General features: G+C 42.0%; 1 protein-coding gene across 1 annotated transcript; it reads right to left on the reverse strand.

Annotated features, from left to right (window-relative positions):
- Positions 1 to 18781: 18781 nt before the first annotated feature.
- ccdc22 (coiled-coil domain containing 22) lies at positions 18782 to 42513 on the reverse strand. Its single transcript, XM_053424495.1, has 16 exons — positions 42127 to 42513; positions 40185 to 40362; positions 38184 to 38316; positions 37062 to 37168; positions 29251 to 29335; positions 28731 to 28900; positions 28339 to 28554; positions 28079 to 28249; positions 26992 to 27111; positions 26779 to 26895; positions 26592 to 26693; positions 26297 to 26404; positions 25832 to 25927; positions 25007 to 25066; positions 24838 to 24912; positions 18782 to 19408 (listed from the first exon to the last, which is right to left on the reverse strand). Exons 1-16 carry the CDS (start codon positions 42174 to 42176, stop codon positions 19295 to 19297), a joined length of 1902 nt encoding a protein of 633 aa, XP_053280470.1. The 5' UTR covers positions 42177 to 42513; the 3' UTR covers positions 18782 to 19294.
- Positions 42514 to 72089: the final 29576 nt, after the last annotated feature.

Here is a 72089-nt window from a genome sequence, read left to right on the forward strand (position 1 = left end):
AGTTATCTCGCCGCTGCCGGGACTCCAAATCTTCGGTCTTATCTGTCAGCCGGGTGACTTGTGTAGACAGCCTATTAACTTTAGCTTCAAGTGCTACAACCCGGCTAGCCTGACCATTAGCTTCCTCCTCGAGATCATCAATGCGGGTTGAGAATGTGGCGTTTTCTTTCCACATTTCTTCCGTTACCCTCGTAAACTCTGCGTGCACATTCAGGATTTCGGTCTTTAAGTCACTCGCCAAGCTGTCTATTTCCTTGCAGGAAATCTGCAGCCACCATCACAGACGAGTCGATCTTGGCTAGCACACTTGCTTAATGGCAGCCATGATTGCCTCAAGATCCGACCCTGAACTCACTTCCGCGGTCGGATCAACATCAGGCGAGTCTGAGGCGTCCGGCCCCGGCTTCGGCTTTTGATATTTAGGCATTCTGAGCAGCTTAGAAATAAAAAAAACGACTAATTCGAGGGACTTGGCACTTTAGAGACACGTTCGCACTGGAAAGGATGAGAAGGAGAGGAGGAATATTAAATACAGGGATTAAAGCAAAAAAAAATCATCTGACTGAAAAAAAAATTCGGCACTCACTTTGGGTCGTGGCTGCTTACCGCCTCGATATTTGAACTTCACGTGGTCCATTAACACTTACTAGTTTAAAGCTAGGGCATAAAACCAATATTTTTTTGCAAGACTTCACCATTCGTGTTAATGGGCTATAAATGACAAAACGTCTGCACAAGTTGTCAGAGCAAGCATTTATTTCCACAATGCTTTCAAGAACAATTATATTAAAGAGAACAATGTTTGAACAAAACGGTGTAACACAAAAAGATAACTTAAAACTTAAAAGATAACAGTACTAAATAAGTTAAAACACTGAGACCCAAGAAGAGAAAATGAAAAGGTCTACTTCTTTGGCCTTTTAGTGGTGAATCCAAAGTCATCTAACTTCAGGACACCTGATGCCCGTTTCTGGGGAGTTTTTTTTGTTTTTGTTTGGTAAAATTAAAACTCCAGGACAACAGAAGGGGAATACAAACTATGGGATGCATACTTTATCATTTATATCATATAAAATATGTCATCAATATCGTTTAAAATCATTTTTCAGTGTGTTTACTGGCGCGATACGCTGGCGTCAAGCGCAAACAAAAATAGACTCGACGCCGTAACAATCGCTGCACGGCGCGAGGCAGCCTTGGCGCAGCGCGACCCCTCAGCCTCCGGTGGGACCCGCACAGAGCTGGGAGTGGATGGGAGCCGGACATCCAGCTGGCCCGCCGCATCGGCGGAGAGAGAGTTTAAACTGCTGCTGCTCCACTGACAATAACAACGCCGCAATCCTACACTTAAAAAATGCAATACAAACCGGAAGTATTCCAAGTATTCAGAATACGTTACTCAGATTAGTTCATGTAATGGAATACGTTACAGATTACATTTTTAGGCATGTATTCTGTATTCTGTAACGAAATACGTTTTGAAAGTATCCTTCCCAACACTGAATATAGCCTATAGGCATATAAACGTCGGTTCGTCTTTCTTTATTTGATTCTTTAATTGTAAGCCTTTTCTCACGCTTCTGCTCCTTTTTCAATAATTCTCTACATCGTGTAGGTCCAGGCCAAACGAAAAGGAGAGCATTTTAAGACGTCTGTTGATTTTAGAACTTTTTATTTAATTATTTCTGTATCTGACGACGATGATTTATACACCGGTGGCCATGACTGATCAAAGCGAAACACAAGATGGTCTATCTGTTCAAACAGTCATTTTTTGCCACAACTCAACTTAATCCGAAACACTAGCTAAATTGCCAAACACAAGAAAACCAAGCACAACGCATGGGGATTTATTTCCAATGCTCTGCCAACGCATGGATTTTTTTTTAAATGCCGCGTCAACTTATCCATTCAAACATGAGAAAGACGCAAGGCATGGTTCACAAACAAAAGGTTAAAAAAATCACAGCTGATTGGTGAAGTTATGCAAATCATATCAGTGTTACACCCCCCCCCCCCCCCCTATTTTTTTTTCTCTTCGGATCTGCATCGATCTCATTTTTAGCCTTATGCGAGCGGAGTTGACGGAAATCCGTCATAGCGACGGAAAACTTTAATCCATGTAAATAAATGTTCAATCCAAGCAGAGCCCACCAAAACACGTCTTCACATGTCGCTGCTCAGCTGCGCCCCCCCCAAAAATAAAAATAAAGTTTAAACCCGTATTATCCGTAGATCAAATTCTTTAAAAACCCGAGATCCACTGAGAACGACCATCTCGTCGATAGCTCTGCAGACTCATTACGATTAACATTAGACTTAATAGCGCCTCTAAAAAAGAAAAATGTCAAACATAGTAAATTAACTCCGTGGTATAATTCCCAGAAATACGAGTTAAAACAATTATCAAAAAAGCTAGAAACTATACAAGATTCAAGATTCAAGATTTTTATTATCAAATGCACAAAAATAACATTAAGCAGTCGCTGGCAGTGAAATGCTTGAGTCACAGGCTCTCTTCTAGCAATGCTCAGGTAATTACAACCTATAAAATTGAAATAGTATACAATAGAATGAAATAGAATATCAAAATTTAAAATAGAAATAAAGTATATATATATCTAAATATATATATAAACAGCTGAAGAGAAAATAAAACAACAATAGTGCATTTATGTGCAATATGCAAATATGTCACGGTGCTGGTCTTGTGGAATTATTGCAGTTCAGAGGAGTTTAAAAGTCTTATGGCCTGGGGGATGAAACTGTCTCTGAGGCTGGTGGTGCGGGCCCGGATGCTGCGGTACCGTCGGCCAGACGGCAGCAGGCAAAAATGTTTATGGCTGGGGTGAAAGGGGTCTTTAATAATCTGGCTGCTCTTCTTCCTGCACCGCTGGGTGTAGAGGTCCTCTATGGATGGTAGCGCCATCCTGGTGATGTGCTGGGCGGACTTCACCACCCTCTGTAAAGCCTTACGGCTCAGGGCGGTGCAGCTGCCATACCAGGCAGTGATGCAGATAGTCAGGATGCGCTCTATGGTGCACCTGTAGAAGTTGCAGAGAATCCTGGAGTCCATGTGGAGCTTCCGCAGCCTGCGGAGGAAGAAGAGCTGCTGCCTGGCCGTCTTCCTGATGGAGTCTGTGTGATGGGTCCAGGTCAGGTCATCAGTGATGTGGACCCCGAGGAACTTGAAGCTGCTGACTCGCTCCTCCGTGGTCCCGTTGATGGAGAGGGGGGCGTGATCCACTCCTCGTCTCTTCCTGTAGTCCACCATCAGCTCCTTTGTTTTGCTGACGTTGAGATGGAGGTTGTTGTTCTGGCACCAAGATGTCAGGGCTCTGACCTCCTCTCTGTAGGCCTTCTCATCGTAAGTAATCCTGGGTACGACGTCATCGATGCATTTGCTGATGTAGCAGATGACCGCGTCCGTGTACGTGTTGATGTCATCATCCTGGAACACGCACCACTCTGTTGTGCTGAAACAGTCCTGAAGAGCCGAGTCTGACTGATCGGTCCACCGCTGAATGGTCCGAGTCACTGGTCTGTCACGCTTGAGTTTCTGCCTATAGGAAGGACTGAAACGTGATCTGATTTGCCGAATGGGGGGCCGGGGAGGGCCTTATACGCACCCCGGAAGGAAGTGTAAACATGGTCGAGCGTGTTCGCGCCGTGCGTCGGGCAGCTGATGTGCTTGAAGTATCTCGGCAGGACTTTCCTCATCTTGGCGTTAAAATCCCCGGCCACGATAAACGCAGCCTCGGGCCACGATAAACGCAGCCTCGGGCCGTGATGTCTCCGTCCTGTCGATCACCGCATGCAGCTCGTCCAGTGGCTGGCTGGTGTCGGCGTGTGGCGGAATGTACACCGCTGTTATAATGACCGATGTAAACTCCCTCGGGATGTAATAAGATCGGCATCTGATCATGAGGTGCTCCAGGTCCGGAGTACAGCCCGAAGAAATGATCCTCACATTCGAGCACCACAGATTGTTCACCATAAAGCAGACACCCCCTCCCTTGCTCTTACCTGAGTTTGTTGTCCGGTCCTGGCGGTGAATTGAGACCCCCACGGGAACAATGGCGGAGTCCGGTATCGATGGGTCGAGCCAAGTCTCCGTGAAAGCCAACACGTTAAAAAACTTGATGTCCCATTGAAAAGCCATCCGCTACGAAGTTCGTCCAGCTTGTTGTCCAGGGACTGGACATTAGCCAGAAGAATGCTTGGTAGAGGAGGCCGGTTTTCACGTTTTCTCAGCCGGACCAGGACGCCTGCCCGAGCCCCTCGTTTCCTTCGTCGTCTCCTCCGAGTTCCGGGTACGGCAGGTAAACAGCGCCATGGGTAGTCTTCTGTGTTTGTTGTCGGTGGTGGTCTAAAAGTGTTTTTTACTGTAAAACCGATGGACAGAAGTTGTTCTCTATCATATATGATGATAGGGCTCGCTTTACCGGAGTGCATGATACAAAATACAGTAGAATAAATAACGACAAGATAGAAAAAAAGAGAAGAAAGAGCAAAGCTGTGGGAGAGCGTGGGACACAGCAGCCTTGCTCGGCGCCATCCTACACATGAAGTGGCGCTCCAGCAACCATTTTGAAAACCTCATAGACTGGAAGAATAGTGTTAAAGAATATAAAAAGGCTCTCCACAAAGCAAGAGCTGCCTACTATTCAAAAAACAACCCCAGGTTTATCTTCAGCACTGTAGCCAGGCTGACAGAGAGTCACACCTCCACCGAACCCAATATTCCTCGATCCCTAAATATCAATATCTTTATGACCTTTTTAATGATAAAATTCTAACTATTAGAAATTAAATCAACCATCTCCTGCCCTCAATTGGCACTAATACCCTCCCAACAACAGAGATCTCAGAAACGGCTGAGAATCCTACCCATTACTTAGACAGCTTCTCTCTGATCACCCATGATCAGTTTACCAAAATAATCTCAGGTTTTAAACAAACAACCTGTATCTTAGATCCCATTCCTACAAAATTACTGAAAGAAATTCTGCCCCTAATTGATAGTTCGTTACTTAACAAAATCAATCTGTCATTATCATCAGGTTATGAACCACAGTCTTTATAAAATAGCTAGCCTGGATGCCAGACGAAATTAGCCCCGCCCACAACATTTTGGTCGGGCAGTTCGGTCTGGAGTCGCTCCATTGGGAAAAAATTATGGGGCGTGTTTCAACTGACCAGGAAGTAAAATTCCTCTTCGCTCAATTGGATAGACCTACAACCAATCAGAGCAACGTAGTATGTGACGTATGCTAAGCAACGCATTGTGAGTTATTTACTAAAGGCCAATGTATGCTTCTCCGTTTTGACGGACACGGACAGATAGGACCGCCCTCTCCAACGTGGAACGCCCTCTCCGTGCCTCTCCGAGGCTCCTCGGAGAGCTTTTCGTGCAGCTCTCATTTTTCTAACTACACGTCGAAATGACGGACAGCCCACGGATAGCACTTGGCTGTGATTGGTCCGCTAACGCCAGCATTTCGGAATGGAAACTTCCTGTTCCATTCCCTACATCACAATAAACCAAAATCACAACTACGACTCTATGATTAATGTGACAAGTGTGTTAAGCCAGCGGCGTTGTCCGGCTTACGGTGGCTGGTTAGAGCACTTACAGCATGTGTGTACGGTCACATACGGTTATAACGAACTTTGATAACGGGGCTAGCGGGCTAGCCACCATGCTAACTGCGGTGGGAACAGCTCAAAAACCCGCTGACTTTAATCCCACGGCTGTCATGACACTGTTTCTCAAACACCGTCAGGTTAGAAGCAAACACTTGGTAGTAGCTAGTATCGGGTGTCCCTGCTGACTGTGTGTGGAAGTTGGGGGGAAGCTAGCTGCCTCCGTGTAGCTTCAAGCTGTTGCATTTGTTGAATTAGCAACGCAGTTTGGAAACAAGACCGGGGAACCGCTGCGCTAAGACACGATAACAAAAGCATTTTCACTTTATTCAGCAAAAACTGTCGCGTCATCAACATCCTTTTTCTGTTAGTTGCCATCGTTCACTGTGTGTGAGGAGCCGGGAGGACGTAAATAAACCAGCGTGGACTTCTTCTATATACCTCATGAGGTAGGCTTGTCTTAGCTCGACTTCAGTTTCGCCATCTACTGTTCTGGCGGTGAATTGTTTTCACAACAAAAAGGCTCGTAGAACTATAAATCAAAAAGGGTCCGTCCGATCCGTCCGTCCGTCATTCCGAAACGGACTCGGAGAAGCATACTGAGGCCTTAACCCGGGTTCACACCGGACGCTTCAGCGCAGCGCCAAGCCTTAAATAACAGCTGGCTCCCATCCACTCCCATGTTAAAACTTTGTGCCGGTCACACCGGAGGCTGAAGCACCGCGAGGCAGCCTTGGCGCAGCGTGGTGCTTCAGCCTCCGGTGTGACTGGCACAAAGCCGTGCAGCGATCTACTGGATCAACGGGTGATATTATTAGCGCTGCCCGGCGGTTCAGCGTCGCTTCAGTGTCCGTTGTGAACAGCCAAGCGCCGGGGTGATAGGGATTAGCGCTGTGCTTTGGCGTCGCCTCCACGTTCTGTGTTCCTCTTTCAAAATGAATGCGCTGTCGATGTCTTCTAAAACAGACTCAATGGCAGCATCTACACATCTCAGCTCGCCAGCGGCAGGCATGTTTGTTGAAAACGAATTCAACCCGAGGACACTTTGGTGACGTGGTTGATTACGTCACCGTTGATCATCTGTCAATCATCGTATAAAGCCCGCCCTGACAATCTGATTGGCCCGGTCCGGCCATAATTTTTTCCCAATGGAGCGACCCCAGACCGAACTGCCCGACCAAATCTGTTGTGGGCGGGGCTAAATTCGTCTGGCATCCAGGCTATAAAATAGCAGTAATCAAACCCCTTCTCAAACAACCCAACCTAGACCCAGAGGTTTTAGCCAATTACAGGCCAATATCTAATCTCCCCTTCATGTCTAAAATCTTAGAAAAAGTAGTAGCCAATCAGCTGTGTGAGTTTCTCCAGGAAAATAATATTTATGAAGACTTTCAGTCGGGGTTTTAATAGCCTCAGATCAGGGACTTGTGTCTGTCCTCGTTCTGTTAGATCTCAATGCAGCATTCGACACAATTGACCATCAAATTTTATTATAAAGACTCAAACAGTTAATTAACATTAACCCTTAACTGGTTTAAATCGTATTTTTCTGATCGCTGCCATTTCGTGCAAATTAATGACGAGTCATCTGTGCATAATTTTATTCTCATTATATATGCTTCCACTAGGAAACATTATAAGGATACACTCGGTAAATTTCCACTGCTATGCGGATGACACCCAGTTATACTTGTCAATAAAACCTGAACAAAGTAATCAATTAACTAAACTTCGAGCATGTCTCAAGGACATAAAAACCTGGATGACCCGCAATTTTCTCTTATTAAACTCAGATAAAACAGAGGTTATAATACTTGGCCCCAAACACCTTAGAGATACATTATCTAATGATATTGCTGCGCTAGACGACATTGCCCTTGCTTCCAATGAAGCAACGGAGTGATCTTCGATCCTGATTTATCCTTTAATAGTCACTTAAACAAATTTCTAGGACCGCCTTTTTCCACTTGCGTAATATCTGAAAAATCAGACATGTCCTTTCGCAAAAAGATGCAGAATAACTAGTCCATGCCTTTGTTACATCGAGACTGGACTATTCATTATTATCAGGCTCCAGCAGTAAGTCGTTAAAGACTCTACAGCTTGTTCAAAATGCCGCAGCACGTGTCCTGACGATAACCAAGAAAAGGGAGCACATTTCTCCAGTATTAGCATCGCTACACTGGCTTCCTGTTAAATCTAGAATAGAATTTCAAATTCTCCTCCTCACCTTCAAGGCCCTTAATAATATAGCGCCTTTTTACCTTAAAGAGCTGTTAGTACCTTATCAACCCACTAGATCACTCCGCTCCCAGAATTCAGGCCTACTTGTCGTCCCTAAAGTCTCTAAAAGTAGACTAGGAGCCAGAGCTTTTAGCCATCAAGTCCCTCTGCTGTGGAATAATCTACCACTTTCAGTTCGGGAGGCAGACACCATCTGTTTGTTTAAGAGTAGGCTCAAAACCTTCCTTTTTGATAAAGCTTATAGTTAGAGATAATTAGTGCGGCAGAACATAACTTGTTCTATTTTCTAAAATAGGAAGCGTTTAGTCTAAAAAGGCATAGAGGTATTGATGGCTGATCTACTGAGTGGGCCACATGGTTTTCATCGTACTATCATACAAACCAGTAGCCAGTCAGATTTACCTTGAGCCTCAGTGTAGCCTCAAGTTCGGCCTGTATCATTGTATCATTGATTACAAGGCAAAAACCCCTGATGACGCTAAGACGCAAAGGGAATTTATGACACATGACACACGGAGCTTCTCCTTCCAGCTTCTCCTTCCTCTTCTCCATCCCTATCCCCCTTCCCCGGAATCCCTTTGCTTTATCACCCGCAGATCCAGGGCCTCTGTGGCTTGGATTGCGGTTTGTGGATCGCGCATCGGGGGTCGCGGTGTTGGATCCAGTGTGGCGGATTCTGTGTCGTGTGGGCTGATCGTAGTGGTGGTGGCGGACCCTGTGTCAGGTTGGCATTGGGTACGGGCGGTGGACCAGGACCGCGGCGGTGGCTCGTGGTGGGTCCTGGTGGGCGGTGACTGAGGATTGGAGTGGCGTCTGGTCTGGATGGTGGATCATGGTCCTGCTGGTTGCTGACCATGGACTGTGATTGCAGCGGGACTTCTTGGCATGTCATGTTGGGGTATTCCTTCGGGATGTTTACCCTCATCAAATGCTGCTAAAAACTTTAATCTTGATGATGTTTTCCTATACTTGACATCTATTGCACTTCTTTCCGTCCTGGGAGAGGGATCCCTCACATTTGGCTCTCTCTGAGGTTTCTACGTATTTTTACCATGTTTAATGGGTTTTAGAACCTTACTCTTGCTGAGGGTTAAGGACAGAGGATGTCGAACCCTCTTAAAGCCCTATGAGACGAATTGTAATTTGTGAATATGGGCTATACAAATTAAATTTGATTGATTGATTGATTGATAATGGCATAAGATTTCTGTGACTTTTTGTCAAACACCATATTAGTGGCGTGGCGTCAAAGTTCATCAATTTGCCGTTAAACACGAAATTGCCGTATCTTCAGTGTTCATGCTTCAGTCTCAAAGAAAATTTGTGTAACAACAGCACCCTCCTGAAGATATTTATATGGTATTAGGCATGGGCGTGACAAAATAATTGACTAACGCCCCCTAAAGTGAAGCCCCGGCACTAAGATTAGCCGACATGTACAAAAATCGAGAGGGACATTTTTTTTTTCATGACAAACAAAAAAGTCTGATGAACTTGTCCTTAGGCTTTCATTAGATCAACTTAAACTTCTGTGAATGTCATCTCAACAAGATGGAGATATAAACTACCTCGGTATATATGATTTCATCACACGGTGTGACCGTGGTGTGGCGTGACATTTTGATGATTCGCCAAAAAAGAGGGATTTATTATAACTCTTTTGTGCATTGTTCTTTCAGCCTCAAACCTCATTCACACATTCAAAGTCCAGCTCTGATCAGATCCATATCAATATTGACTAATCCGTACAGCGCCACCTGCTGGCTACAGGAAGTGTCATGTTTCAAACCTTGATGAACTGCTCTTGGCTGCTTTACAATATACAGCTCAAATGAGCTGTACATATAAAAGAACACTTCAAATGATTCATTAAACAAATAATTCTTTGTTGTCAGTTTGCTTTAATGTAACAGTGTCAGTGATGTCAGAATATTTTGATGTCTTTGATGCAAAGATGAAAGCTTTATACGATCTGAAGAGAGAAAATAGTTTTTTTGACCTTAACAGATCTATTAGTCTAGTATAGTGATAGCGATAGCACCACAGAATGGCAAAAGGAGGTAAGCCGCGTTTTAAAACTAAATTTGATTTAGAAGTTTCCACTATGGGGTCTAACTTGATGGGGTGGACCGTAATGCCTGATTAGTGAGCATGGACCAGCGGTGCATGACAGATGCAGGAAGTGAAGTGTTTATCCTTGCCGCAGTGCACAAAACGCATGCAATGCGGAGACGTGCACTTGCTCATTGATCGCTCTCTCCACTAACTGCAACAGGCTTAAAAATGCGTGTGTTCGGGCACGTCAGTGCTACAACGTAGCCCTAGTGTTGAGATATCTATGTTTCTCTGTATCTTGTGATTATATTTTACCTATATCCTGTGAACAAATATTAACTGTATAATCCATATAATCAATAATGCTACAACTGTTTCTTATATTTAGAATGATGTATAATCTTTTTGACTCAGACGCAGGGTCAGGCCCAGAGCACGACCACAGAAAGAGCAGGTGTCAATCTGAATGTCAATCTGACCCAAAATACAATTCAGAGAAAAGTGTGTGATGGAAATTCATCTTGAGATTTGAAGTAATGAAAGCACGGATGCTCAGAAAAGAGAGAGGACGTGCCAGAACTAATACAATGAGGTGCTTCATGAAACATGGTGAGAAAAAGGTATGAAATCCTCCTGAAATGTTTAATCTGCTGGGTCTCTCCACTGTAGCAAGCTCCCTGTTTGCCAAGGCCACAGTAGTGGGACACCTGGTCAGTTGAAAGTGATGTGCTTGCAAAAAACTGCACTTTGAGGAAACAGTGTACATCTGGCCAATGGCTGAATTCCCTCAGGGAAAAAGAACCGCCTCTGTGCCCACCCTGTGTCTGATTATATATACTGTGGACTTAGGATTGAACTGGGCTTCTTCTCGACATGATCCACTGAACCTGGTGACGTGTCCGGCAGAACCCCAGAGACTCTCTGTAAGTATTTCAGTGAATACAATAAATGTTCAATTTCCAGAACTTCATGTATAAGTGTCTAATTATTCCTTCTCAAATCCTGGATCAACAAACACGCTTGTCCAATCGCCGGAGGCGAGTTCAAGTTTAAAAGCCTGGCGACGACAAAATTGGTGACCCCGACGTGATCCAGTGAAGGAAAAAAGGACAGATCGTATTGACGATAAAATGACATCTCGAGGATCTCGTTGTTCACAGTGAAAAGACCGGTCAACCTAAAACAGGCGAGCAGCGACCTTTTTATAACTAAAACGGCTGTGATTGGAAAAATAACTAAATTAACTGTGAACAAAGAGAAATACGAGATGTAAGTACATAAGAGTGAAGTGAAGGAAATTGTAAGGGTCTGGGACCCTATGGTTTGGAACCATTTACATTTATTGAAAGGATTTGGGATCCTATGGCCAGGGGCCACACTGAGAAGTGTATGGAACACTGATAAAGTGGTGCATGGAGCACGCACTATAATTTAAAGGATTTGGGATCCTATGGCCAGGGGCCACACTGAGAAGTGTATGGAACACTGATAAAGTGGTGCATGGAGCACGCACTATAATTTAAAGGATTTGGGATCCTATGGCCAGGGGCCACACTCATATCTGTGTCCGGAGTCAGATATGAAGTGAAAAAGGGAATCAGGGATTTCCTAGTCTGGGACTAAAGGGGAAAAGTGTGGGGTGGTTTCCTGTGACATCAAGGTAATTACGAACACAAAGAGTGTTTTGAGTCACAGTTCTGAAAGGGTATTGAGGGTTGGAATAGATATTGGCAGAATATTAATAGATTGTGGAAAAGTGTGTATTTTGGTTGTGTTAAACACCCAGAGAACAGGCGCTACTGAAACTATTTCTGTAGTAGAAGCTTCCTGTTCTGACCAAGTGCATATGGCAATGCGTCCTCCACATCTAAGTTCTGCCAACAGTATTTGATAAAAATTGTGAAAAAAGTAGTTAAAGAAACAAACAAAATGACGACTACTAATGTAACATTCCAGGAGGTGATTCATTTGGCCCTTTTGAAAGAAAATAAAATGTCGACCTGCCGTAATAAAATAGAGGCGGTCATTTTAAAAGCCATAGAACACTCTGTGGATCGTGACAAAGCCAGAAAAGAGGAACAGAGAAAATTACACAGGGATGGATGATCCCAGTCATTTAAAAAAAAAAAAAAAAACACTTCCCCCAATAACACATAGGCTGTCGGTACTAAAAGGGAAAGAATTACTAATATAATAATTATAAATTAATATTGATTATATAATATAGGGAGTTCTTTCTGAAAGAACTAGTGTGAATGAAAAAGTGTGTCTGTGAAAACGAGAGAGGAGGAGAAGAAAAAGAGTCAAGGTCAGCTTGCTGACTGAGACAGAGAGGGAAACGACTGACTGAGACACAGAAAAAACTGACTGAGACTGAGAGAAAACCGACTGACTGACAGAGGAAAGACAGAAATAATACAAAAACTAGACTAGAGGCAATATACGCCTGCCATTTGATGTATGTTGTATGTATGGATGTGAGAGTAAACGTGTAAAGGATTTGCCAAAGAAAGTAAAAGAATGTTGACTGAAGGTTTGAGAGATGAACTAAGGACGAGAAAGATAAAGCTATGTTTAGGAATAAGAAAGATCTATAGGAGTGAGATGTTTCAATTCAGTAATATCTTGCTCTGAGATGGATAATAGAATGTAAAACTTGAGTGGCAAAGAAAATAGGGGAAGAGAAGTGGGAATAGAACGTTTTTGTAAGTGCACAGGATGAAAGGAGGGAGATAAGAGTGTTTGGGAGTCGGAAAGCCATCTGGGAAAGGCCAGAATCCTTACAGGTTGCAACTGGCATTGAGACCATAAGGAGGCTTGGATGTTTGTTTGTCTGTTTGTTTGTTTTTACTATTGCTTCATTCAGAAGTAAAGAACTCCAAAAGAAATTGTTAAATTTACACTTTTGGTACCAATTTGTTATTTTGGATTTTTCCAATATATCCAGTCCATTAGAGGAACGGAGAAAAGCTTTTTGCCTCCAAATTATTGCATAAAATCCAATCATTAAATAGCTTATTCTCATTTTTTAACTGACACAGCAGGGATAATAGGAGACACCAGTTTAATACTTCAGACAATTTATTATTTGATTCGTAATATAACTTCAAGGATGAGTGATTAACCAAATCACATTAATTTTTTTTTTTTTTTTTTTGGGGGGGGGGACTTTTCTTTCTCTGTTTTGTATTATTTTTGAGCCATTTTACATATTTACAAAAGTGTAACCCTCATCTGTGGTTTTGTGACAATGAAGATGATAATTGTTTTTGTTTTGTAGTATGGAGAACTTGATTCTCTGATGCAATGAGCTCCGTGAAGCTAGACAGAGCTGATCTTGCTTTGCTCTGCTCAGGTTTGATGAGAAGAGGAAATGCTGTTCTATTTACTTGTATTTCTTAGAGCTGAAAATCATTCATGTGCTTTCTATATGAGCAAAATCAATCATATCATGATGAGAAATTCAAACTTTACTTTAAACTTAATTCTGTGCTGCCTAGAATTAGATTTTTTTATTTTTTTGGGGGGGGGTTTCACCTGAAGTTGCTTTAATTCCACATTCAAATCATCCATTTAAGATTAAATAATCAAGACATGTTTAATCTATTTACAGTTGGCCTTTAAAATAGGAGTTTGATTCACCCTCCATGTAATTATTGTTAGACTCTTGCGACCTAAAAATAAATATGTTTCACCATTGAAAGAAGAATAAATCTTAATCCAATTAAAGGGACAGATGTCTAAAACACTTTAACTCATAGCGTGTTTCATCTTAAATGAAAAGCACAAACCATAGTACAAGCCCCCTTGTTTACACACTTCATTGAATACCATATCAATAATTATATTTTAATTACTTTGCAACACTTTAACCTTTAAAGAACCAGAAGAAGGGAATTTCTTTTTGTGTGTTTTGTTTCACCAATTATCTTAACATCCAATGCTCCTAATTTGAAAGACGTTGTTAAGCTCTACTTTTTGTTTTTATTTTATCATAAAGGAAAGTGTGACAGAATGACTTTTATTAATTTTGTTTTGTTTCAGCTGTCTCACACATTTGTCCTTTGTATGTGATGCCTGTTTTACCACAGGGCTGTTTGACGTCAAAGCTTCTGAATTATGATGTAATGAAGCAGTCGATGACTTTTGGAAAATGGTTTGAACACAAATACTCAAATGCTGTTAAATTTGCTGCTTATTGAAATTCAGCTTGTTAATCATTTAATATTTCATGAAATGCCAAAGATTTCTGTCGCTTTTCTGCCACTTTTTGAATCTTTTATTTTTTACTGTCCACTTATTTGGCTATTACTCCTCAAAATTGTAAAGAAATTGTTGACCAAAAAAGATGGGTCTACCTGTATGTCTTGTTTTGATTATTTGTTTATTTTCCTTTTCAAATATAAGCTTATATAATTTACTGTAAACTCAGTTACGCACTGCAGCATATTAATCACTTTTCAGTTTGTTTTCCTTTCAATCTCTGGGATCTGGGCTCCATGTCTCCACAACCCACTCCCATCCGGTGTCAACTCCACCTCCTCCACCCTGACCGACTACGCCCTGCGCCTGGCTTGTACAGTGCAAGCTTAAACACCTGGCCTGTAGGCGAGTATCAATTCCACGAAAGGATCTTTACAAGGCTGAGATCCAGATCACTGACTCTTAAAATTAAAAAAAGCCTCACTGACAATTCTTGACAATTTTGTTCCTGGAGCAGATCTGACAGAAGCTGATATCTGAACAGCTTGGGGCACGCACTATAATGTACCCTGTGTGGTCACATATAAACGAATGGCCCTGGATCTGCTACTGGCAGGAGAGGGTTATGTGTGTGCACTGCTATAGGAAGTTCTTAAAATAATTTTTTTTTCCAAACTGCCCCTGGTGGCTGGGTGACCAGTGCCCTCTCCACCTCTACGCACCATGACACAACATGGATGTAGACTCTGAAATTGCTGAATAGATCGCCACGGCTCTGATGAAGGATGCTGTGGAGCTGAAGCTGAGGAAGCTGAGGACGATGGAGATGACGATGCGACGATGATGATGATGTATGAGGACGGGTTTGCACTGGATGGGATGACGGTTGAGGGGTACATGAACTCCCCAGTAAGTGGTTCACACCATTAAATGGTGTGAAAAGAGGGATTGTTAGGGTTGAATAATTCTATATAGTGGGGGTCTGACTGAAACTATTTGCAACTAAAGGGGGGGTGGAAGCATGACCAGTTTGAGCCAGATATTAGGCCTTTATACAAATCATAACTAAATAACCTTTTCCTTCCTACTGTGTCATCTTGAAATTAGAATGTATGTGGGTCACAGTTCTGTTTCGTTGTTTTGGCTTAGTTGTTTCGAATTTCTGTACAAACAGAACATTTTAGCCGATATAGCAGGAACACAATAATACCCTTTCTCCAACAACAACAGTTTGGCCCTCATGGCATCAGCTGTGTCAAGGCCTTGAGAGTGTCTACTGTTCACTTCCTTATTCCAAATGCCAAGAGGATGGACTACGCGTGCGCACTTTCGAGGAGGAAGAACCAAGACCTACTGTTATAAAATCTTACAGACACCGGCTGTTTGATGCGTTCTGATGTGCTGATGCGTTCTGCTGGGTCTCTGCCACTTCCCCCAGGCACACTACTGATACAGCCTGAAGTGCTAGTAACCTCTCAGAGCTACACCACACCCCCTCTCACACACTGATAAAGACCTTCTCGGCGGGACCTGTGAACCGACGACGGAGTTTTTTACTTTTATTTCCTATTTTACTAATTATTTTAATCATTTAACAGAGTCCACAGTATTAGAGTTTTATTTTTAACTTTTGTGTTCAATTTTTCTATTCATTTTAATCATTTAACAGAGTCAACAGTGTTAAAGTTTAATTTTGTTTCTTCTGTTTCATTTTCTCTCTGAAATAAATCCACAATATCATGCATGTGTTTTAATTAAATAATAAGGAAAAATAGAACCAAGGCAAAGACCTTGGCATCCTTTCAGACACCCTGGGTTATACTGGTTTAGGGGGACAGTACTGTTTTTGACCTTAATCCCTTTAGTGATAGTTTTTCCTCTACTATGGTTCGAAAAGACACTAACCCCAAGCTCCACCACGTCCCCCCCGACTCCAACTGCCATCCCTAGGGCACGCAGATCAGTTGATGCATTCTCCAGTAGTCCGGTGTACTTTGATGCTATAGGAATTCCCAAGGGGTATCCCAGATGAGTATAAACTGGCAAATAACATTGCAGCATGATTTTTTAGCATGTATATCCTTAGTGCTATGTTCCCAGTTACTCCCAATCAACTATCTCCACTATAACATCCAACGCTTGTCCAATTTCACCAGAGACGCAGTATCTGCGATACACGAACAGCTGTCTGCCACCTCCTTGATTTCATTTTCGAAATCGTGTAGCAGTTGATTTCCTGTTAACAGAGAAAGGGGATGTATGTGCTATGATGGGCGCACAATGTTGTATGTTTATCCCTAACAACACAGCCCCAGACGGTACCTTATCTAAAGCACTCCATGGACTGCGTTCACTCTCTGTGGAAATGAAGGAACACTCTGGCGTGAAACCATGGGATGATTTTATGTCTAACTTCTTTGGCAAATGGTCTAAACTGGTCTCGGCCTTCATACTATCTGTCGCAGTGTTCATAGCCCTGTTCGCCATCTGCGGATGTTGTTGTGTTCCCTGCATTCGAGCCCTGTGCATCCGTGTCATAGACTCTGCGATACAAAAGAATGACACTGAACGTGCATTACAACTGCCTCTGCTAGCTCACTCTGAGGAAACAAGGGACATAAGAGACTGCGTTTCTTATGATTTCTGCCCAGATGGTGACAACTTACCACATATTGACCATGCCTTTGCTCTTGCGTTACAGACTGTCCCCTCAGTCGTTCTGACCCCTGCTTTCGGACTTCCCCAATAAGTTGATGCTCAATTATGATTAGTCACATAGCCCCAAATGGTGATGTATGGACCCTTACAGGACACGGTTTTGACTTTCCCGACACAATATCTCTCACAGGAGCCCTACCAGTCGTTAGAACCCCTAAACTTAATACTTCATGCAATAGCCCGATGAAATGCTGGGAGCCTTACCCTGATTTTAGTGACATGTGATTAACACATGTCAACAGAGGGATTGTTGAGATATCTATGTTTCTCTGTATCTTGTGATTATATTTTACCTATATCCTGTGAACAAATATTAACTGTATAATCCATATAATCAATAATGCTACAACTGTTTCTTATATTTAGAATGATGTATAATCTTTTTGACTCAGACGCAGGGTCAGGCCCAGAGCACGACCACAGAAAGAGCAGGTGTCAATCTGAATGTCAATCTGACCCAAAATACAATTCAGAGAAAAGTGTGTGATGGAAATTCATCTTGAGATTTGAAGTAATGAAAGCACGGATGCTCAGAAAAGAGAGAGGACGTGCCAGAACTAATACAATGAGGTGCTTCATGAAACATGGTGAGAAAAAGGTATGAAATCCTCCTGAAATGTTTAATCTGCTGGGTCTCTCCACTGTAGCAAGCTCCCTGTTTGCCAAGGCCACAGTAGTGGGACACCTGGTCAGTTGAAAGTGATGTGCTTGCAAAAAACTGCACTTTGAGGAAACAGTGTACATCTGGCCAATGGCTGAATTCCCTCAGGGAAAAAGAACCGCCTCTGTGCCCACCCTGTGTCTGATTATATATACTGTGGACTTAGGATTGAACTGGGCTTCTTCTCGACATGATCCACTGAACCTGGTGACGTGTCCGGCAGAACCCCAGAGACTCTCTGTAAGTATTTCAGTGAATACAATAAATGTTCAATTTCCAGAACTTCATGTATAAGTGTCTAATTATTCCTTCTAAAATCCTGGATCAACAAACACGCTTGTCCAATCGCCGGAGGCGAGTTCAAGTTTAAAAGCCTGGCGACGACACTAGTTTTAGCTTCTTTTCTTAACATTCTATGGTCAGTCTATATTATTTATCTAATCTTCATGACGACTCAAAGCACACTACAAGTCACATTCAGCCATCTCCACACATTGTTCTACATGCCTTTTCGATAACACATCATTCAAATCATGGACAGCATGGCATTTAGAGACAGTGTCTTGCCCAAGGACACTTAACCGCAAGGACAAGAGGAGCCGGGATCAAACCTCCTGGGCCTCAGCCACCAAAGTTATAGAGCCATCTTACTCTGCCCCATACGTTGATAAAAGTATTATTGTAATTTGAAAATAAAGCAAATTGAATAAGATATCACATGGTTTATTATTGCTAGATTAAGGTGAATTATTTTCATAGTAAGTGCTTACAAAGAAATATGATGAAAGTTAAAGAAACTCCATATCTATTTAGATGCAAGGTAACCCCAGTTTTAAAATACATTTAAACCACAGGATAAGAACCTGCTACAATGTAACTCAAGCTTATGACCGATCAAACTTCGGTCTTAATACAGAAAGTAATGTTAAACGACTTAATCATTAAACCCAGTTGTTTAACGTTTCTGGTGGCCCTGAAGCTTTTATGAAGACACATGTTAATAAGTCTGTAAACACAACTGCTTAATATTGAACACTATACAATGAAACAGATTACTTTATTTGAATGGCTACATTATTTGTAGAGCTCAACTTGTCTCAGTAATGCAAGAAGTTTGTTAGTTTTATTCTTAAAGTATTTTTTCCTGTCTTCGTGTCATTGCCTGCTTTTGCTTATCTTTAAACCTTAATTTTCAATGTTGAAGACACTTCATTGGGGTGAAATATGAAGGATATCACTCACTCATCATGACCCTTGAATTTTGAAGGCATCTTTATTTAAGCTGGTAAACAACATCAATACTTTTCTATTGGGGGCATTATTATTGGACTCCATTCAAATACTACTCAACATATTCAGTTCAGATATAATCATGACACAAGGAACAGCCAATCAATAATTACTGTATTAACAGTTTCAATTTAAAGATTTCATTATGATCAAGATATGAAAACTTTGCATACAGCAATATGAATAATTATACTTTACACAAGAGGTCTGACAGTCTCCTCTGCTGTCCAGTGTCATGTTTCATTTGTGTACAAATCAATCAAGCAAGGACCCCTTAAGAAAGCATCAAGAAATGAACACTGAAGTTTGAAAATCGAATTGCCTTCTCTATCCATCCACATGTTATTTTCATGGTACCAAATTCTAATTGACTCAAAAGAAAAGCATGTCTCCTATGGGAGTTCTCTCTCAGTCCAATCCAGGTGTTTTGTTAAAACTTTAGCCTCAGCAGGCAGAAGAGTGAAACCAGGTCGACCCTCAGCCTTCTCGGACTTTGGCAGCGAGCGCTGAGTTCTCATGTCGAATACACTTGTAGTCATCCAGAATCCTCTCCAGGTTTGACACAGTTTTGTTTCCATTTTCTGTCTCAATCTATGGACAATTTTTAAATAACAGTGAAAAATGTTGTTAATTGTCCATCAAATCACTGTAAATGATACTGCATATTAAAAAGAATGTATTGACATTTTGAGATGTTGACATGTTGGCTGTTACAAGGGCTGGGCAATTAACTGAAAATGTATAGAAAAATATAATTTATAACCTTCAACAGAATTGTCGGCTAATTCTTTCCCACATGTGTGCATTCACGAACTGTCGGGTTTCCACCACGCTCATTTTGCAGTGGTGGCCAGGGTACCTTGTACTGTGCTGTGTTAGCATGTCGCATGATCTCATTCCTCCACTCATCTGCGCTCACTTGACACTTTAACAATAAACACTAATCAGAAGTTATTAGGACACGTACAGGAATTGAAGTTCACGTTGTTTTTGTTTTATGCGCTCGTTCTTTGATCTTAATCAAGGTAAAATTTTGAAATAATCAAGATATTGATTTGAAGTTATAACGCCCAGCCCAAGCTGTTACACAACACTACTATTAACAACTACTGTATGCACTGAAATGTGGTATTATCATTCTGGGTTAAATTTGATACTCTAGATTTTCTCTTGTGATTTACTATAAAAGTTGTTGATAGTAGGACTCAAATACTCGTAAATCATTTCTTTATTGTGTTGTCCTAGTGTACGTAAATGGTTTCATTAGCTTTTCTAGTCTTGATGACCACTCAAAGCACTTTACAGTACAGCTTGCCATTCACCCATTAACACACACATTCATACAGCGCATCTATTAGCAGCACTTTTTTTTCTATGAGGGGAAATTCAGGGTTTAGCATCTTAAGGACATTTCGGCATGCAGATGTGGAAGACTACAATCGAACTGCCAACCTTCTAGTTGGCGGACGATCACTCTACCCCTCAGCCGCCAAAGTCTCTTCCTCTATATCTTTGGTATGTAAATAGTCACTTTGATTTCTTACTCTTTGGATATCTTGAGGTAGATTGTGGATTATGATGTATTTTTCTACACACTAGAGTTAAGAAGGATTAATTAATTATACATTATAAGCCAATGTTGGTAAAAATTTGACCAATTTATATATAAATAGAGGATTTCAACCTTGACTGATAAAATCATTCATAATGCTATTGCTTTTGATGTTGGGATATCATACAGATGTAACACTGTTAAGATTAATATGGAGATGGAGAAAACAATGAGAATACTGTTTCTGTGACCTAAACTACAGGAGATATGAACACTCTAAATCACAGAGGTCCCCCAAAAACTTAATTATAAACCCATACCCATATCTTCCTTAATAAGAATCCGAGATACATGACATTTCGGTTCCATAGGTTTCTCATGTGACCGAATCAGCATGAAACAAATACCTGTGACAGTGCGGTTCAAAAGTGACCACACGGAATGGCCGTCAAATATAAATCAGGAATAAAATGAATGCTGTGTAGAGAAATATTGATCATATATGTTACGATAGGGAGCCACATAACTTCATGTCTCTGACCACTTCTTTATCGCTTACTCTCTCAAACTGACAACCCTACCACATCAACAGACTCTGTGCCTGTCCGTCGCAACATTCGTTCCCTCTCTCCCGCCTCTCTAAACTCCTCTGTTTTATCAGCCCTCCCTTCCACTGACTCTTTCTCAATCATGCATCCTAACTCTGCCACAGACATTCTCCTTTCTACTCTGTCCTCTTCTCTTGAGGGGCGGCTGTGGCTGAGGGGTAGAGTGGTCGTCCTCCAACCTGAAGGTCGGCGGTTCAATCCCCAGTCTGACCCATCTGCATGCCAAAGTGTCCTTGGGCAAGATGCTGAACCCCGAATGGCCCCCAATAGAATAACAAAGTGCTGCGAATAGATGCATTGTATGAATGTGTGTGTGAATGGGTGAATGTAAAACTGTACTGTAAAGCGCTTTGAGTGGTCATCAAGACTAGAAAAGCGCTATATAAATACAAAGCCATTTACCATTGACTCTCTCTGTCCTCTTACGTAACGACAGGACCGCAAGTCCTCCCCAGCTCAATGGTTGTCTGACTCGGTGCGTGCCGACAGAGCCACTATGTGAGCATCAGAAAGGAAATGGCGGAAATCTAAACACCCGGACGACCTGCTCGCTTATCAGTCTCTTCTCTCCTCTTTCTCTGCCTCTATTTCCACAGCCAAAAGCACTTTTTCTAAACTATAATTCAATCTTCATTTTCTAACCCAAAATAACTCTTCTCCATCTTTTTCAACCTCCTTGAACCCCCAGTCCCCCCCTCCTTCCTCCCTTCTACCAAGTCACTTTGTCAACTACTTTACTAAAAAGATAGATGACGCACCCTCCTCATTTTCTAATCCTCCTTCTATAACTACCTTTCCATCATCTTCATCTTCATCCCCTTCTACCATAGCTATGGTGATGACACCTAACTACTCCTGTCTTTTCCCCGATCTGAAACACAGGTAGCAGCACGAATATCTGCCTGTCTGACTGACATCTCTCAGTGGATGTCTGCACACCACCTGAAAATTAACCTGGACAAGACTGAACTACTTTATCTCCTAGGGAAAGACTCTCCCAACCATGACCTATTAACTTTGACAACTCTGTGTTAGCCCCCACTCAGACTGCTAGGAACCTGGGTGTGACACTCGACAGCCAACTCTCCCTTACTGCCAACATTACTGTAACAACACGTTCCTGTAGAGACATGCGGTACAACATCAGGAGAATTACGCCCCCACCTCACTCAGAAGGCGTTGCAGGTTCTGGTCCAGGCTCTGGTCATCTCACGCCTAGAATATTGTAACTCCCTCCTGGCAGGTCTACCTGCTAGTGCCATCCGACATCTGCAACTCTTACAGAATGCAGCAGCTCGACTGGTTTTTAAACCTACAGTTGCAATCAGAAATATTCAACCCCCCAAAGATTTTAAGGATTTATCAATTAAAGTTGACAGAATCTTGCTCTTTGAGCAAGATTCTGCTTTGGATGACTTCTTTATGAGTTGAGTGATACAGAAAATCAACACGGAAAATGCATGATGTAGTATTTGTGTGTAGCAGTATATTTTGTTAAGATAGCCATGTCACAATTATTCAACCCCTATATAATATTGTTGTTTTTAAAGCTGTCTGAGAGTTTTTTTGTCCTAAAGTTGAGTTGAAACATTATTAAGCCTTTGGGAACTCTACACTGATCCTTCATTTGCTTCAGTTGTGATGCATATATAAACTCCAACCATGAAGGTATTCAAGGTGAGTTGCAATCATGGGAAAGACAAAGGAGCATCCACAAAAGCTGAGAGAGGAGATTATTTCATCACACCTGAAAGGCCTTGGGTAGAAGAAGATTTCCCCAAAAAATGATATTCCAAGAGACACAATTGGGAACATTATAAGGAAGTTTAAAACTTATGGAGCAGCTTCAAACCTGCCTGGCTGTGGAAGAAAGCTCAACATTTCATCAAGGACCCTCAGCAACTTAGTCAGAACAACTCAGATAAACCCCTGTGTGACTGCAAGACACCTACAGGATGACCTGATGAAGGCTGGTACAAGTGCGTCAGTGGCAACTATAAGACGTGTACTGAATAAAAAAAGACTTCATAGCCGGCTTCAAGACGCACTCAGCTCTTGACCACAAGGAACATCAAAAGTCGACTACAATATGTCAGGAGGGATTTGGATAAGACTACTGAGTTTTGGGTGACAGTTCTATGGACTGATGAAACCAAACTGGAACTGTTTGGACGTATGGACCAGCGGTATGTCTGGTGTGTGAAAGGCCAGGCTTAGGACCAGAAGAATACCATCCCCACAGTCCAGCATGGAGGTTGGTCAAAGATGATGTTGGGCTGTTTTTCTGCGGCAGGAACTAGCAATCTTTATTGTGTACATGGCATCATGGATTCACAGAAATACCAGGCCATTTTAAAGAGGAATGTGATGCCTTCTGTTGACAAATTAAACCTCATTGGACTTTCCAGCAAGACAATGATCCAAAGCAAAACCTCAAAGTCCACCAAAGCTTGGTTGAGAAAAAGATCCCGGAACGTCCTGGAGTGGCATTCACAGTCACCAGATTCAAATTTGATTGAAAATCTTTGGTGGGATTTAAAGAAGGCAGTTACAGCATGGAAGCCATCAAACATCACTGATCTAGAGGCTTTTGCACTTGAAAAATGGGCAAAGATTCCAATCGAGAGGTGTAAGAAGCTTGTCCGCACTTACCGAAAACATTTATTAGAAGTTATAAAAGCTAGAGGATGCGCCTCAAAGTACTGAAGCTGGGGGGTTGAATAATACTGAACATGCACATGTGTCGAAAGAGTTACATTTTTCATTTGAACTTCAAAGTTAAGTCAACTTCTGTTGTCAAAATAACTACAATATGCATCAATAAATATCTTTTGTTGTTTGATGAGGTTTTTTGAGTCATTTATTGTCATTATCTGTCATCCACATCACTATAATGTCTATTGAGGTAAGGGGGTTGAATATTTCTGATTGCAACTGTATATTCACTCACACTACCCCGCTCCTCCGCTCCCGTCACTGGCTACCAGTGGCCGCCCGCATACGTTTCAAAACATTTGTACTTGCGTACCGTGCTGTGAACGGATCAGGTCCAGTCTACATCCGGGTCATGGTCAAACATTACCCCCCAGTCCGTTCACTCCGCTCTGCTTCGGCCAATCGGCTCGTTGCTCCCTCACTGCGAGCTAAACACTCATCAAAATTACTACTGTTTGCTGTCCTGGCTCCTAAATGGTGGAATGAGCTCCCCATCGACATCCGGACATCAGAAAGTTTACACATCTTCCGACATCAACATAACATCTTTGAACCTAATAATTTAGTAGCACTTTAAGGTTACTTACTTATAGCACTTTGTAGTTTTGCTTTATTTTTGAAGAAATTGTACTTTCTTGATTCTTGTTGTTCTGGGTTTGTACCCTCTGGGTTGAATGCACTTATTGTAAGTTGCCTTGGATAAAAGCGTTAGCTAAATGAAAAATGTAAATGTAAATACTGTGACTGGGACAAACGTGATCAAAACAGGCTAGACGGTTTCTAAAGAAGCAACATGAGAGAAGTCAGTCTGTTCTCTCTGTGTTGATGTGGTGCTGTCAGCAGGGTCCACTTTTAGAGATTGGAGGAATGGGCTGGTTCATTACAAACTAACAGACATCAACAGCTTTGGTAGTTGTTATTGAGCCTCTTCTCCATAACAACTACCAATTAGCTGCACTGTTGTTATGTGAAACATGTCTAAACAAAATGCGGACCAAACAGATTAAACTATTGTGTTTCTATGTATTTGTTGAACCGGTATTTAAGTTCACACACTGTTTGTCAAACTGCAATTAAATCTTTCTTTAAAAGATAATAAAATGTATAATGTAATGATGGAACCATCACTACTAAACAAATCCTACCTGTTCTTCTAGATCTCGAATCTCTCTCAAAATTGTGCCTGTCTCCTCGATGGTTTGGATCAACTGATTACAGCTCTATAGAAAAATGCAACACAAAAACATCACATGTACACATTGTCTAGTAAGAACGAAAGGGAGGTTGAATTATAACAAATCCAGAGAAACATACTTCATGCAAGGCAGCCAGGTACTTATAGGATTTGCGGACAGATTCATCTTTTTTGGCATCCTGCACATAACAAAGAAAAATTTATGCATACAAGAAAATCTTTAATACTTTGTCACACACGGCAGTCGTGGACTGCAAAGAACTGAAAAAATCCTTAATATTAATAATTATGTTGGTTTGTCTGAATACTTTAAGCCTCTGACCTCTGGAATATGAATACAAATGACTGTAGTGCCAAATAGTGAGTGTAATAGTTTTGGTAAACCCCTTAAATTAAAGCTGAAAGACTGCACGTCAACTACATCTTGATGGCTTCTTTTCAAATCCATTGTGAGATTTCAAATCATTAAAACTGTGTAGCTGTTCACATAATTATTTATCTGAGTGTGTATGTTGAAAACAATTTCAAGAATGCACACGATTAAAAAGCACACTTGTTCTCTGAGGGAGTCCAACCTGTTCACATCTTGTGAAATTAACTTGAAATTAGTAAATGAAGATGAAGCAAAAAATATACTTAAAAATATATATTTCACATATACAAAGCAGGGGTTGGTCATTAAATTCAGACAAAGGTCAGTGTTTGTGTGTTCATATGTGTTCAATAGCGTATGTTTGCTTTGGTATTATACTGTTTTGCTATTTAACATGAAGGTCATTTTAACGGCTTAAAAATGAATGTTGTGAATTTCAGGTTTGTTTAAATAGGTGCAGCTACTACATCAGAAGTCTTCATTTTGCTGTTGTTTGACTTCTAGTTTTGAGAAATAACCCTCTCCAATTATAATGTAAACAAACAAATACTAAAAAAGAAAGACAGAAAACCTTGAAGACCAGCTCATCAGTCACAGCAAAGGTCCTGTCCAGTTTTCCTGTCAGGTTGTTGATTTCTTTCTGGAGCTCCTTAGTATCTGACAATATCTGTCAAGGAAAGTCAAATCAGTATTAATGATGTTACAACTGATACACAGTCTACTTTAAGTGCTATCCCAGTGACTGCAGTGACAGAGCATAGTTATACACTACGTTCATTTTGTAAAGACAACTTAGTTTTCCTTGAAATTATAACTATATGTAAAAAAAACTAACTGATATCCATCCTACATTTGGCTGTATTCGTTGTTGATGTGACTCTGGGCCATTATAGTGCTTTTCAGAGAACTTTATTTTATCTGCACTCTTGTTAAGAACTGAAAGTCCTATGGACAGTTTTCCCATAAGTTACCCCGACACCAAATGGTCTTGCTGGTCAGCTCTACTCATCTTGAATCCACCCACTTCTAATGTTACCTTTGTAATTTCCTCCTTCTGTTTCTTGATGTTGCTGACAATCTCTAGAATCCTCTGAGTGTATGCTGACCGAGACACATCCTGAGGAAGATTTTCTAACTCTGTTACCTACATTGGAAGAGAAAAAGTATAGTGCAGTGGAACACACATCAAGAATATTTAACACTAATTGTGCAGACAACCACTAACTCAGTTGTAAATTTCAAACTAACCTACAGTATGTTTACATAACATTTAACATATGAGCATAGGTTAAACACTTCATTTTCAAAAGACTTGTAATTAAGTGGGTTACCAATTGTTTGTACATTTCTTCTTTTTTCCTGGCCTCCTCTGTAGAGATACGGATCTTGTCATGCAGGGACCTGATTTCAGACATCATTCTTGATGACTCCAGCTGAGGAAAATGGAGAAATATCAACAGAATCTAAATCTCTTTACATCATAATGTAGTTAAATATTTGTGGTAAGGCACCACTTACATCATGGTTGCTGCATATTTCTTTGAGTGTACGGTACTCATCCATATGTGGAGCTCTGTGTTTCTCCCATTGAGAAGCCAGATTCACCAAACGCTTAGTGCTGGCCTCTACCAGAACCTAGAGAAGAACACACAGGTTTCCAAATGTGAACTGTTCCTGAGTTTGGCATGCCTCCAATCAGCAATTATAAGTGATCTCTCTCAGCCCTCCTACCTGAAGCTTCAGCAGGTTGTCATCTGCATCTGGCAAAAGGCCAATTGTTTTCTTCTTCACCTGCATCTTGTTCTCTTTTTCAGAAATTCCCAGCTCGCTCTGCTTTAACTCATTCAACATCTACAGCAAAACACATCACACACATAAAGCATCATTCATAACCCCTTTTGGACATTGGGACTGCTGTATTCCATATTACTCTTAATACATCACTCCTTTTCCTTTAAGGTTAAATCTACCTTCAGGTTTGAAACTTGGGACCCATTTAACAGCTTGCAAAAGTGTGACTCATGTGTCTTCGATAGTTTTAGACCAGCAAATTCATTTTTTCCTTGTCCAGCAAGAAAACAGCTTGACTGAAGTCAATGGTCCAGTATCTTAATGTTATTTAAAGGGTGCTCTATCAAGAGAGTGATATTTATATACTGCTTGTTACAGATGTACATGGTCTGTCTGTCCGAGCAGTTTCACACACCAACATATTTATTGCCTCTGCAAATTTGATCTTATAACAGCAGTCCACCAAAGTGTAAGTGCACCTTGCATTATAGGGAATGGTAGATGGCATGTTGGTTTATCACATGTTACATCCAAAACACGAAGATTACTTAAGGCTAAGTACAGCCTTTTCTGGCAATTAATTGTACATACTGCCCTATTTGCACTTTCACCCATGTGATTTAGCCCATGAACTTAGATATTAAAATAAAACCCTTTGTGCTTTTTTGCAAATAGACACCATTAAACTAATGTAGATAGTGGAAACTTTGAATGTGAATTTACAACTCTCCACATTTGAGAAGGCAAAAAATCTCGAACATTTTAGTTTAGTTTAGTTTAGCAGCCCAGGCAAATGATCAAGACTTCTTGACAACAAGTGTATGTTTGAGTCCAAGTACAGATTCAAAATTGTAAACAAGAATCTAATTCAAGATATATAAATTGATGTCAGTCTTACACATATATCTTTGACCACAATGTATTACTTTTTAAAAATAGCAACTGTATAAGGGAACAGCGGCATCATTGGCTTACAGTCAGGCAAACGTGGGTAACGTACATCTGTGCATTTGGCTCAGTGTTTCACCTGTGTATTAGTGACACTAATGTGCTTCATGTCCGCTGTTAGCTGGTCACCATCACTGCAAAGCTGCTGGAATTGGTGCTGGAGTGCAGCCAACTCCATCTGCTGACGGTCCTGGATGTCACTCTCTGACTGATGCCCAGATGGGATGGGGTTAGTTACAGATGCTGACTCCTGGAGGACAAATGCACAGCCATATGGATACTTGGGAGATAAAGAATGCACACAGTATCTTGCAGCATTGTGCTGGTGAAGATTTTCACCTGTTCAAATGTGAACTTTTTAGTGTGGGTGAAGTGGGTCCCTTTGGTCAGAATGAGGTCGGACAGGGCAGAGCCCTTGAAGGTCTGCAGTAGCTCAAATAGGTCAGTGTTTGAGCGACTACCGCCAAAGGCACTTTCAGAAGCAGGTACTTCAGCAGCACGAAGCTGCTCCTTAACACGTTTCCGCAGTCGAGTCAGTTTTCTTGATCGATACTCCTGTTTAAGGAACATACAAATTTACCAGGGAATGTTATAATAAACATGTTTACATGCGTGGGAATACATTATATATAATAGACCGATATACCAGTCTATTATACATATACACAATTTAGTGAGATAGATATAGGTGTCGAGATGTATATCTAACTGTAGCAAGTGTGATGATTTACCTTTGGAGTGAGGCGAGAAAGGAGTCCCTGACTGTTCCACTCATTGTCCCACTCCTGAGCAGCACTCAACTCATCGGTGTGCTTCTCAAGTAAGGATGCCATCAAAGAGGTATGAAAGGAAAGCTGGGCGGTTACAGGCGGAAGAATGTCTCGCTGGTAGTTCTTCTTAACTGAAATTACAGCACAAACATACACACTTATTCTAATTCTGTAGCATATTTTCAACAACGTGTTAACACATTGATGATGCAATATTTACAAGAGCTTTTCGATCACATAATTTCCACCAAAAAGTTGATTTCTTAATAAACAGAAATACTTAACATAAAAGGCTTTGCAATCAATGATAATTTTACATCCATAGGAAGTACCAAAGCAAGTGATATAAACAAACATTTTTGGACCTCTCTTTGAGTTGGGTCAACCTGATTGATAGAGCAGATTGACAGTGCATTGACATACATGCGATCAACGAAAATCATAAAGCACGTACAGTCCTGTACGTGTCATAGATGCCTACCTTTTAGCTGCTTCTTTTCTGGGCCTTTAGTGAAGGGTGATAAACGTAGGGGCTGTGCATGGAAGCTATGCAATGCTTCTGGACTCTAGACAGGGAAAATGTAACTTGTCAGAATCTGCCGGGCATTCTTGAAAAAACATTAGTAGGGCTGCTCGCTACTTCTACTGTGAGAAAATGAATTATAAAGATACAATTTTGAGAATATCTGTACTTCATCTAGACAGTGTAGAGATGTCTGTAATATATTCTCACAACGTTTAATTGCTAGTTTTAAAGTTTTGATGGGAAAAAAAGTATTGGACTTCATAATTGCTGCCACCTCAGAAGTGTGTGCGAGTTTTTGCTTAATTGGGCACAGAATTCAGTGTAGGTTGAAAGTTCTTGCACTTACTGATGATTTGCTATGAATTTTCAGTTTTTTTCTGGTTGCTGTAGCACCACCATCAGGACTATTGGTATATGACTGGGCCCATGTGCAAAGTTTGGTTTAATATCATACATGGGATGGTGGATTTTCTTGGAAGATTAATAATAAACATAACCCTGACAAAACAAGGAGGACAGTCCGAACAGCAACCTGGCCCCTCAATAATCCCCTAAATGTCAAAACTAGAAGTCCTCATTTATAAGAGTACTTAAAGGTGCTAAAGGCCGAATTATAGTCCTGCGACTGCAACCGCGGAAAACCACGCAGTTGCATCGACGGACTCGTTTTGGTTTATGCTTCTCTAACGTGTTGCGCGTGTTGCAACGCAATTCACCGCCAGAACACTAGGCGGAGTAACGTTTTTTGTCGAAGACAAAACACACAAAGAAGAGAAGTCTTCTTCTTCGTCGACTGTTTATTTACATCGCCACTCCGGCTCCTCATAGCCTATTTCTGGCGGACAAATCGGCCAGTCAGTGACGGGTTATACAAGTGGTCATACTTTCGGATCTCTTCTGCCAAGTGCTCATCTATTTAGTCCATATTAGTTCTTCTAAATCTTCTGTGATTTCCGCGTATTATGGGGCAGGAAACCGGAAACTAGACTCCAGACGGGATGTAGTAAGCCGACCAATCACAAGCCTTGCGGACTGCGTGAGGCTCGCGTCGTTTTGTCTTATAGTTAGAAAAATTGGCGGACGCACGCAAGCCGCCAGAGGGCACGAAAGGGGCGTGTTGCATGTCTTGCGTGCATGCGTGCGTGCGTACAACCCGACTATAATTCGGCCTTAAGTTTCTTGCTGGGAGCAGTTGTAAGTGTTGGTCGCTTGCAAAGAGTTTCATTAAGAGGTCCTGATACATGCTGTGTGCAGTACTTCTTTAGGGAATACTGCACTATACAGTAACTCACGATGTTTACAAGAAGTTAAAGCTCAGAGCCTGCCAAATTTCCCATCACACGATTTATATCATTACGTGGTTAATAGCGTTGCTCCGTAAACAGGTAGTGAACTTAAAGCATACAAAATCCTTGATCCCTACCAGTATTTTGTTGAAGACTGGGTGACATGTCTGTGCATAGACGACAACAACTGCCTCGTCATGGCAAAGGTAGAACAGGCTACCACATGATTTCAAGTCTTTTTTCATTTTACATTTCATGACGCACCTTTGTATTAGTTCTGGCTTGTCTTTTTTTCATATTGTCTTATGAAACGCCTCTTTGCATAAGTCCTGGCTTTTTTTAACTTGTAGCCAGTGGTTCCATTATGAGCACCCGTTCTATTTTGACAAGTTCTATTTAAGTGTTTAATGAAGCCTGCTGCCATCAGTCTGCTGTTACCTAGTCTTTGTGAAAATTCCAGGTCAGATTGCAGTGTGCTAACATATTGTAGCAATCACACAGTTTTTCTCTGTAAGAATATGTTGCTGTTTACTGACAAAGAGGACAAGCTTAAAACAGGCCTACTCGATGACTAAGGCTCAAAAAAACAAGTCAGAATGACCCTAAAGCACAGGGGAAACTAAGCTACTGTATACCAGCACTCTGACTCTTACTAACTAACTAAAATACTGTGACTTTATGGTATGGACCAGGTTTTTATACCTGATGCTGACCATTTCACAGCAGAAATCAATTATGTTGAGGCCTTCTGCATGTCTGGAATGTTACCAGCAATGTTGGCTAAGTATAAATGCCCAGATAGCCAAACTTTATAACTAATACACAGTCCACAGACACAGAATATGAAGAGTAAAGTTGCTGTGCCTTGAACGTTGAGTAAATGGAATAGCTCATATCTGTATATATACATATATGTGATCAAAACAGTGATGTTGAACAGTCTGTTGTGTATGTTCATGCAAAAAAAGCCAAGATGTAACCGCTTAATGGGATATATTTTAATTTTAGGAATGAAGTTTGTGCCATGTATATAGAAATAACAATACAAATGTATATTTTAAGTGATTTTAATAAATATGACAGACCTTTACAGTCCTGGATCAATTTTAACACCAGCCATCCAACTGATTTAACTTATAATGTAAAAAAAAAGAAATGGAATAAAACAAATCCCTGAGAGTATATCAATGATTGTATTTACACTAATAGTCCAGGCAAAGTAGCGTTTTACGACCGACTAATTGTAAAATAATTTTTTTCAGCAAGGATCATTTCTATGAGGTGTCCAGAACAACATACTAAAAGTCCTAAGAAATCCTAGTTGAGGAAATATGTTTAATTCTCATCAATCCAATAATGCCAGGCAACAATACACCTCATTGGGGCAATTTTTTTCCTTTACTCCTATCAAAATGAAACTTTACACAATGAAAGTACCCATGAAAAGTAACATTTTTTGTTTTACAAGTTTCTTTGAAAATGAATTTGAATATGCAATGAGCTCCACACTTATTGAATATGTACTATTTGGCATAGGCAGAATCATTCATATGTATGACAAATACATCGGCCCAATCTTCATCCAATCATCCTACTGCCAATGGGTGATGGCAAGCTGCTTTTAGACTGGCCTCTAACCTGAAAACCGCCTGGCTTGGTAGTACCTGCCAGGGGTATAACCCCCATCGGTATAGTCTTCATTAAAATCTGTGTTTCCCCATGGAAACCACTGTAAGGCCAATTGAGATACTAACCCTATGTCGGTAGGGTATCATATTATCTGCTAGAAGAGTCTAGACTATCCACAGATTCGATCATTAGATATGATCATGCAACAATATTAGGCATCTTCCCAGAAAATGCTGACAGTGGAGATGTCTGTTTGCATAATTGTGAAGCGGAGATTGTCTGGAATCTGGCAATATCAAAACCACAATGGTAGGACAGATCGGCGTATCAATGTTTTTAAATTTTCTCTTATTAAACTCAGACAAAACAGAGGTTATAATACTTGGCCCCAAACACGTTAGAGATACATTATCTAAAAATTTGTCCACGCCTTTGTTACATCGAGACTCGACTATTGTAATTCATTATTATCAGGCTCCAGCAGTAAGTCGTTAAAGACTCTACAGCTTGTCCAAAATGCTGCAGCACGTGTCCTGACGAGAACAAAGAAAAGAGAGCACATTTCTCCAGTATTACACTACACTGGCTTCCAGTTAAATCTAGAATAGAATTTAAAATTCTCCTCCTCACCTTCAACGCCCTTAATAGTATAGCGCCTTTTTATCTTAAAGAGCTGTTAGTACCTTATAAACCCACTAGAGCACTGCGCTCCCAGAATTCAGGCCTACTTGTCGTCTCTAAAGTCTCTAAAAGTAGAGTAGGAGCCAGAACTTTTAGCCATCAAGCCCCTCGGCTGTGGAATCATCTACCACTTTCAGTTCGGGAGGCAGACACCATCTGTTCGTTTAAGAGTAGACTCAAAACCTTCCTTTTTGATAAAGCTTATAGTCATAGCCAATTAGTGCGGCAGAACGTTACTTGTTCTATTTTATGACACATGACACACGGAGCTTCTCTTTCCAGCTTCTCCTTCCTCTTCTCCATCCCTATCCCCCTTTCACGGAATCCCTTTGCTTTATCACCCGCAGATCCAGGGCCTCTGTGGCCGCACCATGGATTGCGGTTTTTGGATCGCGCATCAGGGGTCGCGGTGTTGGATCCAGTGTGGCGGATTCTGTGTCATAAGGGCTGATCGTGGTGCTGGTGGCGGACCCTGTGTCGCGTTGGCATTGGGCACGGGGCGGTGGACCAGGACCGCGGCTTGTGATGGGTCCTGGTGGGCAGCGGTGGACGGTGACTGAGGACTGGAGTGGCGGCTGGTCTGGATGGTGGATCGTGGTCCTGCTGGTTGCTGACCATGGACTGTGATTGCAGCTGGACTACTTGGCATGTCATGTTGGGGTTGTCCTTCGAGATGTTTACCCTCATCAATGCTGCTAAAAACTTTAATCTGGATGATGTTTTCCTACACGTGGCATCTATTGCACTTCTGTCCATCCTGGGAGAGGGATCCCTCACATGTGGCTCTCTCTGAGGTTTCTATGTATTTTTACCCTGTTAAAAGGGTTTTTTAGTAGTTTTTCCTTAATCTTGCTGAGGGTTAAGGACAGAGGATGTCACACCCTGTTCAAGCCCTATGAAACGAATTGTAATTTGTGAATATGGGCTATACAAATAAAATTTGATTGATTGATTAAATATGTGCTTAGTGCCAGATGGAAATAAATGCTGGATGATGCCAGCTCTATATTGGAGAAATTCGCTGATTGATTTCAAAACGGAATTAGCTGATGCATTACACAAAGAAAAGAGTAACATAGCAATTGATAGCTTTTGTTCTGCTGATTATTTTCATATGTAGTATGTTGTGGTGGACTTCATAAATGATTCAAAAGAGAAACAAGCATGTGAAAATGGGTAAAGAATGCAACAGTTAATTTTGGCAGCTATTTTTGATTTAGTCTTAGTCTTGGTCTTTTGACGAAAATGCATATTAGTTTTAGTCACATTTAGTCATTTTTATCCTTCTTAGTTTTAGTCTAGTTTTAGTCGACGAAAACAAATTACATTTTAGTCTAGTTTTAGTCGACGAAAACGAATTACATTTTTGTCTAGTTTTGGTCTAATTTAGTAGGCACATTAAACTCCTTTTCTTCCCTTCTCAGGCCCAGGGAACCTGTGTTGTGTCTAAAACTGCATAATAGTCTAGCTTGCAGTACTTAGGTTGTCCATTAGATATCCCTACCAGCATAAAGCCTGAAACATGCTTCTGCGACTGCTTCTGCGACTGCGTCTGCGTCTTTTCACGCCGCTGTGGCGCAAGACTCGTTGTCATTCATGCTTCCCCAACCGTTGCGCGTCTTACAAAGCAATTCCGCGCCAGAACACTAGGCGGAGTAATGCTTTTTGTCGAAAACGACCTGAGAGACGCCTTCTTTCTTCTTCATCGATTGTTTATTTACATAGCTACTGCGGCTCCTTGTAGCCTTTTTCAGGCGGACAAATACGCCAGTCAGTGACGGGTTACACAAGTGGACATACTTTCGGATCTCTTCTGCCAAACGCTCTTCTATTTGGTCCATATTCATTCTTCTAAATCTCCCGTTGTTTCTGCCTGTGTTATGTGGCATGAAACCGGAAATGCAGCTCCAGAAGGGATGTAGAGCAGACCAATCACAGCCTTGCGGGCTGAGTGAGCTTGCGGAGCTTTGCCGTAAATTTTAGAAAAGGGGGTCGACACCCGTCAGCACGTAAGGAGGGATACATAAGCACGTAAGGGACCCGGAAGGGCTCTTGCGCTTACGGGCCCGTGAAAACGCAGAAGCATGTTTCAGGCTTCAGTCTATAGCAGGGGTCGGCAACCTTTACTTTCAAAAGAGTAAATTAAATAAAATTAAACACAGAACTTTGTAGGGCTATTTGAGTCCTCCCCATATTTGTGGAAAATGTATGAAATAAGAAGTGTCCTATTTTGAAATAAATAAAATCATATAGCTGCAGCCTAATAGCTTAAAATATATATTTAGTTTTAAATGTGAAAGCAAAAAGTGAGAGCAGGTCAGGCTGGAGGCGGACACAGAAACTGAAGATCGGTACAAACCAACTGCAGCTTCTGCTCTGATCAAGAAGCTGCTGCGCTGATCTCTGAGCAGCTGAGACCAGAGAAACTCTGTGCTTTCACTGTTTCCATAGTTAAAAATCAGCCGGTGAGTCACTGACCGGCTTCTTCACGTGAACGAGCTCTGATCTCACTGTGTCTCTCTGAGCGAGTGAGCGGGGCGGGGGCGGAGCCTCGGGACCGGTGCGCTATCTGGGGCACACAAGCACAGACACACGCACACACAGACACACACACTCACTCGCCCGCTCCTGATACTTCATGACGGCCTGATACGATGATGTTTAAAAAGAATTTGTGACATAGTCAACCACCAAAATTTTCGTCTCGTCTCGTCTCGTTAACGAAAGTTAAAATAGATTTAGTCATAGTTTTTATTTTCAAAGATCCGTTTTCGTTACGTCTTCGTCATAGTTTTCGTCAACGAAATTAACACTGGAATGCAATCAGGATCTTTCTTTGCAGAAGTTTTATTTGTAATCATAAAGTGATTACCTCAGACGGTGTACAAATATGCGATTCCTCCTGGATTTGGTTGCATTTTCTAGCGTTAGCTCATTCAGTGCGTCTGTTTGAAATGAGATGATGCTGTGGAATATGCTGTGATTTCCGCTTCATAAAATTATTTGCAAGTAACGAATACTATCATTTCAATCTTTTTAATTAAGATCACTAATAACAGTAACTTACCTCATACAAAATGTGCACTACACAGTCTTGTGTATTTGGATGGTTGCCAATTCTTCTAATTTATGGCTGTGATCCACTTCTGCCTTCTTTTCAAGACTTTGGCATATGATTAGGGCTATATTATCCATGCCTTGCCTGTTAGTACAGCCCACTGCACAACAACAAATTTGATTGATGATTCATTGAAGAGGAGATAACCATGGTTGAATATAGGCCTAGATTACAAAGTTGGCTTGGGGGAATTTGTGAATGAGAGTATTAGTTTTGCACTGGCATCCAGCAAGTAACATGTCCCTTTTGCAGTCCGGTAGAGGGTGGGACCTTGGCTGGACAGACATTGTGTAGTCAGATGCAAAATATCAAAAGGTCAAATAAACCGGGGACTGGAAGTAGTTCTGTGTTCGTTAGGATTGGGCAATATGCAAACATTTTCGAATCTGCAATCGACTGCCCGCAACCACTGATTGAGAATATATTTGTGCACATCAGCATCAGCGAGTGCAATTAAGGAAGCGCCGTAAACACTTGAGATCAGATCTCACTTCACCTCTCAGTGTGCGAATAAACACATTCATCATTTGTGTTGGTGAAGACCAAATTATGTTGTTTTTACTTTGTCTGAGTTTACACATGAGTGTGTCTGAATGTGTGTGTGAGTGAATGAAAGTGAGCAGAGTCAGGAGAGTGTGAATAAAAGCATGAAAGATTTGACTATTTTAGGAAAAATATTGATCATTATGTGATCGGGGTTGATATTGTGAAGGTGGTTACAAACAAATCAACATTTAAACTGTAGTGGGTCAGGAGACGGCAGCTGAGTCAGTGACGGTGTGGATGGACGCATCAGCGCAAGAGAGGAGAGAGAGAAATTGAGCGAGCAGACTGAATGAATGAATTAATATACAAGTGAGTGCGCGCCAAACAATCGGCAAAAGAAAAACAACCAAAGATGGATTCAATGACCAATAAACAATATGTAAGCAGTCTGATTAATTTAAATATGCTTGATTTGGCTATTCTTTCACTCCTGCTGATCAACTGGAGATATCCTCATATATTAAAGCATTTTCTTTTTGAACTAAATACATCTTTGAAGAGATTACTTGTGTTTCGATGTGCAGTGGTAGTCGGCAGTGCGTTGGCAGCCAGGGAACGGCCAGCTGGGCTTTGATTGCAGCAGCAATTCCTCTCTGGAGAACCACTGATTTACCTGCAAAAAGAGAACATATCTTAGGATGAATCATCAAATAATGCAAATAGAGTGTCCTTGGGCAAGATACTGAACCCTGAATGTCCCCTTCTCATAGAGAAAGTGCTGTACATAGATGCACTGTATGAATGTGCGTATGAACGGGTGAATGTAAAACTGTACTTTAAAGCGCTTTGAGTGGTCATTAAGCCAGGAAAATCATTATATAAACTACAGACCATCTACCATTTACTTTGACATCACAATCTGCCTCCTTTTGCACCAGCAAACACATGCCCAGTATACATGTAAGGTCATTTGATATATGTTTGCAGGTGTATTAGTAACAGTAGACTGTAGACCAGGGGTCACTAACAAAGGGAGAGAAACGGATGAAAAAAGTGGGGGATTGGTATAAGAGGGGAAGAAACATTGTTGAATATTGCGATGAAGATTTGACTTGTGATAAATAAACATAAACAGTCCCTGGTTAGGACGCAGGCAGAGAGAGAGAGGGGAAAAGAGTGAGCAAGTGTCTGATGAATGCATATGCTGCTTTTACAAAGATTAAACAAAAAATTCTCGATCGTTATGTGATGATCACTGTTGATATTGTGGCGACAAACAAGTTGAGTCAATGTAGTAGGTCGATTTCTCTCACAACTCACACATCATCATTTTCTGACATTAAACATTTTCACATTTCAGTCATTTTGTCTGTAAGAAAAATTTCTCTGGTTGATTTCTGGAGTTAATAAACCTTAAATTTCTTCAGTGACAGTTTATGTTGCAACAAAGTTAAAAAACCCCAGCATGATCAACAATTTAAAGGTTGATAACTGCTGACACACTCACTATAAATAGACTTGAAAACATTTGCGAGCCAAGCAACATAATACAGTATCATAACATGGAGTTTTTGGTATAAAGTAGGGATGGGTTGCGACAGCAAGCATGACACAATCCCTTCGGCTAACTGGTAAAAAATATGTTGTGTTATACAACTGTGTGGATGATAGACTGGATTTCTCTGTACCTGTCGGCTGGTCTGAGGTTTCAGCACCCTCTCTGGGCAACTTCTCCACCAGGCACATGAGCAGGGAGCGGATCTCCGGCTCGTTACTGTACAGAAAAGTCTGATAGCCTATCTCTCCTTTATAACCAATTTCCTGGGAACCAAAATGGCAAAGGGAACATTTGCTCATAGTATGGCAGGTCCATGAATGAATAAATTAATGAATGAGTTTATTAATTAATGAATGTATTAAAAGATGGGCAGATGGATATAGATTATCTTATTCTATGACATTCAGAACTGTACTATAAATAATGATATTCAACTATTATTCAAAAATAATACACACACAATGCATCAACAGAAACAAAGAGAGACGGACACATTAGCATGCTCAAGTCTTCCTGAGGTAGTTTTGTTCAAATTATAGGTTTTTAAAAAGGAACACCTTATTTCAACTTACAGTTTCCGAAAGAGGGTGTATAACAATCTATACAGAGCTCGATACATTTACCTTTAATCACTATCAAGCGTTACTGTTGAAGGAATCCATTCTTCAAATAGGGTTTTTTATTGTGAAATATTTGCAGGAGCGGAAGATGCACGGCTTTATACCGTATAGTACTTGTATTTATTTGAGTACACAGGACTACTTTTATATATGGAAATAGTCCTTTTTCTGGCCATATTCAAGGCAAAGCGAACGTAAAAAACAATGTGCTGCAGTAGCAGCTCCTCTGCAGAACACATTGTTTAACTGAAAAGCTAAATATTGTGCATTGAACTAGGGCTGCTCCTATTGATTATTGTTCCGATTAATCTAACGATTATATTTTATTTCTCGATTTATATAATAACGCATTTATCAAAAATATACATTTTAATTTATACATTTATATTTATTTAATCATCTTCTCCTAAATACAAAAAAATCTGAAAACAAACAAAGTATGCACTCCAAGACATTATTCCTCTTACAGTTCCATATCTCTGCAAAATTAAATCTGTGCAAGAGCTTGTTCCATTCAAGTTAAAGGAATATATCAAGCTATATTATCATGTCCAACAAAATCATTGAAAACATAAGTATTATCCAAGTAACTTTCTGGAGGAATATCAAAACACTGTAAAATCAAGTTTAGCAATCTATCAAAAAAAAATCTTGAAGTAGCCTTGTAGTTATAGTATTTCAATAATGTTTATTATTAATTATCACACTGAACTGAGGTGTATTCTATTCAATACAATACAATTTATATTATTTTCTTGCTTCAAGTTAATAATGTTTGTATACAAAATAAAGATCGATTTTCTATGTGCTTGGACTCTCCATTAAAAGATATAACATCACTTTGTGTGTTACAGTGCAAACTTGTTGCCTTTGATTTCTCTTCCCTATGTTTCCCATGTTTTGTATTTGTGGTCCAAAACAGTCAAAGATATTGCTGCTAAAACTCATGCTAAAAGTTGCATATAGTACTCCAATAAAGCCAAATATTTAGGTGAAGTTTGAATTTGATGAAATCGAAAATCTTTTTTAGCACAGTTCAATGGATGTGCAGAGAAATTAGCATTCTGTACACAAGAGAAATATTTAGGAATTGCTCAAATTTGAAATGGCTAGCATCTTGAAAACACTGATCAGAGGAGCCGATCAGATGAGGCAAGAGCTGTCACTTATGAAGTGGAACTCTCAAAAAAGAGATGAAAAGGAATTTAGATGGCTCTATCATCTTTTCTTCACTAAATACTTACTTACTAACTTAGGTAGTTATTTGATAACAAATATAATTAAAACAAATTCCACAGCTGATGGTAATAGCTAGTGAGTGAAGGGCATCTTTAAAATGTGCAGTATAGATTAAACATGATTAAACGTGAGCTTCACCGTTCTGGCAGTTTTACCAGGTATCTTATCACCATTTGCTTCTAAGTGATGCAAAAAAAGTGTTTGTGCTCCTGTTAAAGCTGGAGGTGTTCTAATTCACTTCAATCAAAATAAATAAATAAGAAGCATGTTACCTGACAGGCTTGTGCTAGGCTCATTCCTACTCTGAAACGAGCAGACATGCCTGGAGGTAGGGAGGTGGGCAGCGAACTGCCAAGGCCTGGATCAATCACCTGGATACATCGGACCACCGCCTGCACGATCAGCTCACTGCTGAACTGTCTGACACTGTCAATCTCCTCACTCACCTCCCTGTCGGTAACAAAGACAATTTTAAGTCCCCTCGAATTGAAGATTATAAGTGTTCACAATTTTTCAAATTTTATTTCCTGGTATCAACATTGGTCAAATATGAAAATAATACTACAACTATTTTATTGAATTATAATCAATTAAGTTATGCAGGTTATCCACTAACCAGAGGCTTGCTGGTTTGCTCCACAACTCCTCCAGTCTAAATGCATTGTGTTACAATGCCACCATGTGGTTGAATGAGATCATGTTTCAGGGAAAGTTCCATTCCAGTTATTGTGCAAAGTTTCATGTTTCTAGCTCATTCCAGCTAATTTTGAGCTGAGGAGGCAGACTACAAATAATAATAACAAACCAAAGTTAAAACAATAGGCTCTTCGGGGTCAAATCGTTATAAACCAACCTGTGTCTCAAAAAGGTCTTAACTGAACCAGGATTTTCAGAGGCCTTTGCAGAGTAGCAGGGTTGCATCTATAGCAAAAAAAACTCTGAAGAACTCTGATGATTTTCATTGTGAAATTGTTGATAAAACAAAAAGTATTATTCTAACCACTAGTTTTGTTTTGGGTGTTTGGGTTTAATTTCTAAAAAGGTTTTGAGCATTTCGCGAAGAAAATGTGTTGACAGTGTGCTTCTGATATATTGGATCATAAGGGACATTATTTAGAATGACCACTCACAAACACATGAAATTCAAATACTTTTGTAGATTTTTACTGAAAACACACATACAGACAAAATGCTCTCACATGGACAACATTTTACAAAAAAGGGTAAGCTTTGATAACCAAGTCACCACGTCAGTTTATTTATTTCAAACAACATAAATTCTTTAAAATGTTGAGCAGGTTTTAAAGGCTATTTAAATTACTGTTTTTTATTTCCCAAGGCATCTGGATTAAACCGTCGCCATGTGCACTAACCTTAGTTTTCGTAGTTCAACTAATGTGGCGCTGCCAGTCTTAGCCGTGAATTATAACAAACCCGACTAATCAATTAATAAGGTAGTTGTCAACTATTTTCATGTAGAACAGTGAGATTAGTGGGTAGGACCCTTCTACACAGTGCAATACCAAGGATGCGGTCTACCCAGCCAATAAAGGAGGTGGTCTTCATGGGCAGGGGCATAACTTGGGATAAATCTAATCAACTTTTGGTAGTTAGGATTAACAGTGAAGTTACTCTGGATGTCACAAGTTAGCCCTGAAGTTACATTACCAGTACCTTTGCTTTGCAGTGCAGGCCGCAGGAATTGTTACACACCAACTACCCACACAACAAAGAACTTGAATGGGAGTGGAGGGTTTAATACTGGCCAAGTCAATCACTGAACCTTAAACCAAGAGAAGAATATTGTATCTAAAGACGTTACTGAAGGGAGAAAGACAAGAACCTGGGAGGCATTGGTTGAAAAGCTTCACAAATGAAGAATGCAAGTTATGTGATGTAAGTGTGTCAAAGGCTTGATACAGTTATGCAACCAAATATTGTGCCTTTACTTTGCTCACCTAACATACTAATTGTACTTTGTGCAAGCATGTTAAAAATCTAGATGTAAACAGCAGAAAAGAAAGGTGGAAATTCTTCACCTTTTGATCTTAAACCCAAATGTGAACAACAGAACAATAGCATGATGGTCATTCCATGTTAATGGGTTCAAGGCAGCCATGTCTCTAATTATCAGACTTGACATTAGTCAGCTAGCGTCATTCCAATAACTGGAGGTTGGGTTAGCTCTGTACACAACAACAACAAAACACTTACGTGCCGACTTGTTTGAGGGCGTGAATCAAAATTTTGTCAACCTCCTCCATGGATGTATTTTCTCCGAAGACAACTAGCTAACAGACTGGATTCTATTATAACATCTGATGCTGCTGGTTCTGGTTTAAAAACACTATGTTAGCTCATATACGCCTCTCCTGAGACGAAGATAGAGAACCGGCTCCCATCCTCTGTTAGCTACCAGCTGGTTAGCGAGGCTCCCACTCCTCACTTCGCTGACACTTCGCCACTGTTACAGTTGAAGTGTCCAGCCACAGCCAAACTTGTGATAGAGTTTTGGAACTGAAGCTGAGTAGTGCTACCAACATGAAACAAGTGGTACCGCGGATCCTGTTCCGTGTGGGAGGAAGTAAAAAAAGGGAGAACCACGGTGGTGTTTCTGGGAGGTGGTGTTTCCTCTCGACCTAGTGTTCATGAGAACAGCTGAAGAATTACGACCCAAGAAATACATTTCCCAGCATACACCAAAAGAAACGGTCTCGTGACCGGAAAGGTGCTGGAATTTGTTTTCACGTTGACAAATGTAAATGGTCAAGGCAACATTCTTATCTCATCCCCAGGTTAAGAACCGAAATAATAAACAGCACATAACAGTTAAAAAATGTCACAAATTTTGATATAATTAAAAGGCTTCTATGTACAGTATATCTATCAATTTGAACCTATCTAATAAAAAGTTTATTTAAAAAGTAAAAAAACACAATTCTTCCAATCTATCAAACATCGATTATGTTGACCCAAAGTATCTCCTAAAGTATAAATTAATAATTTACCCAGTAACAATATAATTTTAAGAAACACTGTATGTAACTTCCTTCACTGTTAGGTTGACAGCTCTTCATACTATCGAAGAGGGACTGCACTGATTCCCAATAAATTATTAATAAAAGAATATTTCATTTTCCTTTCAACTTTCGGGGGAAAGGGAATAAACTACAAAAAAGGTCCTTATTTTTTTTTTTTTACATATTTCAGTACCTCTGCTAAGGAGGTCATGTTTTCATCTGTCTGTTTGCTTTCTGTCTGTTAGTTAACAGGATTATGTAAAAATTATAGGGCAGATTATCATGAAACTTGGAAGAATGTGGTATGGGTCAGGAAATAAGCAACTAAATGTTGGCATGGATCTCAATCAGGGGGCGGATCTAGGACATTTTTTACTTTCTTGACCATTGTGAGAAATTTACATTTTGCTGAATAATAATATTATTATTTGAAACTGAGAAGTGAGGAGCAACCTACTTGTTTTGGAGAATAGTACCATTGAAAAACAAAAATAAATAAATAAATAAGAATTCTGCAGTATTCAGTCTAGGTCAACTGAGACCCAAAGAAACCTGACAGAGACAATTCACCAGAGCAGAGTGTGTTTAACAATGCACCAAAAAAAAATCGGACTTTATACAGAAAAAAATAATAAATGACTTATCCTTCAACCCCCATGTCACAATAGAAAATGCCCCAACATCATCATTGTCCTTGTATTCTGACACATTAGAAGCACCCATAACCTATTTGTAATATAAGACCACATTTAGATACAGCATTAGATATGCTGAGTGGAACCTGGCTTTAGAATCTAGGCAGAGAGAGAGAAATTAGCAAAGTTATGGATCTGTATGAGATCTATATAATGTCTTTTAGGTACAATATGTGTATGACAATTGAATCAGGACGGATCTACAGGTGAGACAGGAGGGGAGCAGGGACAAAATGCAGGATAACATACAACCATAATAAAACCATTTTTTTTATTTACGACACTGTCGTCTCTGTCGTTCTTTGCATTGACCACAGCAGCAACAACACGTTACCACTAAGTTTAATTTTCTCTTATTAGTGGTACCACTACTGAGGTCAGTGTTGTGCATGAACATGCTTAAAGAACTACTTCATTGAAGGTGCTCATATTTTTGGTGAATCTTGCACTGAATCAGTTTTCAACGGCATCATTTACCTTTGCAGGACTGAACGGCGGCCACCTCTACCATCTGAACTTTATTTCGGATAAAGTAAGGCAGAGCAGAGAACAAGTAGATTTACAGTAGGTGTGGTGTGCATCTTGGACTTGTTTGAACGTTACAGGGAGACATTGGTTTAGGGCAGGCAGGTGCACAGACATTTTGTGGGGCAGGTGCTCAAACCCCCAAAAAATGGCACCTATCGCCAAAACTATTTATGAAATTAAAAATAATAATAATAAATAAATAAAAAACACAGTAAGATATTTTCAACTTATATATTTATTTTTGTTAACAAACTAGCTCAAATGATCAATTTTAATAAATAAGTAAATTGTAACGGTCTAACAGTTAAGATTTTGTAAAAGTGTTTTCTGTTAACTGTTAGATCTCTGTTGTTTTCATGTGTGCACTCTGTTTCTCCTTGTGTGTTCTGTTTCCTGTTTTATTTTGTAGTCTCTCTTTCCTTGTGTGTTGTTTCCAGCTTCTCGGGTGTGTCACTTCCTGTCTCGGTGATTGTCTTTCCCAGTCCTCATGTGTTGCACCTGTGGCTAGTTACCCCAACCTTCCCTGTGTCTCTATTTAAGCCTCTGTGTTCCCCAAGCCCTTTGTCGGTTCATTTCTTGTTCTACACGTTTCTAGACGTCGTCCGATAAGGTTTGTTTTCCCCTGCTTATCCTTCCTTGTTCTCCGTGCACCTTGTCACCAGTGTTATTTGTTAGTGTTCCTGTTTTATTTTTGTCTTGTTTTAAGACTCCTGGTTATATTAAATACCTTTTTGTTCGTAACCTCTGCATCCTGGGTCCATCTCCTCCCTCAAACCGTGACATAAATGAATAACAGGCAAAAACAGACAAAACAAGGCCATATTGAATAACCAAATAATATGTTAGGGTTAGGGTTAAGGTTAGTGATGTGATGGGCTCCTCTGGACCAGGTAGGGTTACTGATTCTCTCTAATCTGTTTTACAAGTTGATGGCCTGATCCAAGATAAAAGAGAGCTGCTACCCTGAGCTGCTTGCTGCAGTTCCCTGACCTTCTGCTTTTGGAGTCTCTCTTTTCTTGGCATTATGCTGCAAAGATAAATCAATATTGTGCATAATTATCAAGAGTGACTTACATAATCTCTATAAAGCTGACAACACAGTACACAGAATTTTTTGTGAGCGCAGCGAAGCATGTCAGGGCGAAATTCTCACAAGAACTCAAATAAATGCCCCGTCAGATATCAAAACACATTTGGGGGAAATTGATGACAGAGAGAGTAATTTTTATTCTTAAATATTGATGAATGAAGAAAAAACTGGACTCCAGCAGAAGGGCACTTTTCTCATCCAGGGCAAAAGGGCCAGTGCTTGAGCACCACTAGGGGTCTATCTGTGCACGTGCCTGGTTTAGGGGCTTGTCAACATTTACGGACTAAAACAAAACTTATCTCTGTTGAAAGAGTGGGATCCCCAAGGAGTGTCATTAAGTTCAGTTGCTAGATGACGTTCGGTTCTTTTGAGAATTCATACACGTCTGGCTTAATTATCTCAGTGGACCTACAGCCATGATCAGCATCTCTCCTCCCCTCCTCAGTCCACTTTGATTAGACTCAACTCAATGCAGCTCTACAAATCTACTTGACTGGCACTGCTCTGCACTGCCTCTCTCTCTCCCACAGCTGAGTGCCCAAACCAAGCCCACCTCCAAACGCTCCATTGTTGTGGTTTCCATGTTACCGAACTGAGCAAGAAATACATTGAAAATCATGCATTGAAGGACTAAATGAAAATCTGCAAGATCTTACAAAAGTTTTTGGTCTTTACGTCCCTTCCAGGGTTAGTACCTGTCACCCTTATTTGTTGAAATTTCTCTTTTTGTTCTCTCAGTTAAGTGAAAAAAATATTTTGTCAAAAATAATCATTACTAAAATTATACAATCGCATGTTCCCTTATTTTCCATGACGTTACAAATTGGGGGCTCACCCGATTTGAGTATCGTGTTGCTAACTTTGTTTGAAGTGTTGAGTTGTCACTGATTGGCAACATTTGTATTGTGATCGTCGAGTTCTTTGTTGTAGAATTGCATCTTCTGTCATGCCTTTCAGAAGGTGACACGAATGACAGGGTCGCGATGTCTGCACCGGATTTCCTTTTGTTTAAGCCAGAAGGGGAAGCTCAAAATGGGAGTTTAATGTGGTGAAATAAGTTCAGGTCACAGGAAAAGGGAAGGTTAGTGTTGCCCTGCAGTGCACTGTGCCAGGTTTCAATCAATCAATCAATCAATCAAATTTTATTTGTATAGCCCATATTCACAAATTACAATTCATCTCATAGGGCTTTAACAGGGTGTGGCATCCTCTGTCCTTAACCCTCAGCAAGAGTAAGGAAAAACTACTAAAAACCCTTTTAACAGGGTAAAAATATGTAGAAACCTCAGAGAGAGCCACATGAGAGGGATCCCTCTCCCAGGACGGACAGAAGTGCAATAGATGCCACGTGCAGGAAAACATCATCAAGATTAAAGTCTTCAAGATTAAAGATTAAAGTCTCTAGCAGCATTTGATGAGGGTAGACATCCCGAAGGACAACCCCAACATGACATGCCAAGCAGTCCCGCTGCAAGCACAGTCCATGGTCAGCAACCATCCAGACCACGATCCACCATCCAGACCAGACGCCACTCCAGTCCTCAGTCACCGTCCACCGCCGCCCACCAGGACCCATCACAAGCCACCACCACGGTCCTGGTCCACCGCCCGTGCCCAATGCCAACGCGACACAGGGTCCGCCACCAGCACCACGATCAGCCCAGAATCCGCCACAATGGATCCACCACCGCGACCCCCGGTGTACGATCCACAAACCGCAATCCATGGTGCGGCCACAGAGGCCCTGGATCTGCAGGTGATAAAGCAAAGGGATTCCGGGGAAGGGGGATAGGGATGGAGAAGAGGAAGGAGAAGCTGGAAAGAGAAGCTCCGTGTGTCATGTGTCATAAAATAGAACAAGTAATGTTCTGGCGCACTAATTAGCTCTAACTATAAGCTTTATCAAAAAGGAAGGTTTTGAGTCTACTCTTAAATGAAAAGATGGTATCTGCCTCCCGAACTGAAAGTGGTAGATTATTCCACAGCCGAGGGGCTTGATGGCTAAAAGCTCTGGCTCCTACTCTACTTTTAGAGAATTTAGGGACGACAAGTAGGCTTGAATTCTGGGAGCGGAGTGCTCTAGCGGGTTTATAAGGTACTAACAGCTCTTTAAGGTAAAAAGGCGCCATATTATTAAGGGCCTTGAAGGTGAGGAGGAGAATTTTAAATTCTATTCTAGATTTAACTGGAAGCCAGTGTAGCGACGCTAATACTGGAGAAATGTGCTCTCTTCTCTTTGTTCTCGTCAGGACACGTGCTGCGGCATTTTGGACAAGCTGTAGAGTCTTTAACGACTTACTGCTGGAGCCTGATAATAATGAATTACAATAGTCCAGTCTCGATGTAACAAAGGCGTGGACTAGTTTTTCTGCATCTTTTTGGGAAAGGACATGTCTAATTTTGGAAATATTACGTAAGTGGAAAAAAGCGGTCCTAGAAATTTGTTTTAAGTGAGAATTAAAGGATAAATCAGGATCAAAGATCACTCCCAAGTTCCTGACGGTTTCATTGGAAGCAAGGGCAATGTCGTCTAGCTCAGCTATATCATTAGATAATGCATCTCTAAGGTGTTTGGGGCCAAGTATTATAACCTCTGTTTTGTCTGAGTTTAATAAGAGAAAATTGCGGGTCATCCAGGTTTTTATGTCCTTGAGACATGTTCGAAGTTTAGTTAATTGATTACTTTGTTCAGGTTTTATTGACAAATATAACTGGGTGTCATCCGCATAGCAGTGGAAATTTACCAAGTGTGTCCTGATAATGTTTCCTAGTGGAAGCATATATAATGAGAATAAAATTGGGCCGAGCACAGAGCCCTGTGGAACACCATGGTTAACTTTGGTGCGCACAGATGACTCATCATTAATTTGCACAAATTGGGAGCGATCAGAAAAATACGATTTAAACCAGTTAAGGGCGGTTCCATTAATGTTAATTAACTGTTTGAGTCTTTGTAATAAAATTTGATGGTCAATTGTGTCGAATGCTGCACTGAGATCTAACAGAACGAGGACAGACACAAGTCCCTGATCTGAGGCTATTAAAAGGTCATTAGTGACTTTTGCCAAGGCTGTCTCTGTACTGTGATTGGCTCTAAACCCCGATTGAAAGTCTTCATATATATTATTTTCCCGGAGAAACTCACACAGCTGATTGGCAACAACTTTTTCTAAGATTTTAGAGACGAAGGGGAGATTAGATATTGGTCTGTAATTGGCTAAAACCTCTGGGTCTAGGGTGGGTTTTTTGAGTAGGGGTTTGATGACAGCTATTTTAAAAGACTGTGGTACATAACCTGATGATAATGACAGATTGATGATGTTAAGTAACGAACTATCAATTAGGGGCAGAATTTCTTTAAGTAATTTGGTAGGAATGGGATCTAAGATACAGGTTGTTGGTTTAGAACCTGAGATTAATTTGGTAAACTGATCACGGGTGATCAGAGAGAAGCTGTCTAAGTAATGGGTAGGATTCTCAGCCGTTTCTGAGATCTCTGTTGTTGGGAGGGTATTAGTGCCAATTGAGGGCAGGAGATGGTTGATTTTATTTCTAATAGTTTGAATTTTATCATTAAAAAAGGTCATAAAGATATTGCTATTTAGGGATCGAGGAATACTGGGTTCGGTGGAGGTGTGACTCTCTGTCAGCCTGGCTACAGTGCTGAAGAGAAACCTGGGGTTGTTTTTATTCTCTTCTATTAGTTTTGAATAGTAGGCGGCTCTTGCTTTGTGGAGAGCCTTTTTATATTCTTTAACACTATTCTTCCAGTCTATTAGATTTTCAACATGGTTGCTGGAGCGCCACTTCCTTTCTAGTTTTCTTGATAATTGTTTTAACTCATTTGTCTGGGAATTATACCACGGAGCTAATTTACTATGTTTGACATTTTTCTTTTTTAGAGGCGCTATTGAGTCTAATGTTAATCGTAATGAGTCTGCAGAGCTATCGACGAGGTGGTCGATCTCAATGGAGCTCAGGGTTTTAAAGAATTTGTTGTTTATATCTACTGCTAATACGGGTTTAAATGTAATTGGGATTATTTCCTTAAATTTAGCTACAGCACTATCAGGTAGACATCTAGAAAATGAATTTTTTATTAGTGGCATATATTCAGTTATTGAAAAATCAAAGGTTATTAAATTATGGTCTGATAGAACTGGATTGCGCGGAAGTACTGTTAAATTTTCAATTCCGACACCGTACGATAATACAAGGTCAAGTGTGTGGTTACCACAATGAGTAGGTTTGTGCACACACTGACTGAAACCAATAGAGTCTAGTATTGAAATAAATGCTACGCTAAGGCAATCTTTATTATTATCAACATGAATATTAAAGTCACCAACAATAATAATTTTATCGGTCTTTAGGACTAAGTTTGATAAAAACTCAGGGAATTCCTTTAAAAATTCAGTATAAGCCCTGGGAGCACGGTAAACTACGGCAAATATGATTGGCTGTTGGTGGTTCCTGGATTGGCGTGGAAGACTAAGAACCAGACATTCAAATGATTTGTAGCTGAGTTTAGGTTTAGGATTAATTGATAGACTGGAGTTAAAAATAGCAGCAACTCCACCTCCTCGCCCAATTTCTCTAGGAACCTGTGAATTGATATGACTGGGGGGAGTAGATTCATTTAGACTGACATATTCATCAGGATGTAGCCACGTCTCAGTGAGGGACAGTAAATCTATGTTGTAATCGGAGACTATTTCATTAACTAAAAGAGCTTTTTTTTCCAGTGATCTAATGTTTAAAAGACCACATTTAAAAGTCTGGGTTTCCTGTATTGTTTCAGAGGTTGTTTTTATTTGTATTAAATTTTTGTGTGGAGTTCTCGCTCTGTTATTGTTTAATTTCAATAATTTAATCGGACGGTGAACAGACACAATCTCTATGGGGTTTTGTGATTGATCCAGAGGGAGCGCAGAGAAGTGTTTAGCACTGCAGCTCTGCTTCCTGGTCCCAACTATGGGTTGTCATGTAATAGACTGAGTAATATTCCTAGATAAGAGAGCTGCTCCATCCCAAGTGGGATGAACGCCGTCTCTCCTAACAAGACCAGGTTTTGTCGAAAAAGTTAGCCAATTATCTATAAAGCCCACGCCGTTTACAGGACACCACTTCGACAGCCAGCGGTTAAAAGACAACATGCGGCTAAACATGTCATCACCTGTTGTATTAGGGAGCGGGCCAGAGAAAACTACTTTGTCCGACATCGTTTTAGCAAAAGCACACACGGACTCAACATTAACTTTAGTGATCTCCGACATGCGAAGCCGGGAGTCGTTGCTGCCGACGTGAATTACGATTTTATTGTATTTACCTTTTTTAGTTTTAGCCATTAACTTAAGTTTAGATTCGATGTCGCCGGCTCTGGCCTCTGGGATACAATTAACTATAGTCGCTGGTGTTGCTAACCTGACGTTTCTCAGAACCGAGTCGCCAATAATCAGAGTCTGTTTATCAGCGGGTGCCTCGCTGAGTGGAGCGAATCTATTTGAGACGTGAGCTGGTGGCTCTTTAATCGTGGGCTTTTTAAGTCTAGCACTATGCCCCCTCCGGGTTGTCACCCAGCTGCCCTGCGCTCCCGGCTGCACGGGACTAGTCTGGGGACTGCTAGTTAAGGCTAAGCCACGTGATAAGCTAGGTGGCTCCGCGGCTAGCGGGAGCCGGCTAACTACAGCTAACGGAGTTTCTAAGCTGCTGAGCCGAGCTTCTAAGTCGCTAAGCCGAGCCTCCATCGCTATCAACACACTACATTTATTACATGTACCACTACTGTTAAGGGAGGCAGAGGAGTAAGTAAACATAAGACACTCGGAGCAAGAGAGAGCAGTGGAGCAACAGGGAGAGAGAGAAGACATCGCTGCTATAGAGCTGCGAGGGTGAGCTCAAACAGAACATAGAATCACTAAGCACGATAGAGTAAGGGTTGGTATGTGCGAGTGTTTAACTACAGACCGGTGATTTTAGCTGTAGTGCTACAGAGAAACAGTTGTGTTTTAGCAGCGGAGCTAATTCGCAGAGCGACCACCACCAGTGGCAAGAAAACAAAAATCACCAACAGTGGCAAGAAAACAAAAATCCGTGGAGTCGGTTTGAGCTGTTTGACATGGTAATAGCGTTTTTCCGTTGGAATCTGCCCGTTCGTTGGGATCCCCCGAGTCTAGTGTGGAATGACAGCAGTTAGAGCAATTTACCTTGAAGCATGTCATGTAAGAGGTTACTCTAATATGAACAGTCAATATTGTACATTCTTTTGTTTTCTAGACACTTATTTGTTTTGCATCATTAAGTTAGTTTCAGTCATGACAGCCGTAGATTATAAATTTTAAGCACTGTCTGAGTTTTAGGATCACTGCACAAGGGAGCAGTAGGTCCGCTCTACCCTCAGCCACAGCCGCCATGTGTGTGTGTGTTTGTCTTTCCCTGCCTGCTGTCTCTGCTCCTCCCCGGGTTTTGTCTACAGGAGATGGGAGTGGTCTCTTCCTCCACTAATTATGGCTTGTCCAACCAGCAATGAGGGGGATCTACAAAAGGAGCACAACTGAGCATCACATTAATTTTGTTATCTCTGACCACAGCCTGTGTGCAGCTTCACTGAGCATTTTGTTGTATTGTTATTAGAAAAAACTTGTTTAAAGTGCAATTGTCGATGTGGTGGTGAGGAAGGACTTGGTAAGTTTGATAGGCACTCTGTAAGGACTCTCATCAGTACATGTTACTGACTTGACCCCTTCCCCGAGTCCCTTTGCTTTATCGCCCGCAGATCCGGGCCCGCTGTGGCCGCACCATGGATTACGATTTGTGGATCGCGCATCAGAGGTCACAATGTTGGATCCAGTATGGCGGATTCTATATCTTGCGGGCTGATCGTAGTGGTAATGGCGGATCCTGTGTCGCGTTGACATCATATAATGGTGGTGGACCACGACCGAGGTCTTGCTAGCCTTTGCTATTTCGAATGCCACCAAAAAACTTGACTTGGTAGTTGACTCTTGAATCGCAGTTTGTCGGTGAACTTTTTTTTGCGGAGTCTGTAAATTAGCCGCCAACCTCTGAGATTAAGATACATTTATTTATCCCAAACACATGCACAGGCACACTCATGCAATTGTAGGGAAATGTAACCTCTGCTTTTAACCCATCTGATGCAGGACACACAGAGCAGTGAGCAACCATGTACGGCGCCTGGTGAGCAGATTAAGGTGCCTTGCTCAGGGGCACTAGACAGGGTAGGGAGAATCCTCTTGGATATTTGGACAGATCAATCCAGGTTCGGCTTTTAGTTTTTTCTCCGTGGAGTCGAACCAGAGACGAACCAGAGACCTTTTCTGCCCATAGTCCAAGTTTCTGCCACTAGTCCACCGCCTGAGCCGTAGCCGCCCGTTCTTGCGTTGACTGCTTGCTAGCCAGGGATGGGCAAAAATACATCAAAATGTATTTTGATACAAAATACAAATTACCCCTCAAATAAATGTATTAAAATAAAATACTGGTGCCAGAAAATGTAACAAAATACAATACATGTATTTTGTATTTTGAAATATAGGAAATACTTTTTCTGGATGTTCCGTTTTTTTCACAATTTGGAAGAGCAGAGCATTCAGGTTTGGGCTATATAATGTACACAAAGCTCTGGTGAACCCCACAAAAAGGAAGAACAGTCACAGGATGTCAGTGTTACTATGCAAAGCTATTCAAAGACAACAACTTGATTGATTATGTATATACATTATTTTTTTAATGGGACTTAACAGCCCATAAACTTTGGCTTTGTATCAACAAGAAAATATTTATCACACAACAAAAGCATCACACATTAGGCCTATGTATACTATCAAAGCAAAATATAGAATAAAAAACAGTTTTACACAGGTAAAGAGCCTAAATAAATTACTGTACATCACGTTCTGCACTGAAAAATAAATAATAATAAAAGGTAAATAGTAAATCAAATCAAAAGTGAACAGGTAACTTAACAAGTCAGTAGCCTACTTAATTCTCTTTTACTAAACCTTGGCCAGTGGCATGGTAGCCTACTTATTTCTCTTTTACATTGGCCAGGTGTATGGCAGGCCACATAGTTCTATATTAAATGGTAAATGGCTTTGTATTTATATAGCGCTTTTCTAGTCTTGATGACCACTGAAAGCGCTTTACAGTACAGTTTTACATTCACCCATTCACACACACATTCATACGTTCCATCTATTCACAGCACTTAGTTATTCTATCGGGGGCCATTTGGGGTTCAGCATCTTGCCCAAGGACACTTCGGCATGCAGATGGGTCAGACTGGGGATCGAACTGCCGACCTTCAGGTTGGAGGACGACCACTCTACCCCTCAGCCACAGCCGCCCCTGTATTACAGTGTTAAGTGTCTCATACAGGTTCACACTGACATCTTTATGACATAATAATCCTTCCAATTTGATTCTTGAGACCCAACCACTGAGTAGCCAATTTAGTTGCCTTTAAGAACAACTAACTTTTCAAATATTTCTGGTGTTAACCACCTCCTGTGCGGATGGAATATTATTCCTGCAAACGAGAACAGCCTCTCAACCGGAGCTGAAGTGGCGAGGGTTATGTAAATCGAACAAAAAGGAGCTTGATGAGTGGTTACTGCTGAAAAGAAAGCAGGTCTTTTCTGGTGTCCTCCAGAAAACGAAGGGTCTCTATCTTCGCTTTGCTGTGGCGTGTGATCTCCTGTCTTTCCTGGACTTAAGTTTCTTCAGCTGAGAAAGCAAAGAAGTCATCTTCCTCATCATCTTGGAGGTTGGAGGAAGCCGTTTCACTCTCTGCCACCAGGCCAAGATCTTCAGCTGAGTGGAGCATAAGGTGGTGGATTCATCTCTAACCCTAACTGTTTTATGATTTGTGGAGAAAGTATTTTGAGTATTTTAAATACAAAATTACTACACTCTAAAGTATTTTGTTACAAATTAAATTAGATTTTTGATCGGCCCTATTAAATACAAATTACAAAGTATTCTCAAAAGTAATGAAATACGTATGTCAAATACAAGTAATAAAAATACTGCCCATCTCTGGTCGTACACAATATGAATGATGTGTACACAGTTGTAGCGATGGTGGATACTTGTGTATTCAAAACACATGAGTTGTTAAAAGACCTACCTCGTACATAACTACCCCTCAAGTAGATAAACTACAGGTCTATTAGAAGAATTTAGATAAACCATTAATATTATAAGAAGCGAATTTCCCTCTCAAACAGAGAAACAGTCTCTGTTTACACGTCAATCCCAATATAGCTTAAAAAAGCAAAGAATTAAATAATTTCAACATGCATCAGTAGATGCAGAGGTTAAATTTACCTAAATTGCATGAGTAAGCCTGTGCATGTCTGTGCGTGTTTGGGACAAATAAATGTATCTTAATCTTTATCCCAAGATTAGTCCCAACGCACTCACAGGCGGTCCCAGTAGCCTTGTCAGTGAGTGCAAAGAAGAGACCCACGCTCCGCGTCCTCCAGACTGCAAATGAATCGCGTGTGTGCAAAGCCGCCGCTGATCTGGCTTACAGGGCGGGATGTAAGTGTCAATGTATCTTCACTGTCACTGGAAAACATGAGTCATTGAGTTCAGTCTCTTCATCGATGCAGAGTCCACATCGTGATGCATCTAAGAATCGAGACATTTCCAGACGGAACGAGGTGAAACTGAACCCTGAAAAAAAACAAAACGTATAAAAAACAAAACTTGCTCTTTTGGCTCATTTTGCTGCTCCCAAGCCCGGATAAAGGACGAGGGGTTGGACGTAGAGCTAGCAATGCCTAATAAATGCTAATAAATGTTAAATATTTCAAAAGCCATTTTCACAGAATCTGTTTTAGTTTGATCTGAACATAAGACTGGGAATCCTCTTCAAACAGAGTGAAGACAAACGCAACCCTCTGTCCACAGCGGCAGCACAACCCAGCAATGATCCATGTGGATTTAATTAAACTGAGCCTGTGGATAAGACATTAAACGAACCGATGATGAGACACCATCATGTGTTCCTCCTCCTCCTGTCTCCTTCCTCCAATGCTTTCCTAAATAACAATCTCTCTGTTCTGTAGAGCAGTGATTTTCAACCTTTTTAGAGCTGCGGCACATTTTTTTAATTTACTAAATCCCGGGGCACACCACCATCCAAAATGACACAAAATGACACTCTATGGCCTAACACAGTACATATAATACATATAGTTAGTAATATAGTTTCTAAATGTATTTACACTCACTCAGTGTGAAACCTGGGCATGTTTAGATGAACACAAAACTGATATCCTGGCAGGAACGGAAGAAAGAAACACACAAAGCTCTTCCTCAACAGCTCTCAGTGTCTCTCTGTTTTTTTTCTTTTTATCGCAGTCAAGCTTGAAAAGCTCAGCTCACACATATGTTGTGGAAAACAGGAGCCATGTCAAAATAGCTTTGTTGGCCAGATTGGGGAACTCCTTGGCAGCAGATAACCAAAAACTGTCCAAAGGAAGATCAGCAAAGTTTAGCTTTAAACCACGATCTTGTTTCAGTTCAATGAGTTCCTCTTGCTCCTGTAAAGTCATGTCCTTTCCAGCAACTGATGCTGAGCTGTATGGGTCCCTAACCCAGTCAAGGCATTCTGTGAAGGCTGAAGAGAAATAAAATGACAACTTCTCCTCAAGAGTTTTCAAATGTGTGCCTATCACCTCGCACATTGCAGCAGTGTTGACATAATGCCTTTTCTCAGTCAGTGGGAACATCTTAAGGTTGCCACGCTGCACATGTTGTTGCCAGAGCTGCACCTTTAAACGGAATCCATTTATTTGATCAGTGCCTATCACTGCATGAAAAGAGGAATTTGTGCCAGTTAATGTCGTAGGAAATTCTTGCCGTTCTCTTTCTTAGCATTCGTTTCGATGTCTCACTATGGGATACGCCCCTCGCGCGTATTCACAGAAGCACTTATTCCAATTCGCCAGCCCTGATAGGCTGGCAGTCGTGACGTCCGCGTCAAGGTGCCGCACCTTAAATACGGTGGACGCGGCGTCATACGTCATTCAAACACCTCTTCTCGCTTCACGAACAAGCATTTTTCTAATCGGCATTTATGCTAACTAGCTGCTGTCCACAGACCGGAGCTAACACCTCCATCGCCGGACGCTAGTGGAATAAACGCCGATCCGACTGCCTTCACCATAGGTAGTTGCTTCTATTTGAATAGCTAAACGGCACCGGGAGCCTGCGGTCACCACACTGCCTGCCACCGGAGCTAGCTAACAGCGACTATCATCCCAGATAATTCGCTCCCCTTTAGCACACCAAGCTAAATGGATCAAGCTGCAAAGCTTCCTTCCACCTCGCAACCAGGCGATGCACATCGCCTGTGCACCTGTGGAAATAAAATATCGAGCAGGGACACTCACCAGGTCTGCTCCGCGTGTCTCGGGCTGGAACATGCCCGCGCCGCTGTCAGCAACGCGAGCTTGTGCGCCGACTGCGCCCGCTTCACAGCGAAGAGTCTCCGCCGACGACTAGCACGCCAAGCTAGCGTCTCTGAGAGGGACCCTATCCTTTCCAGTGCCAATACCGAGGAACCCCAACCCGGTGTGGACGAGGAGGACGCTCCCGAATCAGAGATTCGGCACCGGGTCTCCACGCTGGATTTGCTTGACCCGCTAACGGAGCCACCCCTCATGTTGGATTATGAGGAGGAGGATGAGTTCGACGGCGGGGATTGTCTGGTGTCGGACGGTGACGACGAGGATTATGAATCCTGCTTTGTCCCACCTTCACAGGCTCTCTGCTCTCCAAGCCCTGCAAAGGGCTCGGTTGGGACAATTACGCCCCAGCCCAGTGGCGATATGCACGATGTGTGTAAACGCGCCGCAGAGAGACTGAAGATTCCATGGCCCGCGGTCGTGGCGGAGGCCCCAAGGTCCCGCTCCGAGGGGAAGAAATTACCCCAAGCAAAGAGGGCTGCGAGACAACTTCTCCCGGTGTTCCCGGAACTCCTGGAGGAAGTTACCGCCTCATGGAAGCAGAAACCTTACTCCAGCAAAACCACCATTCAAGGTGCGTCTTCCTTGGATATTGAGGGGATGGATAAGCATGCCATGGCCCGCATGCCTCCCATGGAGCCCCTGGTGGCAGCACACCTTCATCCACGGCTGTCAGCTGCCTCATCCAGGGCCCCCACACTTCCCACGAAAGCCGATCGCTTCCAATCTGCCATGACTGAGCGAGCTTATAAAGCAGCGGCTTTGACGGTGAGGGCTCTCAACGTCACCTCCATGTTGTCAGCTTACCAAGCGGAGCTTTTTGACGACATAGCCGACATGCCCGAAAGTTCCGCGTGGGACGAGATCACCACAATCGCGGATATCTGCCTACGTGTCCAGCGATGCGCTGTACAGGCGGCAGGCAAGTGCATGTCGATGTTGGTGTTACAAGAGAGGACGAGATGGCTGAATCTGACCAATCTGTCCGATAGAGAGAAGGAGGACATCCTGGACATGCCTATTGTCCCCGAGGGTGTCTTCGGCTCCGCCCTCGCCTCAATGCAAAAGCGCTGTGAGGCGAAGAAAAAGGAGGATGAGGCGCTACAGCTCTGCCTTCCGAGGAAAACACCTGCCGCGGCGCCTCCGCCCCCCCGGCAGACTTTCGCTCAGGTTGCCTCTAGGAGCGCCGCTCCTGCTTTTGGCATCCCGGAGCGCCCCAGGGCTCAACCGGGTGCGAACACCAACGGCCCCACGGAAACGAAGCCCGCTTGGCCGAGAAAGCCCTTCTATTCCCCGTCAACCCAGACTGCTCAACCGGGCCCGACACCCAGTCAGCAGGCCAGGCGGAAGAAGAAGGCGACTTAGCGGTTAACCCCACCGCGAGCGGAGCTGCCACCCGTTCCCTGTTCACTGGCAGCCCAGCTATCCCGTGTGTTAGGGGAGAAATTACCCAGTGCCACCCATCCCTCTCGGCGACGCGTGGGCCCAGAGCTCAGTTCGTGCGTCCCAGTGAAGAGGCGAAGAGACATGTTTCAGATGTGGGATTGTTCAACGCCACATCAATGTCTCACAAGCATGCACACAGAGTTTGTGTTAATAAAAAGTTTTCCACTGACGTATCCAGGCTCACAGCCGAGGGCGCAGGGTTGCAAAATCATAAAAACACAAAAACAAAACCAAAGAAACACAGAGGTGCAGAGCACACTGTTGTTCCCCATAACACCACAAGGGGGAAACAGCGTCCCACCTGTGGTGAAACATCCCGTTCCGCTCGCTCCGATCCTATCAGACCGCGCATGCGCAGTGATACTCGGAAGAGCGCAGCTGGTACGGGCCCCCAAAGATCGTCTGTGTCAGACAGAGCTTCACTCACCCCTAACTTTGAGGCTAGAGAGTTGGAAAGCATGCACAGCGTCAGAATGGGTATTGAGAACACTGGCCAAAGGCTACAGGCTTCAATTCGCCACAATGCCCCCCCGTTTTCCCGGCCTCGTCTCTTCCCGTGCGCAGGGAGATTCGGCCCGGGTGTTACGGGAAGAAATATCAGCTCTATTAAACAAAAGAGCCATACGAATAGTGCCACACAGTCAGGGACTGGAGGGTTTCTATTCAAGGTATTTCCTGGTCCCAAAGAAAGGGGGGACCTCATTACGTCCCATCCTGGACCTTCGCATTTTGAACTCGTATCTCAGGAGATACAAGTTTCGCATGCTGACACACTCAACGCTGATACGTTTGATCCGACCGGGGGACTGGTTCACATCAATCGATCTGAAAGACGCGTATTTTCACATTCCCATTTATCCTCCGCACAGGAAATATCTGAGGTTCACTTTTCAGGACACAGTGTACGAGTACCTGGTACTCCCATTTGGCCTGTCACTGAGCCCGAGGGTCTTTGTAAAATGTGTCGACGCCGCTATAGCCCCCCTCAGGGAGCGGGGTATACGCGTGGCCACTTATCTGGACGACTGGCTGCTGCTGGCGCGCTCAGAGCAAGAGGCTGCGGCGCACACGAGCATTGTACTGACACACCTGGCCGATCTCGGTTTTGTGGTGAACAGGGAAAAGAGTGTGTTAACGCCGAGTCAGGAAATTGCCTTTCTGGGTCTCACGTTAAATTCACTAACCTACACGGCTCACCTGTCAGCCGAGAGAGTGCACACTTTCAGGTCCACTCTCTCTCATTTTGCCATAACACGTCGGGTCACGTACGGACTGTGCCTCAGGTTATTGGGACTGATGGCCTCAACAATATTGGTGGTGAGGCTGGGCAGGCTGTACATGAGAGATTTTCAGCGCTGGGTGGCTTCTCTCAGACTGGATCCTGTGCGCCACAGACGCCGCAGTGTGACGGCTTGCGCGTCCTGCGCCCTCGCGCTGCTACCATGGCAACGCCCGTCTATGTTGACAGCGGGGGTGCGCATGGGCGCAATATCTGCCAGAAAAGTGGTCACAACGGACGCCAGCCTGTCAGGCTGGGGCGGTCTGTTCGAGGGCAGATCCGCGAATGGGATGTGGAGCACGGATCTCAAACATGCCCATATAAATTATCTGGAGTTGATGGCAGTGTTTCTGACGCTGAAACATTTTCTGCCGTTCCTCCGGGGACATCATGTGTTAGTGAGGACGGACCATACGACCACGGTGGCGTATATCAATCGTCAGGGGGGTCTACGTTCCCTACAGTTACACACTCTTGCACGCAGACTGATATTATGGGGCGAGGAGCATCTCCTCTCAGCAGGGGTGGACTGGCCATCTGGCATACCGGGCATTGTCCCGGTGGGCCGTTGACCCAATGTGGGCCCAATTTTTTTCTCTTCTTCCTCTCTAAATTCCCTCCAATTGGGCCGGCCAATTGGCTACAGAGGGCTAGCAGTGTGTTGCCAGCATCGACACATATGATTGGCCTATTGTTTGTCATTGTCAATCAATCATGGGCTGACAGGCTCAGAGAGCCCTGACAGTGCTGTCAATCACTACACAAACCAGGGTGGGGCGGGACCTCATGGCATTGGCGGGGGGAGTCGCGGGACGGTCTGCTGCTGAGACAGAAACTTAAAATGGATATTAAGAGTAAAAAGCGCCCGGGTGGCGCTGAGAAGCATCGGGAAAAAAAGCTGAAGTGTCTGGAGGTGGAGGCTGCTGAATGTGGCAAACTGACGGACCTATTTGGTGCCGGGTTCACCAGCCCAGCAGCAGCAGGTGCGCCGGGAGACGAGCGAGGAGGACTCGACAATGATGAGCGAGTGGAGGCAAACATGGTAAGTAACGTTGGCCTGGGGCTGGCTAGGCTACATTTTTTAGACATGTCCAAAACAAAGTAGAAAACGTTTTTGATTTTGTTTTAATTTGCCGAATTGTGATATTATGGGTTATTATTGTTCAGATGATTTAGCTAAGCTAGCTAAGAGCTGTTAACGTCGTTTACTGTTGCCATAGCTGAGCTGTAAATAGAGATGCAGAATCAAGCTGTATTGAAAACAGAATACAAGTAAACCTATAGGGAATAATTAGTTTAATTTGAAATATTTGCCATTGAATTTATTGTAATCTTTCAATTAATTTATTGTTAACTGAGGTGATAACTATTTAATAGGTATAATTTGTGTGTAAATGTTCCACTGATAAGGTGAGAAATATTTAATATTATTGTTATTATCACACAAGTTTTATTGTGCTTATGTGTTGATCCTTAATGATGTGATCATGTACACTAAATGATCAATTATTCTCCATTACAGGTTGTTGTGATATATTTGAGGAGTCGTTCTCCCTCTGTTTTATATGTGGACATTTGGGACCACTGTTAGAATTTGGTAAGTTTATCATGTATTTTTTAATGTATAAATTCATACTTCATAATTATAATAATTTTCAAAAGGTTTTAAAAGAAACACACATCCAAAAGTTCTCAACTCTAGGTGCAGGACAGAGGAAAACATTTTCTTTATTTTTCAGACATTATAATGTATCCATGTCCTTCTCCGGTTGACCACTTGACATGTGAGAGCCTGAGGAGTTGTTCCCCCTCTGTCCATGTTCGAGGACTTGTTATCTGTCTGCCTCCACTCTCTGCCTTCACTGTACCAAAGTTTGTCTGTTGAGTCTCCTCTAGTCTGGTGAGTTTATCATTTTTTATGTTTTATGAAATCATACTTAATTTGTGATGATTAGAGACATTATAATGTATCCATGTCCTTCTCAGGTTGACCACTTGACATGTGAGAGCCTGAGGAGTTGTTTTCCAGACACAGGTAGAGCTGGCAGGGGCGTCACCCTGGGCCTGCCCTTTTGGGCTGGGCTTCAGCTGCAGATCTAAAGGCTGCTTCCAGGGGCATGGGGCCCTCAGCCTTTGTTTTTCTTTGCTTCTGCACCTTACAACATACATCATACCTTATTTTCACACATCCAAACACTGTCAACACCACTGACGCTTAACATATTTTACACATCCCACTACGTAGTTAGAGCTATCTTGATTTGGAGTTAAATAAATTTACTTTTGGCTTGAGAGGTTTGTGTGTGGCCTCCCTTCTTGTTGCCATCTTTGAATTAGGTGGTAACAGTAGTATGCATGAGAGAAGACGCCGCGAGATTTGTGGACTTCTATGTGGTGTCCGCTGATAATGTAGTGGGCTGGTCTGGACAGACAATGCCAGGGCTGAATTTTTGTCCCAGTCCACCCCTGCCTCTCAGTGAGAGCGACCCACGTTCCCGGAATTCAGAATGTGGGTGCGGACCTTTTGTCCAGGGGAAATCCTCTCTATGCGGAGTGGAAACTTCACCCGGCTGTAGTAGCTCAGATTTGGTCACATTTCGGCCGCGCAACAGTGGATCTGTTTGCGTCGAGGGGGAACACACAGTGCCCACTGTTCTTCTCCCTGCACGACCAGAGCGCACCGCTGGGGCTGGATGCGTTCGCTCACGAGTAGCCGCGCGTCCTGCTTTACGCTTTTCCACCTCTGGCTCTGATTCCCCCGACACTGCTCAGGGTGCGGGAGAATCGTCTGTCACTAATTTTAATCGCTCCTCACTGGCCGTCCATGCACTGGCTGGCGGAAGTGAGACAGCTCCTCCACGGTCACCCATGGCCTCTCCCGCTGCGCAGGGACCTGCTCTCCAAGGCGTGCGGACAGATATTTCACCCTCATCCGGAGCGCCTCGCCCCGTGGGCTTGGCCCGTGAGTGGTTTAATTTGAGCCTGACTGGATTATCACAGAATGTTGTTAACACAATTCAGAATGCCAGAGCATCATCCACTAGGTCTCTTTATGACTGTAAGTGGAGATTGTTTGAGGATTGGTGTGCTAAGGCACAGGAAATCCCTTTTCAATGTCCAGTTGGTACAGTCCTGTCCTTCCTGCAGGACTTGATTGATCAAAAGAGGGCATTTTCTACTGTCAAAGTTTACTTGGCAGCTATTTCTGCTTGCCATGTTGGATTTGATGGGAAACCAGTGGGCCAACACCCCCTGGTTTGTCGTTTTATGAAGGGTGCACGGAGGTTGCTGCCCGTCTCTAAGACTATGTCACCATCATGGGATCTAACAGTGGTGCTTGGAGCCCTCTCTAGTCATCCTTTTGAACCATTGGATAACGTGGACATGAAAACGTTATCCTTGAAGGTGGCTCTGTTATTGGCTTTGGCTACAGCTAAACGTGTAAGTGATATTCACGCTTTATCTGTACATCCAGCATGTATGCGGTTCACCCCGGGGAACCTTGGGGTGACGCTGAGACCGAATCCTGCATTTGTTCCAAAGGTTGTTAAACCATGCTCCCCAGTGGAACTGTCAGCTTTTCAGCCACCTCCCTATGGTTCTGCAGAACAGCAGCGGTTACACATGCTGTGCCCTGTCCGTGCCTTACACACATATGTGGAAAGGACAAGGAGCTTTAGAAAAGGGGATCAGTTGTTTGTGTCCTGGGCTAAGCCCCACTGGGGCAAACCTGTCACCAAACAAAGACTCTCTCACTGGATAGTGGACGCCATTGCATTGGCCTACTCCAGCTCAGGCCTTCAGGTTCCGACTGGTTTACGGGCACATTCTACTAGAGGTCTCGCGACCTCTTGGGCCCTGTTCAAGGGAGTCTCTATCCAAGACATCTGCGCTGCAGCTAGCTGGTCTTCTCCCCTCACATTTGCGAGGTACTACAGGTTGGATGTCACATCCCCTGGCCTGACCCACGCTGTCTTGAGCGTGGGCTCCAATGTGGATCTCACTTTTAAGTGATGGGGGGGGCTGGCGGTCAGTCACCGAGATAAGCTTGTCTGGCAATACGGGAGTCTCCATATCCCATAGTGAGACATCGAAACGAATGCTAAGAAAGAGAACTTTAGGTTACTTTCGTAACCCCGGTTCTCTGAGTAGCATGAGTGAGATGTCTCACCAGACCGCCCTTCTTGCTACTGGGGTGAAGCGAGAAGAGGTGTGCTTGTTTTGAATGACGTGTGACGCCGCGTCCACCGTATTTAAGGTGCGGCACCTTGATGCCGACGTCACGACTGCCAGCCTTTCAGGGCTGGCGAATTGGAATAAGTGCTTCTGTGAATACGCGCGAGGGGTTACGAAAGTAACCTAAAGTTTTACAAGCCTAAAAATGTTTGGAGGTGACCCCCCTTATCCTAAGCCTAGGGGATGGTTCACATGCAAATGCCAAAGCTCTGCACTTTACAAATGCAAATCGGGATAGTTTCCCTTGGAGCAGATAACACCTTTTTCTAAACTATCTGGAGTAAGTACACCAGGCTTAAAATAAATATAAAACCTGAAATTGTAAATTGATCTTAAGTTAAGTAAGTGTGCTATAATTAATTACATTGTATACCACGAGCAAAATAAATGGTATGAAAAAAAAATTGAAACAATGCACATTTCAGCATTTTATTATTATCCAAAACACAATCCTAAATCTCAACCACTGTACAGAGTGGCATGATTACAGTCACTTTTTCAATTGTGCTGGTTAAATGCACAGTGGATGTGTTAACCACGAATCTACCACCAATCCGCTCAACAGGAAGAAATGAAGCTGGATATGATGTGTCTGTGACCTGCAAGCTCCAAACTTCTAATGGAGAGCGAGATAATGTGGGACATTTTTTACATTTGCTCACCTCTAGGCGAACTAAAATGATATACCAGTAAAATTTACACATTTCCCATTAATTCAGGATGTTTTCTAGCAATGGAAATGATCAGAATGTCTTCAGGAAAAAGGGCAGGGAAAATATGATTGTTTTAAAAAGGTGGTCTTGTGTCTCACTTTACCCCAGCTACGGGGTAAAGTGGTCCACTTACTTTTTCCACTTTAAAACTACCATAACAACACATGTTGTAATAGTTAAAATCCTGACAGCTAGATTGACAACCACTAATATCGGACTAGTAATAGAATCATGGGGATTGGTCAATTAAGCACATTTATGATTATTATGATTCATGTGATCTCTGTCTAACTGGCAGGGACAGGGATATTGTTTTTATTTGCGTATTCAAATGCCAGTTCACGGCACTTAACTGGAGCAAGGCCATGGAACTGGTCAGCTAGTTGTTTCAATTGTTTGGGAAGCTCCTCCTCATTCTCATCTGTGAATATTCTCTTTACCTCAGCTACTGCACCCCAGGCTACTGATTTTACTTTCCCTTTCTCTTTTTTCTTTATGAATCTTTTGAGGGTTGTCTTGTCAATATTTCTATCCCTTCCAGCTTTTCTTAAGGACTTCTTTCCTTGCATGACCTCAGCGGCTGCACTCTCCATCTCTGCGAGGGGTGTTTGGCTTGCTGAAGTCGACACGACGCTGTTTCCCTGGAGGAGAAGATGAGTGTGTGGGAAAGCAAAGCCGAGGGCCCGGTGTGGAGGAGTCGAAGCGGAGAAGACGGACGCACAGTCCCTGAACAAAGGTGATACCCAGCCAACGAGCGAAGCCATTGCTAACTGCTAAGCTAACTCAGATTTGAAAAACGTGTGAACATTAGCGTGACAGTTGCTAAAAGTGCAATAAAGCATCGAGTGCTTTAGCGGAACTAGTGCATGTTTAAATATGTATGAACTACTTAAATCGAACAGTTTGTTCTCTGTAAGATTTTTCATAAACGTGGTTTTTGTTTGTTTGTAGGAAACTCTCCCTCTTCACAGCTGTGATGAAAATGGCCGGCGGAGCGAGGGTATGAATAAAGAAGAGCTGTTCTGTTTAAAATACATCCTCCAGCTTTACTTTATCTGATCCATTTCATAGTTTTGTTTTCACAGCCGGATTCCTGCACACAATGACGCAGTCAATGCACATTACGCCGAGACTCGCTGAAAGTCTGCATTTGCAGTACGTAAGTATGTGTTTAGGATTTTTGCTGTGGATCTTCCAACGGTGATGCAGCAAGGCTATTTCCGTTTATTAATAATAAACTCATGTTAGTCATATTGTTTTACAGTTGCCTGTACTATGACGTCCTAAGACCCACTATGAGCCGGTATGAAGGAGCTTCCAGTACAACAAACCGGACCTTGCCTCAGCATTGAGGAGTTCAGGAGATGGCAGAGAAGAAAGAGGGTAAGGTTAGATTCATTAAATCATTTTTCAGATGCATGTAGGTGTATGTTGTCATTGAACTGTGCTAATTGTACTCTTTGTGTCTACAGCTGATTGAAGCGGGACAGATGACATGGATCCATCCTTCCACAGCCAGGAGCTCAACAACCTGTGTGCCACACTTCAAATAAGACTAGAAGCTACACTGGATCTCACAGCTACACACCACAGACGTCTACACACTGGGGCAGATTCGGACAGAGTCCCACAAAGAACATATGACCCAGAGGCTGCAAAGAGAAATTTCAAGCTTAACCTGAGTTTTTTTCACTGGCTAGGCTAGTTGTGTTTGTACAATATTTGTGCTGTATGTAAATAAAGCTTTGACTCAACATATATCTCGTTCATGTTTTTTCCCTGTACAATATGTTCACATATAACATCAAGCATCACATGAATGAATGTCTTAATTAACTGCATTGCTTTTGGTAAAGGCTTACTAATAAATTATTAAATATTATTATATATATTATTAGTAACAACTATAAATTAATTTTTATTTTTAATATTGTGTGCTGCAATGACCCATGGTGACCAATGGCAACACTTCTACCAGCCAACCACGAGTGACTTTCCGGGTTGGTTTCCTCCAATGGGGAATCGAGAGAGGCTCAGCAGCGGCTTGGCCCTGAGTCATATGCTAATTAGATAACACCTTCGCTCCGCCCTAAACGCGCGACCATGTGGCGGGGGGGCGTGGCGGCTGCAAAAAAAAAAAAGGGGGTTCCGTTAGCAAGAGCGTCCTCCTAACTGCGTCTTGTCCAGTCGTGCATCGACAAACACAGTGGTCGTGAAGTCGTCTGATCTGTCCCGCTCACGATCCGTCAACTCCCTCAAGGTTATGTGCGCACATCCTCTCCTGCTGCTCACATCTCCTGCAGCGCACATCCTGCGGCGCAGATGTGCGCATATCTGTGCCGGCGCACATCCTGCAGCACACATCTCCTGCGGCGCACATCTCCTGCGGTGCACATCTCCTGCTGCTCAGATGTGCGCACATCCTGCAGCGCACGTCTCCTGCAGCGCACATCCTGCAGCGCATATTCTGCGGCGCACATCTCCTGCTGCGCACATCTCCTGAAACACACATCTCCTGATGCGCACATTTCCTGCTGCTCAGATGTGCGCATGTCCTGCTGCGAGCATCTCCTGCGGTGCACATCTCCTGCTGCTCAGATGTGCGCACATCCTGCAGCGCACATCTCCTGCGGCACACATCCTGCAGCGGATATTCTGCGGCGCACATCTCCTGCTGCGCACATCTCCTGAAGCACACATCTCCTGATGCGCGCATGTCCTGATGCGCGCATGTCCTGCTGCGAGCATCTCCTGCGGCGCACATCTCCTGCTGCTCAGATGTGCGCACATCCTGCAGCGCACATCTCCTGAAGCACACATCTCCTGCTGCGCACATCCTGCAGCACACATCTCCTGTGGCGCACATCTCCTGCGGTGCACATCTCCTGCTGCTCAGATGTGCGCACATCCTGCAGCGCACATCTCCTGCGGCACACATCCTGCAGCGCATATCCTGCGGCGTACATCTCCTGCTGCGCACATCTCCTGAAGCACACATCTCCTGATGCGCACATTTCCTGCTGCGAAGATGTGCTCATGTCCTGCTGCCACATCTCCTGCAGCGCACATCTCCTGCTGCGCACATCTCCTGCGGTGCGCAGTAGGAGACGTGCGCCACCGGCATTAAATCAAATTAATCAAAAAATTGCATAGGCACATGCTGCGGCGCACATCCTGCGGCGCACACCCTGCGGTGCACATAAATGAAACAGTTATTACAAAAAAATATAATAATTAAATCAAATTAATAAAAAAACTGTGCACACACATCCTGCAGCGCACATCTCCTGCTGCGCACATCTCCTGCGGTGCACATAAATAAAAAATATATTTACAAAAATATTGTTTTATTAAATCAAATTAATTTATAATTAATAAGATGTGTGCACATCCTGCGGCACACATCCTGCGGCGCACATAATAAAAAAATATATATACAAACAAAAAAATAATTAAATCCAATTAATGAAAAAACATCCTGTGGCGCACTTCTCAAGCCGCGCAGATGTGCGCACATCTGTGCCGGCGCACATCTCCTGCGGCGCACATCCTGTGGCTTGAGGATCACTTTAAACCCCGAGAGGGTATCCACCTTAAACACCCACAAATCCTATAATGAAGAAAGACCCAGAGAGGAGAACAATGTTTATTACAGTAAATGTGTATACATTTTATAAATACAAAGTTGTGTTTACAAAAACAGCACAACATATTGCTGGCAGAATGCTGCACAAGGAAAGTTTCTCCCAGACCACACTGTTCTCTTACCTTTCAACACCACACACAACTACGGGCTTTAGCAAATCATAGGTGACTCAAATTGACCATGACCTCTAGTGGTGTTAGTAAGAATAGTCACGTTTTATCAACTGGCTCAACTTGAACTCATTATGACAAAAGTGACCTGTCCCCCTTCAATTTAGTCTACAAATACATGGAGTATTTAGCCCTCTGTCAAGACAAGTTCCCCTTGTCCAGGCCCAATTTTGCCACATTTTTCACTGGAAGACATTTTACATATTTACCTCTCATTGCTAACTGTCAGGAATTTCTGAACGGATGCCATGGTCTTTCCATCTTCCATACCATTACATAAACCATTACATAAGCACTCACACAAACACACATCATAACTCACCACACTATAATTTCAAACCCTCCTCTATATCTCTTTCTATTTTCTGATGTCAAACCTTGAATATTATACCCAATCATGACCATGTTATTGTACCCAGGTCTCAATATGTGCTTGTGATGTTTTTTTGTGCCAATGTATCAGTTCTATGTTTTATGTTTGCAGGTGATGTTGCACCAGCCACAAACACTCATCACTGCATCAATCGCTAATGTCCATGCACTTATTTAAAAAAAATCATAAATATTATAAAATATTAAAACACCTGGCAACCCTTCAATCAGATGTAAATGTTGATACAAGAAACACATCTTTCAGACAAAAACACTAGAGAAAGAGGAGTATGTATTTTAACATTTGCTCATCACATCACCATTACAGATTCAGAGTGACGTTTTATTTTAATGAAAATTTCATTCAACAATAGCCAGGTAACAATCTGCAGTGTCAATGGTCCTCAAATACAGATGATCCAGATGACCATCCTATTTAAATAATCTTTTTTCCATCTAAAACATTTCAAACTGCCCAGTTATTATTGAAGGTGACTTCAACATGTTCATAGACATAGATATAGACCCAACAATTGACGAATCAAATATGTCATGCAGTAAACGTGCCTGGCAATTAATTGAAACAACAAACAGTTCATGAGCGATTTTGGTCTTGGTGATAGTTTTTAAATCATAGCCAACCTATTAATTTCCACACATGGACCAAAAAGCCATCATACATCTCAAACACATTTTTTATAATAATACACTGATCTCTTTCCATCTCCTGGTCCAGAAGTAGGGCATCAGGAGCAGTCACTTTCTTGAATATTTACAACTCAAATCAGCCATTCAAATAACATCACAGCCACCAACTTTGATCTTCCTCCCTCAACCTCAGAACAAATTAACATCTTTCCAACAAAACCAGGTCCCAACAATAAGGTGGGAACAGGACTTACAGTGCCTTGCATAAGTATTCACCCCCTTTGGACTTTTCTACATTTTGTCATGGTATAACCACAGATTAAAATTTATTTCATCGTGAGTTTATGTAATGGACCAACACAAAATAGTGCATAATTTGGAAGTGGGGGGAAATATTACATGGATTTCACAATTATTTACAAATAAAAATCTGAAAAGTGTTGAGTGCATATGTATTCTACCCCCTTTACTGTGAAACACCTAACAAAGATCTGGTGCGACCAATTGCATTCACAAGTCACATTTGCAAGTCACATAATTAGTAAATAGGGTCCACCTGCAATTTAATCTCAGTATAAATACACCTGTTCTGTGACGGACTCAGAGTTTGTTGGAGATCATTACTGAACAAACAGCATCATGAAGACCAAGGAGCTCACCAAACAGGTCAGGGATAAAGTTGTGGAGAAATATGAAGCAGGGTTAGGTTATAAAAAAATATCCAGAGCTTTGAACATCTCTCTGAGCACCATAAAATCCATCATAAGAAAATGGAAAGAATATGGCACAACCGCAAACCTACCAAGAGGAGGCCGTCCACCCAAACTGAAGAGTCGGACAAGGAGAAAATGAATCAGAGAAGCAACCAGGAGGCCCATGGTTACTCTGGAGGAGTTGCAGAGATCCACAGCTGAGGTGGGAGAATCTGTCCACAGGACAACTATTAGTCGTCTACTCCACAAATCTGGCCTTTATGGAAGAGTGGCAAGAAGAAAGCCATTGTTGAAAGGGATCCATAAAAAATCCCGTTTGGAGTTTGCCAGAAGCCATGTGGGAGACACAGCAAACATGTGGAAGAAGGTGCTCTGGTCAGATGAGACCAAAATTGAACTTTTTGGCCTCAATGCAAAACGCTATGTGTGGCGAAAACCCAACACTGGCCATCACCCTGAGCACACCATCCCAACAGTGAAACATGGTGGTGGTAGCATCATGCTGTGGGGATGCTTCTCTTCAGCAGGTACAGGGAAACTGGTCAGAATAGAGGGAAAGATGGATGGAGCCAAATACAGGGAAATCCTTGAAGAAAATCTGATGCAGTCTGCAAGAGACTTGAGACTGGGGCGGAGGTTCATCTTCCAGCAGGACAATGACCCTAAACATACAGCCAGAGCTACAAAGGAATGGTTTGGATTAAAGAATGTTAATGTCTTAAAATGGCCCAGTCAAAGCCCAGACCTCAATCCAATAGAGAATCTATGGCAAGACTTGAAGATTGCGGTTCACAGACGGTCTCCATCCAATCTGACTGAGCTTCATCTTTTTTGCCAAGAAGAATGGACAAACCTTTCCATCTCTAGATGTGCAAAGCTGGTAGAGACATACCCCAAAAGACTTACAGCTGTAATTGCAGCGAAAGGGGGTTCTACCAAGTATTGACACAGGGGGGTGAATACTTATGCACCCAACAGATGTCAACTTTTTTGTTCTCATTATTGTTTGTGTCACAATAACATTTATTTTGCACCTCCAACGTACTATGCATGTTTTGTTGATCAAACGGGAAAAAGTTTATTTAAGTCTATTTGAATTCCAGTTAGTAACAGTACATACTGGGAAAAAGTCCAAGGGGGGTGAATACTTATGCAAGGCACTGTATATCTCTCTCCTGATGCCGATCTGCATAAACAGTTTAATGTTAAATTAAGTTAAAGTTTTAAATTAAAGGTACCCGTTTGAACGAATTTTATATACTTTTTCTAAGCTATTTGACTAGATCATTAATGCTGAAGCAGCTTTATAAGCAGCAGGTGGAGCTAGAGCAAAAACACATTAAGCAGCTTTATTTGGCATGGAAAAAAAATGTTTTGTTTAGAAACAAAGTTTGAAGCATATAAATTGGTATTCATAGGGTTAAAATACAGAAAATAAATGAATAAGTATTTAAAGTAATATTAATTCATAGTATTTTTATATCAGTTTTTTGGGGATGGGGCGTATTTGTCCTTTTTTTTTTTTTATGTAACACTACACAAAAAGTAATTATGTTGTCAGTGACATGTGCCAGGCTGTGTTAACCCACCAAAAGATATCTCGTCTTCATGTACCATATGGAAAATATTTAAAAAAATTGTGATTTCGAAATATACAAATAAAGAAAAGAAACAGGTATTTTAAAGGGCTAAACTACTAAAAATGCATACATATTTTGTAGAATAATTTGGGTAAAAAAGTAAATCAATAAAAGTAAAAATCTAAATCTAAATCGAGTAAAACCCTAAACTAAAGGCTACATCCAGTTTAGTGAAACATCACCCGTCCAAAAGTATTTTCCAGTTCAGTTCGCCAGGTCTTGTTAGTAAACTACAGATTCATAACCTTGTGGCAACTTATATTGTATACTGAACTTAAAAACATTTACTACTTCGTGAGTAAATGTAATGTAATTTTTTTTTCTGAGGGTATCCCCAGTCTGCTGGAGTGGCTCATTAGCATGGTCACAGTATATCCCATACTATCCCTGTAATCATGATCAGCACCTTTGTCAGGCTCCAAAATGTCCCTGTTGAAGATGTAGAGGAGGAAAAGATGGTTGATTATGAAACACTCAATT

Source organism: Pleuronectes platessa, chromosome 6 (genome assembly GCF_947347685.1).
Source record: "Pleuronectes platessa chromosome 6, fPlePla1.1, whole genome shotgun sequence".
Classification (NCBI taxonomy): Eukaryota; Metazoa; Chordata; class Actinopteri; order Pleuronectiformes; family Pleuronectidae; genus Pleuronectes; species Pleuronectes platessa.

Coding starts and splice junctions, on each gene's coding strand:
- ccdc22 (XM_053424495.1), bottom strand. CDS start 42,176: ATGGAGGAGGTTGACAAAATTTTGATTCACGCCCTCAAACAAGTCGGC. Junction 37,169..38,183: donor AACCTCAGACCAGCCGACAG/GTACAGAGAAAT, acceptor CTCTTTTTGCAG/GTAAATCAGTGGTTCTCCAG. Junction 26,694..26,778: donor AAATATGCAGCAACCATGAT/GTAAGTGGTGCC, acceptor CATTTTCCTCAG/CTGGAGTCATCAAGAATGAT.